At 48.8% G+C, this 71,767-nt stretch overlaps 1 pseudogene and 2 gene segments (V, D, J or C); all 3 read right to left on the bottom strand.

Moving 5' to 3' along the window:
• Positions 1 to 15,238: 15,238 nt before the first annotated feature.
• On the bottom strand, positions 15,239 to 16,743 carry LOC142430581 (immunoglobulin alpha-2 heavy chain-like). The segment is given in 4 exon segments: positions 15,239 to 15,633; positions 15,752 to 16,075; positions 16,209 to 16,514; positions 16,722 to 16,743. Coding segments are annotated over 4 exon segments (1,047 nt in total).
• Positions 16,744 to 23,302: 6,559 nt separating this feature from the next.
• On the bottom strand, positions 23,303 to 51,926 carry LOC142430580 (immunoglobulin heavy constant epsilon-like). The segment is given in 7 exon segments: positions 23,303 to 23,374; positions 23,468 to 23,601; positions 27,447 to 27,776; positions 27,855 to 28,175; positions 28,252 to 28,566; positions 28,833 to 28,987; positions 51,832 to 51,926. Coding segments are annotated over 7 exon segments (1,422 nt in total).
• A 91-nt stretch (positions 51,927 to 52,017) lies between these two features.
• On the bottom strand, positions 52,018 to 56,929 carry LOC142430579 (immunoglobulin heavy constant gamma 1-like; annotated as a pseudogene).
• Positions 56,930 to 71,767: the final 14,838 nt, after the last annotated feature.

Below are 71,767 nucleotides of genomic sequence, written 5' to 3'. Positions count from 1 at the left end.
CTGGGATGGCCAGGCCAGACCTCAGTGAGCACCGCTGATGCTGTGTCTGTCTCTGGACATGGACTCTCGCCTCTGTGGAGCCACCCTTGGCCACCTCTCCTGTCTGCATCTGGGCCTTCCCTGGGATGTACCCTGCAGGGCCTGCCCCACACTGCAGTCCCCTCCCCCAGATCCCCAGCCCGTGTCCAGCACCCAGTGGGAAAACCCCCTCCCAGGACGTGATGGGCATTGCCTCTGAGCAGTGGGTCCTCTGAGCAGGGCTGGGACTTGGAAGCTGCACCGGGCATGAAGCTCAGCCTCATGGAGATGTTGGGGGGAGAGCCTCAGGGTCAGCCCTGAGCCCAGGGGCTCTGAAGGGAGGATGTTTGTGTCAGTGAGTGTGTGTAGAAGTGTGTGTGAGTGCATATGGGAGTGTGAGGCCTGTTCAAGTATGTTCCATGTGTGTGAGCAGTCTAGCAACGGTGTGGCAGAGTTGTGTGTGTTCATTGGAGTATGTGGGCGGGGTGTGTGTTGGGTGTGCATGTGAGTGCATGAGCATTTGTGTGAGTGTAGATGTGTAAATGTTCTTGTGAGTGTGTCCACCTGTGTGTTCGCGCTCATATTAGTGTGTTGTGTGGGCGTGAGAGAGTGGATGCATGCGTGTGATGTGTCGGTGTTTTTGTGCGATAGTGTGTCTGTTGTCAATGTACGCGTGGTTTCGTGACGATAGAGGGTGGTCAGTGTGTGCGTAGATGTGAATACGCATCTGTGTCCAGGGGTGTGCATACATGTCAGCACATGACTATGCATCTGTACATGTGCATGTATCTTAATCTGTAGAAGGTCCTGAGCATTGTGTCTGTGAGTGTGTTAGGCTGTGGGTGTAAATGTGGCTGAGATGTTTACGTGGCCTTGTGGGGCTTGTCTCTGTTCGAGAGAATTTCTAGAGTATGCCTGTGAATGAACGGGTGGCTGTGTGTTCATCAGTGCGAATGTGACTGTGTCTGTTGGGTGTTTTCCCTGAATGTGTGATGGTGTGCGGCTGTCTCTGTGTGTGCATTCTTTTTTTAAAAATTTATTTATTTATTAAACATTTTATTAGGGGCTCATACAACTCTTATCACAATCCATACATATACATACATCAATTGTATAAAGCACATCCGCACATTCCCTGCCCCTATCACTCTCAAAGCATTTGCTCTCCACTTAAGCCCTTTGCATCAGGTCCTCTTTTTTTTCCCCTCCCTCCCCGCTCACCCCTCCCTCATGTGCCCTTGGTAATTTATACATTGTTATTTTGTCATATCTTGCCCTATCCCGAGTCTCCCTTCCCCCTTTCTCTGACGTCCATCTCCCAGGGAGGAGGTCACATGTGGATCCTTGTAATCAGTTCCCCCTTCCCAACCCACTCACCCTCCACTCTCCCAGCCTCGCCCCTCACACCCTTGGTCCTGAAGGTATCATCCACCCTGGATTCCCTGTGCCTCCAGCCCCCATATGCACCAGTGTACAACCTCTGCCCTATCCAGTCCTGCAAGGTAGAATTCGGATCATGGTAGTTGGGGGGAGGAAGCATCCAGGATCTGGGGGAAAGCTGTGTTCTTTATCGGTACTACCTCGCACCCTGACTGACCCATCTCCTCTCCTAAACCCCTCTATGAGGGGATCTCCAGTGGCCGATACTTGAGCCTTGGGTCTCCACTCTGCTCTTCCCCTTCATTCAATATGGTATGTATATATATATATATATATATACATATATATATATATACACACACACACACATATATATACATATACACATATATATATCTTTTTTTTTTTTGCATGATGCCTTATACCTGGTCCCTTTGGCACCTCGTGATCGCACTGGCTGGTGTGCTTCTTCCATGTGGGCTTTTTTGCTTCTGAGCTAGATGGCCGCTTGTTCACTTTCAAGCCTTTAAGACCCCAGACACTATCTCTTTTGATAGCCGGGCACCATCAGCTTTCTTCGCCACATTTGCTTATGCACCCATTTGTCTTCAGCGATCCTATCATGGAGGTGTGCAGCCAATAATATGATTTTTTGTTCTTTGATGCCTGATAACTGATCCCTTCGGCACCACTCGATCACACAGGCTGGTGTGTTCTTCCATGTGGGCTTTGTTGCTTCTGAGCTAGATGGCCGCTTGTTTATCTTCAAGCCTTTAAGACCCCAGTCACTATCTCTTTTGATAGCCAGGCACCATCAGCTTTCTTCACCACATTTACTTGTTCACCTGCTTTAGCTTCAGCAGTTGTGTCGGGAGTGTGAGCATCATAAAATGCCAATTTAATAAAAGAAAGTATTCATGCATTGAGGGAGTGCTTGAGTAGAGGCCCAAGGTCCTTCCGCCACCTTAATACTAAACCTATAAATGTAGACACTTAGATCTATTTCCCAATCCTAATATATATGTTTGCATGTACATGCCTTTGTCTAGACCTCCATACATGCCCCTTGATTCCCAGCTCCTTCCTCCATCTCCCTTGACTTTCCTCCTGCCCCACTACCATGCTCCGTCCCCACCTGGGCTACAGCTATACATACCTCTTCTCTACGCAACCTTACCCTTGATCTTTCCCCACCAGGCCTGCCACTCCCCCCTCACTACCATTTTGGGTCCCATGTTGTTCCCTTGTCCCTGTGTTGGTTAACACTACTTCCTTACCCCCCTACCCCTCCCCGTCCCCAAATCCCCCTGGACCTCTCTGTCCCATTGTTTTTCCTCCAGATAGTTCATCCAGCCTGTCCTATTCAGACAGACCTGTGGAGACAATAACATGCACGAAAACAAGACAGAGGAAAACAAAGCAACAGTATACAACCAGACAACAAAACAACAAAAACAAACCACTGACAAAGAACAAAACAAAACACTTCACAAAAGAAAAGCTTGTAGTTTGTTCAAGGATCGTTTGCTGGCCCTTAGGAGTGTTTTCCAGTCCAGTCTGTTGGGGCACCACGCCCTGGCCCCAAAGTCCTCTTTCAGCATTCCCTGGGGACCTTGCCACTCCATTCCCTTGCTGTTCCACTGCACTCCCCCAGTGCTTTGCCTCGGTGTGGTGGGATCAGGTCAGGTGCAATTCCCACACTGTGTCTCCGGTGCTGTCCCCTGTATCGCCCTGAGTCACTGAGGGGCATCATGTCTCATAGTAGGGCCAGGTGTGTGTGTATTCATCTGCGTAAATCCCTCTGTGAGTGTGCATGTGTGTCAGCAGCTGATTTCCCTGAGTGCGTGTATGTGCGGAGATCTATGTGTGTGTTTGACTCTGTGTGACAGTGTGTGGATGGATGTCTGTGTGTGTACATTTGAGTGTGTATTTAATCGGTGTGAGAGGACTTTGGACTGACTCTCTGTGCCTCCATTGCTGCCCATCTCAGACCCTGTTGACATCTATGTTGGTGCCCAGATCCCCTTGTTATTTCCCCTCTACCTCTGTGAGCATGTCTTCTCCCGTGTCTCTGTTGTTCTCCCTATCTCAGTATCCTCTAGTGCCATCTCTCTCAGTCTCTGACTCTCCTCATCTTTGTCTCATCTTTTTTAGTCTAATCTCTCTCCAACTCTCCTTTGACCCCATTCTCTCATTCTTTGTTTCTCCCAGTAACTGTGTTTCTGTCACTCCTTAGCCCCATTTCTCTGTCCCTGTCTCCACTCATTTTTCTCTCTCTCATGTGGCCCCCTTTTCTTTTAGCCTGTCTCTCCCCAAGATTTTCTATGATTCCCCTGTGGATCCCAATTCTGTTTCTGTCTTCCTCTGTCTCTGTCTCTCCCATATTTCTCTGTCTCTGATTCTCTCCATTCTTGTCTCAGCCATTGTCTCTATTTCTGTCTCTGTGTCTGCTTCTGTCTCTCCTGCAGCCCCCTTTCATTTCAGTCTCTGTCTCTCCCTGTCATTATCACTGTCTCTTTTGTAGCCCCCACTTATGTCTCTGTCTTCCTTATTTCTGTCTGTCTTCCCTGAGGCTCCATTTCTCTCAATCGCCAACTCTTCCCATATTCTTCTCTGCCTGTCTGCCTGTCCCACTGTCGTTCCCCAAAATTGTTATTGTCTCTCCTGCAGCCTCTTTCTCATCCATCAGTCTCTGTTTCTTTCCATCTCCATCTCTGTCTGTCTCTGTCTCTCAGTGTCTGGTATTCCCTATCCTTGTCTCTTCTCGCCTCTTCTTCTGTCTCCCCCTATCTGCCTTTGTGTCCTGTGTGGCCCGATGTACCATAATTTCTCTTAGTTTCTGTCTCTTGCCATCCTTGTCTCTGCCTTGGTGCCCTGCTCCACCTCCCATCTCTCTCCCTGCCTCCTCTGCAATCACCTTTGCTACCAGTCTCTGTCTTGCCCCATCCTTAAGTCTGCTTTTGTCTCTCTCCATCTCTTCTGAACTGTCGCTCTCTCTTTGGCAGCCATATTTCACCCAGTTTCTGTGTATCCCCATCCTTGTCTCTGATTTTGTGTCCATTTCTGTCTCTCCCATTTCTGTCTGTCTCTCCTTAAGCCACATTTCTCTCAGTCTCTGTTACTCTCCATCCTTGTCTCTGCTTTTGTGTCTATCTCTGTCGCTCCCATCTCTATCTCTGTCTCTCCTGGGACCCCTTTCTCTCCCTTTCTGTTCCTCCCTTCCTCATCTCTCCTATGACTCCGATTTCTCTCATTGTCCCTGCCTTTCCCCAGCCCTGTCCTCTGTACTGCTCCCACAGCTCCTGTTTCTCCCATGCCTCTTTCTCTGACCCCATCCTACCCCTTTGTCTGTCTCTCTGACCCATCTGTGATTTCATCTTGGAGCTCCAGGGCCTGCATGTTGGTCCTGCTCTGAGATGATTCTGATTGACCGAGAAAACTCAGATGAATGCTTGTCCTGCCTGTGGCAGCAGGCTGGTGGAGAGTGGAATCCTTGGATCGTGCCCTGAATTCAGACCCACGTTGGGGGCCCAGGCCTAGAGCATCAAGCCAGGGGGTATGGGACGGGACACAGGGGTCTGCTCTCTGCATGCCAAACATCCTGGTTCTGCCTGCGGCCCCTCACAAATGGACTCTGGAATACTCCTGTGCACGTGTAGGGATGACACATGCAAGAATGCTGGACATAGCTGACCCTGGCAGACTTCGGCTGACCCTGGGCTAAGCGGGCCTACCCTGGGTGACTTGGCTAGAGCAGATGACCTTGACTGGCCCAAGCATGACCTTACATGGCCCTGTGTGACCCTGACTAGATGTGTTTGACCTTGGATGTCTTGGGTGACATTGGTTAACCCAGTTGATGTTGGTTGTGGCTGACCTTGACTGGCCCTGAGATGACCTTGGCTGACCTGGATGACCCAGGTTAGTGTGGAGTCAGGACTGAATCCTGCAGTGGGCTTGGGGACAGCTCCCTATGCTGGAAAGCCCCCACTGAGCCCTGGCCCCTCTCCCAGTCAGGTACAGGCCACCAGGCCCCATCTCAGTTTCAGATCATGATTCTCAGAAGGGTACGTGCCTTCTGCTCAGGACACCTGGGCTGGGCTCACAATGACTCAGAGCAGCTATTTTGGGTGTTCCAACAGGTGACGGGGATGCAGATGGCTTGAGAGGAATAGAAAAACACGAGAATACAAACAATTTTGTTGACCTCTAACCCCTCCAGTCTCCCACTCCCTAGACCCTCCACTACCACCTCTGAACCTGGAGACCCTCATAGCCTGATATGTGGTGGGAGTGCACGGATACTGTCTAAACTGGCCTGAGTTCTGATTCTGGTCTGTTCCAAGCCAAGTCTGCTTGGGTACTATGAGCAGGACAGGGGCCCCTGGTCAGGTCAGGGGCAGAATGACCAAGATAGGGGCCTGACCAGGCAAGGATAGGGGTCTAGAGGTAATGTTTTGACACCAGTGATCAGTAAAGGAGCCCAGTAATTAGGATAGGAGCTCATTGGTAGGGTTAGGGGTTGATAATGAAGATTGAGATCAAGGGTTCAGGACAGGGCTGTGGATTGAAATCAAGGGATCAGGCTGCGATTACAACAGGGGCCTAGTTAGGAGTGTGAACCAATGGTCGAGACTGGGGCACAGTTATCAGCATGGGAGTCCTGTGGTCGGGATAGGAGCTCAGTGTTTAGGTTTCCTGCTCAGGAGAGGTCCTGAGTGATAATAACAGGGGCCCATTGATCATGATTGAGGTTGAGGAACCAGGTCTGGGGTGCCCCTTTATTAACATAGAAGACATGTGGTCAGGACAGGGGCTCGGAGGCCATATTTGGGTACAGTGGTCTTGACAAGGTCCCAATGAACTGGAAAGGGGCCCATTGGTCAGGAGAGGGGTCCTGTGAACCTGATAGGGGCACATTGGTCATAACAGGGGCCTAGTGGGTAGGAAAGGAGATTAGGGAGTATATGATAAGGACAGAAGTCAAGGATCAGGACAGGAACAACTGTGATCATATGTACATGTATTTATATGTTAAGTATTATGGTAGCAGATGGATATTGGACCTCTACTCAAGTACTCCCTCAATGCAAGAACACTTTATTCTAATAACCCGGCATTCCGTGATGCTCATCTTCCCGACACGATCACAGAAAACAAAATGAGTGCATAAGCAAATGTGGTGAGGAAAGCTGATGGTGCCCAGCTATGAAAAGATATAGCTACTGAGGTCTTAAAGGATTAAAGATAAACAAGGAACCATCTAGCTGAGAAGCAACAAAGCCCACATGGAAGAAGTACACCAGCCTGTGTGATCATGAGGTATCGATGGGATCAAAGATCCAGAACAAAAGATAATGTTGATGGGAATGAAGGGAAGTGTGCAGTGGAGACCCAAAGCCCATCTGTAAACAATTGGACATCCCCTCAGAATGGTCTCAAGGAAGGGACGAGTCAGTCATGGTGCTGTATAGCATCGATGAAGTATACAACTCTCCTCTAGTTCTTTAATGCTTCTCTCCCCCCAATCCCCCACTATCATGACCCAAATTCTACTTTAAAAATCTGACCAGACCAGAACATGTACACTGGTACAAATAAGAGTTCACAACACAGAAAATCCAGGAAAGATAAATCCCTCAGGACCAATAATGAGAGTAGCAATACCAGGAGGGTAAGGGTAAAGTGGGGGGAGAAAGGGAGAATTGATCATAATGATCTAAAACCCCTTCCCAGGGGGACAGACAGCAGAAAAATGGGTGAAGGGCGACAGCAGTCAGTGTAAGACATGAAACAATAACAATAATTTGTAAATGATCAAGGGTTCTTGAGGGAGGGACAGTGGGGGAGGGAGAGGAAAAAATGAGCTGATACCAAGGGCTCAAGTAGAAAGAAAATGTTTTGAAAATGATGGTGGCAACAAATGTACAAAATGTGCTTGACACAATGGATGGATGGATGGATGGATGGATGGATGGATGGATGGATGGATGGATGGATTGTGATAAGAGCTGTAAGAGCCCCCAATAAAATGATTAAAAACAAAAAAATGAAGGCTGAGTTTTCATGAATGTGTCCCAGTGGTCAGGACAGGGGCTCAGATATCAGTTCAGAGGTCAAGGGTGCAGGAAAAGGCCTATGCGATAACAGCAGGGGCCTACTGCTGAGGGCAGGGGCTGAGGAACCAGGCCCAAGAGTGAGGGCCCAGGAGAGGCTCCTTTGTTGTTGTTAGGTGCCATTGAGTTGGCTCTGACCTATAGCAACCCATGCCCAGCAGAAGGAAACACTGCCTGGTCCCATGCCATTCTCACAATTGCTCCTAGACCCCAGCCCATTGCTGCAGCCACAGGGTCAAGCCATCTCCTTTTTCTCTTTTGCTGCCCCCCTACATCACCAAGCATGATGTCCTTGTCCAAATCATGTAAGATGAAGTCTTGCCACCCTTGCCTAGCAGGAGCACTATGGCCACGCTTCTTCCAAGATAGACCCGTCCTTTTATCAGTCCATCGCACGTTCAGTCTCCTTCTCCAGTACCATAATTCAAATGCGTTCATTCTTCTTCAGTCTTCTTTATTCAGTATCCAACTTTCACCCACCTATGTGGCCATGGAAAATGTGTGTCCTGGATCAGGCACACCTTAGTTCTCAAAGTAGCACCCCTGCTTTTCAGTACCCTGAAGAGGTCTTGTGCAGGAGATTTACCTAATGCAGGATGACTTTTGTTCTCTCAGCTTCTCTTTCCATGAGCATCGACTGTGTATCCAAGCAAGACAAAAATCTTTGATAGCTTCAACGTTTCCTCCACTGATGATGCTGACTCCTCCTGTGGTCCTCTTTATATTGAGCTGTGAGCCATATTGAAGGGTAGAAGCCTTGATCTTTGTCAGCAGGTGCTTCAGTTCGTCCTCGCTTTCAACCAGCAAGGTTGTGTCATCTGCAGATCATAAGATTTTTTGTTGTTTTTTTTTATCTTTTTATTGGGGCTCATAAGGCTCTTATCACAGTCTGTACATACACCAATTGAGCAAAGCACCCTTATACATTCGTTGCACTCGTCACTCTCATCATTCACCTTCCACTTGGGTTCCTGGAATCAGCTCGGGTTCCCTTTTGTTTCCCGTCCCCCTCCCTCCCCGATCCCACCCCTGGTCCCTTGATAGTTTATAAATAATTATTATATCTTATCTTACACTCCCCGGCGTTTCCCCTCACCCGCCTCCCCATTGCCCATCTCCCAGAGAGGAGGTTACACATAGATCTCCGAGATCGGTTCTCCCTTTCTACACCCTCTTCCCTCCTGGTGTCGCCACTCCCACCGCTGGTGTTGAGGGGTTCATCTGTCCTAGATTCCCTGTGCCTCCAGGTCCCCACTGCACTGCTGTACATCCTCTGGTATAACCAGGTCCGCAAGGCAAGGTAGAATTGGGGTCATGATGATTGGGAGGGGAGGAAGTGTTCAGTGTGTAATAAGCTTTCCTCCCATCCTGATGCCACATTCTTCCTCATAGAAGCCCACTTCTCTGATTACTTACTTAGCACACAGATTGAGTGTATAGGGTGAGAAGATACAATCCTGACAGCCACCTTTCCTGATGGTAAACCATGCAGAATTCCCCTGTTCTCTCTACACAACTGCCTCTTTGGTGCATGCACAAGTTCCGCAGGAGCACAACGAAGTGTTCCGGAATTTCCCTTCTTCTCAGGGTTATCCATCGTTGGTTAAGGTGCACACAGTGGAGGCCTTGGCAGAGTCAGTACAGACTGTGCTCCTTTGACAAAATGAAACTCCTATCGACAGGACATAGTCCCGATAGACATGTCTGGAACCTAGTGGTTAAACCAGGGGCCCAGTGCTCAAAGCAGGGGCCGAGTGAACAGAACAGGTCCCGGTGTACAGGAAAGGAGATCAGTAAACAGGACAGGGGCCCGATGACTAGGACAAGGGAATTGGTATCAGGACAGGGTTGCACTAGTCATGCTGGGGCCCAGTTATCAGGACAAGGAGCAATGACCAGGATGCTGGGTACCATCGAGTCAGTTCCTACTGATAGGGACCCTGTCTGTGCACAATAGAAAGAAACACTGTCCGGTGCTGGGCCATGCTCACATTGTTCCTATATTTGAGCTCACTGTGGCAGCCATTGTGGCAGTTCATCTTGTCGAAGATCTTTCTCTTGTTTGGTTTTCTGCCTTTTTAGTTTATCAAGCATAATGCCTTCTGGGGACTGATCTCTCCTGACAAAATGGCCAAAGTTTGTGAGCATGTGAGATAAAGTCTCACGACCGTTGACTCTGGCGGTTCATGATCCTTTCAATCTTCTTCACCAGCACTATAATTCAAATGCACCAGGATGGGGGCCCAGTGATCGGGGCAGGGATCCAGTGACCAAGATCAGAGGCCAGTTATCAAGACAGGGCTTCCTTGATCATCTTTGGGACCCAGTGATCAGGACAGGGAGCCAGTGACTAGCTTTGGGGCCCGCTTATGAGGACATGGTCCACTGGTCATGTTTGAGGCACAGTGATCAGGGCAGAGGCTCAATGATCAGGAGAGACAGCCAGTGATCAGGACAGGGTCCCAGGTATCAGGACAGTGTCTACTGGCCATGTTTGGGGCCCAGGGAGAAAGTGAGAGAGTCAGTGAGCAGGAGAGGGGCCTCATTATTAGGCGAGTGTCCACTAATGTGTAAGGACAGAGGTCCAATGGTTTGCACAAGGAGTCAGTGATCAGGACAGGAACCTAGTGGTTGAGACAGGAGCCCAATAGTAGTCAGAATAGGAGCCTAGTTACTAATAAAGATGCCGCATGCACAGGAAAAGGCCTGAGTAGTAGCAATAGGGGCCTAGTTGTCAGGCATGATGAGACTTGAGGAACCAGGTCTGAGACTGAGTGCCTAGGAGATGCTCCTTTAAAAGACAGAAGCTCAGTGGTTGGGACAGGGGCCCAGTGATCAGAGCAGGGGTTCAGTGGTCAGGAAAGGGGCCCAGTGGTCATGTAAAGGTTCTCTTGGTCAGAGGAGGGGCCCAGTGATGAGAACAGAGGCTCAGTGATGAGGACAGCAGCTGGCATTCAGGGCAGGTTGAGTGGTCAGGACAGGGACATGAAGTTGTGGGACACTGGCATAGTGGTTACACGTTGGGCTGTGATTTGCATGGCTGGCATTTTGAAACTGCCAGCATCTCCTTGGGAGAAAGACTGGGCTTTCTACTCCCGTCAACAGTTACCGTCTTGGAAACCCACAGGGGGTGGGTCGCTGTGTGTCAGCACAGACTTGATGGCAGTGAGAGCGTGAGTCTTGTGCGCAGGACCAACCACAGCCCTTGGTCTGGTTGGGTTATTCTCTTGGCTTCCTCATCATTTCCTCTAAATGGACTTGGCCACATCTATACTTCCATCTGAATACCCACAGGCATGCGTCTCTGACACTGAATCCCAGTCAGGGACTGAGTATCCAGTAAGCAAGAGAAGCATAGCCTTACTTGTGTCGACTCATTGTTCTGCAGTGAATGGCTTCACATGTGTTTCACTACAGTGAGCACCAGGAAGCCCATGCTCAATCTTAACCACGGTGGAACTCTACCCTTGTCAGGGATTGTAAGTGCGAAACGAAACTTTGATTCTCTAGGAAGGTGCTGTGGGGTTGAGGGAGAGGCAGGTGCCAGCAGTATCAACAACCAGAATCTTTAACATGTGTGTGTGCACGCACATGCGCAGTTGTTCACTACAGATTTGTGAGTAAGCACAGCTTGTTTATTGGCAAATAGGGCCTCCATTTCAGCCCTCTCCCCACTGGGAGCTGTTTGTTGCCCAGGGCAGATTCTCTGAGAGCGGTGGGGCTGCAGAGCAGAGCTGATTTCTGGCTTCTCCAGGACTCCATGGTGCTTCCCCCTGTGGACAAAGAGGCAGCTGCTAGTGTCTGTGCAGGGAAGGTACTGAGAATGAGCAGAATCCTGCTAATGGCCATTCTACCCCCATTCTGCCTCCAACTCCAGGGAGCGCTTCCTGAAGGAGTCCTGTTGTTACTGCTCTGGGAAGCATACGTCTTGTCCCTGACTGGATGGCATTGGTGCTGACCTCGGCATCTGCCCATGCCCTCAGTGACTGTGATGGGACCACCTCTGAACACAGCAGGATCAGCCCCAGGACTATGCCACCGCCCTTCCAAGACCTTCCTCTCTGCTTTCCCGGGCCCAAGACACACCTGAACCTGCAGGTCCGGTCAGTACTGGGGACCCTCCTTGCTGCCCTGTGGGCTCCAGATGCTGGTCACAGTCAACACTGTGCTGTAGACAAGGCTGAGCAAGAAGAGTGTGAGCAGGGTGACCGTGGTGGGCCATAGACTGTCCCCGGGTGCCTCCTCCTCCAGGCTGTCCTGCAGCAGGTCCAGCACAAGCCATGGGTGTGGCTCTCTCCAACCTACAAGACAGGTGGAGTCTGACAAGGCCAGAGTTGAGTGGGCAGGGGCCCATGCCCAGGCACATCCTGCATCAACCCCTGTGGTGGCAAGGCCTCCATTTCAGATTGGAGACTTGTCTCAGCAAGGACCAGGCAAGACGTCTCTAAGGAAGGGGCTGGTAGAATTACTTTCATGGGGTGGGAGGGCAGGCAAGCTTTGAAGTCCCAAGCAGGGTCACAGGGTCTCAGCCTCGCCTACTCAGCAAGCACTTCCCTGGGCTCTGCTGCAGAGCCGTGGGCCTCGGGTGCCACAGAGAACCGAGACACAGTCAGTCCTCAAGTCCCCAAGGAGCTCCAGGTCGGAGTGTGCCATTTGGTGTGCCAAGGGGCATGCCCATAAGCCCTCATTACCCTACCAGCGTATGTGTAGGGAAGACCAGGTGAAGTCCACTCATACTGCATGTCTTCAGGTACCAGGGCATGAACCACTGGTGTCCAATGGGGTTTGGACCTACTAGTCATATGCTGTTATCTCCAATCCTTTATCTGTCCAACTGCCAACCATCCATCCATCTATCCACTCATGACGCATCCATCTGTCTGGATGGATTCATCCATACATTCACTATTCATCTGCTCTCCAATCCACCTATAAACCCACCTAGTCCATCCATCCATCCAACCATCCATCCATCCATCATCCATTTATTGACCCATCCATACATCCATTTACTCACTGATCCTACCTTTTATCCATCCTATCACCATCCCCTCCTCAGTCTGTCCATAAGTCTGTCCATCCATCCATCTATCAATCTGTCCACATGTTCACCTACCCATCCATTTATCCATCCAATCACTATCCTCTTCCCAGTCTGTCCATAAATTCATCCACCTATTCATCTATCCATCCATCCATCCATCCATCCATCCATCCATCCATCCATCCATCCACATGTTTACCTACCCATCCCTTTGTCCATCCAAACACTATCCTCTCCCCAGTATGTCTATAAATCCATCCATCCATCCATCCATCCATCCATCCATCCATCCATCCATCCGACTGCCCACCTACTCACTCACCCATCCATTTATCCATCCAAACACCACCCACTCCCCATTTCTTTCATAAAGCCTTCGATCCATCCACCCATCCATGTAACCCTTCACTATCCATCCTCCATTTATCCACTCATAAATCTATCCTTCTATCCATCAGTTCACCCACCCACCGCTCATCCATTGCCCCATCCCCCCCAGCCAGCTATCCATCTACACATGCACCATCTGTCTGCCAACCTAGATATCCATTGTAAATGCTATTGTCATCCTATTATGTGCTTGCTGCGTACCTGCTGGCCAAGCCTCACTAGCAAGTCTCCTCTTCGCCCTTTGTGGAAAGCCCCACTGTTAGTTCACATCCTTTCGCTGGCCCCCAAGGGTGCCTGACATGCCTTCTCCATGGCAGGGCTTTCCTGCTTGACCTGCCACTCTCTAGTGACCAGGGTGGGAAGGGGGCTCCCACCCTACTTGGCCCTGGGAGTGGAGAGAGGCAGTTCCCTTGGAGAGACCAGGAAGATTCTCAAACAAGAGCAGGAGCCCCACTGCCCCCTTGTGGGAGGGATGGTCCCAGGTGTCTGCATTTCAGTCTAGGGCTGCCCTCTCTGCGTGGTGCCTCACCAGGTGCCCTTTCTATGGAGAACCCCAGAAGCCTTGGCCCAGCTGAGGGCATGGGTTAGGAGTGCTCTCTGACCCGTTCTGACCCCTTGCCCACCCCTGTGCCCTACTCTGTCTGTTATTTGGGCCATGTTTTAGCTCAGGACGGATTGAACATTGGAGTCTCGGGGCCCAGGCAGAACCAGACACAGCCTGGGAGGCATGTGTGGAAAAGACCCTGCACAAAGGGACGCACAGAAGGGGGCCCAGGAAGGGCCTTATGCAGTGGGCTAAGCCTCAAACCTCAGACTCTGTGGCAAGACAGGGAACAACCCTGCTGTGACATTTGCTGGGCACTCCCCTTATCTTCCTGGAGCTGAGGGCTGGCCTGTGAACTTCCTATACCTGCAGGAGTTGCATGTGTGCACATATATGCATACATGTTCATATGTGCATGTGCAGCCATGTATTTTTGTGTAACTGAGTTCATGTGAGATGTGTTCACATGAGCTCATGTGTGTGTAACCATGTGTGCACATGTGACATGTGTGGACACATAGATCCATGTGTGCGTGCACACAATCTATTCATCTGTGCATCAACATGTGCAACCAAGCACACACACACACTAGTTACATGTATATGTATGTAAGCATGTGTGTAGCAGCCATGTCTCTGCATATGTGGGTGGGTGTGGACACAGGTAGTTACATGCACATGTGTGTGCACACAGCCATGTGTTTGTGCATGTGTGCATGGGAGAGTGCATATGAGAATATATGCATGAATTAGAAACACATGTACATATGTAGATTCAGGTAGGTGTATGGGTGTGCACGTACACAGCCATATGTAAGAGTGCATGTGAGCATGTGCGCACACCTGTAACTGTAGGTGTGTGTGTGTAAATGTGTGCACATGCGTGTGTCACTGTGGATGCATGTGCATATGATCATATGCAGACGCATGCAGATTCTGGACATGTGTGAGCACATGTCAGTTCATGTGTGTGCATGCAAGCATGTGTGTATGTGTACGTGCACACCTATGGGCCTGTGTGCACACATGTGTGTGTGACTTTGTGTGTATGTGCACATGCCTGTATGCCCATAGAGCTGTGTGATGTGGGAAGTTGGGAAAAACTCTGCTCATTCTGTACACGTCAGTGAGCAGACCTGAAGACCGGGAAAACTTCTGGAAGTTTCAGGGCCTGGTCTGCATTCACTGAGCCAGTGAGTTGACAGCCTGGGCTTGCCTTTCTTTCTAGAGGCTCCCTGGAATCCAGCTCGGGCCATTCTCTGGGTACCCCCTCCAGTGATATTAGTTCCTGTGCAGCCTTTCCCTGTCTCCCCCTCCACTGGGGGCAGCAAGAGGGAGATTTTGGAGATACAGATGGCCACATTTCTGCCCACTCCTGTCCTTCTCAAGGCTCCATGACCATTGGGGTCAATTCCAGGCTGAGGCCACCCTGGTCTGCATCTGAATCCCTCTGAGCAATGTCTGTACACAGATACACACACGTACACACACATGCTCTCCCATTTATGCACACACGCGCATGCACACACACATACAATCCAGGGTGGGAAGGCATGTGGAGGCACTAGCTGAGCAGGGAAATTGAGGCCTGATTGGGTCAGGGCAGAGGGCTGCCCCATCTTCCCTGCCTCTGCCCTACCTGGGCATGCTGCCAACCCCCGGCATGGACAGACAGGTGGCTGGACGGAAGAGAAGGGCTTTTTTTCTGGTGGAACACAGAGTTTATTTGAGGAGCAGGGTCTGGGCTCAGTAGCAGGTCATATCCCCCTCAGGCATGACCAGAGAAACGTTGACTTTGGTGGGTTTACCAGCCAACTTGTTGATGCTCCTCTGGGTGAAGGCCGTCGGCAGGGCCTCGTGGCCAACCATGCAGGAGAAGTTATCTCCCTTCTTCCAGGCCTCGGCCGAAACGCGCAGCAGGCTGGTCACGGCATAGGTGGGGGTACCCTGGATCGGCTCCTGGCGGGCGTCCCAGGTCACATAGTCACTGGTGGGCACCTCATCTTTCTCATGCATCCAGCGTACCAGCACATCCTGGGGGCTGAAGCCACGTGCCACACAGGAGATTGTCACCAGCTCGTTCATGGCCAGTTCCTCAGCCGAGGGCGGCTGCATGTACACCTGAGGCTGGAATTTGTGCCCTGTAAATGAGAGAACAGGTCTGGCGCTGGGAAGGCAACCTTACCTGGACTCAGGGTCCTCTCAGTAAGCCCCACGTCACGGGGGCTGCACTCCTCTGGTCCAGCATCTGCAGCCTACCTGAGTTTTTGGAGATCTTGATCGGTGCCAGGCTTCTGGCCTCGGGGTGGGTTGCTGAACATGTGAAGACCTGGCCACGGTTCCAGGGATCTGCACAGCCAGGGAGGACGCTGGACACTTTGTAGCAGCCGCAGGAGTCCTGCTCAGGGGACCCCTGCACAGCATCCTTCCCGTTGGAGGGCTGCCAGGTGAAGGTGGCCCCCTCAGGATTCCTGAGGCCACTCAGTGTACAGGTGAGCTTGGCATCGGAGCCAACGAGCAGGTCTTCCAGGGCTGGTCGGCTCAGGGACAGGCGTGGCTGGCAGCAGCTGATTGGCCTTGGAACTGAACGAGACCAGAATGGGTGAGTGTTTGTCCCTAAGTCCCTCCCTTTTTCCCTCCAGCCCCTTCCGGTGCCCCCTCCCTCCTATCTTCTCTGCCACCCCTCACCATCCAGCTCTGTTGCCTGTCCTCTGACCTTTGCAGGGCACCCTGGCCACCTGGTCCGGGCTGTCGTAATGCTTCACATGGCACTGGAGGGCTGAGGTGTCTGGGCACTGGGCGGCTGGCAGTGTGAGCTGGCTGCTCATGGTGTACAGCTCCCCAGAGGAAGCCTTGACGGCAGGGAAGTCTGTGACAGTCACGCTACCCCCATTGTGTGTCCAAGTCACATTCACGGGTGCCGGTGGGAAGAAGCCCTGGATCAGGCAGCCGACGACCACAGTTCCATCCTGGGTGGCACTCGAGAGACTCAGTGGGAAGACATGGGGCGTGGCCTTCGGCTCTGGAGCATATAGGATAGACTGTCAGAGGGGCTGAACATGGCCCTGTGGTCTGGCCCATGGGCCCATCCACGTGGAGTGCTTATCAACCAGCACATAGCGCTGTCCAACCCCCCCTTTCTACTCCTGCGCTCCCCAGGATGCATGCAGGGGCCACACAGAGTACCCACGAAGCTGCCTAAAGTTGACATAGTTAGTGGGCCTCGTACCAGGGATTTGAACCTGCTCCATGGTTTAGCACAGCCCCATTAAGTATATGATCCATGCATAGATTGCTAGGCAGGTGCCAGGACAAGATACATGGCAGAGACCTTAGACAGAAACCTTGCAGGACCCATGGACAGGGGCCTCCGACTGGACTGGGGGCATGACCTGTGGGCAGAGACCTCAGGAAGGACCCTGGACACCATGCAAGGACAGAGGTCTCTGCCCCCCAGAGACAATTCATGGACAAAGTCCTCAGGCTGGGTCTGGATGTGCTCTATGGACAAGCCCCGGTTCAGGTTGCTCAGTTCATAAGCTTTGCCACTCACTGACCATGTTGAAAGTGCCCCATGCTACCGCACTTACTGTGAAGTGGGCACTCCACACTCTGGGACAAGGGAGGGTCCTGAGGGGACAGTCCCTGGGTGAGGCACAACCTTTGGCCAGATAAGTTTATGCCTAAATCTCAGTTAGTGTGGGGGCAGCACCAGGTAGTAGAGGGAGCCTCATTGTTTCCACCTCTCATGTTACCTACAAGGCTGCCAGGCAGACCTTCCTCCCCAGCACACGGATCCTACCATGGCCCACACACATGTAGACCATGGAGAGCTAGGGCCCAAATTCTGGGAATACAGCACTCTCCAACTATTTCCTCCCCCCCCCCCACCCACCTCTCCTGCTTACACGGGACCAAGTCCAGTGCAGCCAGTGGGCCTGGCCCAGTTCAGGCCAATCAGGCATGCATAGCAAAAATCCAGTTCAGCTCTGCCTAGCCAAGACCAGCCCTGAAAATCCAGCTCAGCTGAGCTCAGTCCACCCCAGGTCAACGCAGCCTTGCCAAACTCATTTAAGTTCAGACCAGTGCAGCTCAGACCAGTTCAGCTAAGCCCTGAGGACTATTCCAACCCAACCCAGCCCAGTCTAGCCCAACCCAGCAGAGCTTTCCCTTGCCAGCTCAGCCCAACCCACTTCAGCTAATCAACCCCAGTTCAGCCAAGCTCAGCTTAGCCTGGCAAAGCCCAGTCAGCCCAGTTGAACTCATTCCAGCCCTGCCCAGCTCAGCCCAACTGATTCCAGTCAACCTTCTCTAGCTGGGCCCTGTCAGTCCTGCTTAGTCCAGCTCAATTTAAGTAACTCAGCAGCCTGGCCCAGCTCATCCCAGTTTACCTCAACCAGCTAAGCCTAACTTAGCCAAGCCCAGTCTCATTCACCTTAACACAGCCCAGCTAGTGCAGCTCAGACCAAATGACCCTCCTCAGCCCAGCCAGCCAAGCTCTGACTGGCTCAGCTAGCCCAGCTAGGTCAGTCCAGTCCAGGCCAGCTCAACCCAAACTAACCCTGGTAAATCTAGCTCAGTTCATTTAGCAGAATTCAACTCAGCCCAGTTCAGCTCAGCTCAACGAGCCCAGTCTAGCCTAGCTCAGTTCAGTTCAGTTCAACCCAGTCCAGCTCAGCTCAGCTCACCCCAACTAGCTTAGCTCAGCTCAGAGAAGTTCAGTCTAGCACAGCCCTGGCCTGCATAGCTCACCCAGTCCCACCCCATCCTGTCCAGCTCAGGCTACTCTGCTCAGCTCATTCTAATCTAGTTTAACTCAGTCAGATCCCAGCCCAACCCAGCTTTTCTGGTCAACCCAACTCATCCCACATAAGCTGGTTCAATCCATTCTAGCTCCAATCAGCTCATCCCAGTTCAGCTTGGCACAGCTCAGCTCGGTCTAAGCTAGCTCTTGTAAGCTTAGCTTACTCAAGGAGCATAATTCAGTTCAACCCAACATTGTCCTGCTCAACCCAGCTCCCCCTAACTCAGCCCACCTCAGCCCAGTTCAGTCAGTCCCGCAGAGCCCAGATGAGTGCATGTGGATAGCTCAACATCGACTGGCTCAGCCCAGGCCACCCTAGCCAAACACAGTTTAGCCAGGTTCAGCCCAGTTTAGTCCAGCCCATGTAGCAGAGTTTAGCCCAGCCCCACCACACCTTTCTCAGCCCAGTGCAACTCGCTTCACTTATAGCCCAACCAAGCTCATCCCAGCCAAATCCAGTTTAGCTCAGATCAGCTCAGTCTAGCTAATCCAACCAGCCCCGCTCAGCCCAACCCAGCTCACTAAATTCAAGACAGATCAGTTTAGCTCAGTCAAATGAAGCCAGCTCAGCCTAGCTATCCCAGCTCAGCTCAGCTCAGCTCAGCTCAGCTCAGCCCAGCCCAGCCCAGCTCACCCTAGTCAGACCCTGTTAGTTCATCTCGGCTCAATTTAGCCCAGCTCAGCTCAGCTCAGCTCAGGCCAATTAGTCCAGTTCAGCCCAGCTCTGCATAGCTCACACCAGCCAAACCCCGCTCAGCTAGTCCAGCTCAACCCAGTGATCCCAGTTCAGCAGAGCACAGTCCACTCCAGCCAAGCCCAGTCAGCTCAGCTCAGCTCAGCTCAGTCCAGCTAGTTCAGTTCAGTCCAGCTATTCCACCTTGGCCCACTCAAGCTCACCCCAACTGAACCTAGCTCAGCTAGTCCAATTTAGCCAGCTATCTCAACTGGCCCAGCCCAGCCCAACCCAATCATCTCAGCTCTGTTCAGCTGAGCCCAACTAGTCCAGTTCAATCGAACCAAGCTCAACCCAGCTAGTCAAGTTCAATGAAGCTCAGCTCAGTCTAGCTAGTCCAGGTCAGCCCCATGATCCCAGCTTACTCCAGGGAAGCCCAGCTCAGCTCAGCTAGTTCAGCGAAGGCCAGATATCCCAGCTAAGCCCACCCCAGCCAAATCCAGTTAGCTCAGCTTAGCCCAGTCCAGGCCAGCCCAGCCCAGTCCAGGCCAGCCCAGCCCAGCCCAGCTCAGCTCAATCTAACCCAACTAACTCCAGGTAGACCCAGCTCAGCTCAGCCAGTACAGTTAAGCCTAGCTAGTCCAGCTCAGCCTTGCCCAGCCCAACCCTCCTCAGCCAAAGCCATCGACCTAGTCCAGTTCATCCTGACTAGCCCAGCTCAGTCCATTATATATCATTGCAGTCCACTCCCAAGTTAGCCCTGGAAGCCCAGCTTAGCACAGCTTACCTCATCTCAACCCAGCTCAGCTCACCCCAGTCAAACTCGGCTCAACCCAGATCAGTCCATTAGCCAGACAGTCTACCCCAGACTAGTGCTGCTTAACCCAGCTCAGCTCAGTCTAGCTTCGATTAGCTCAACTTAGTTTAATTAGCCCAGTTCAGCCCAGAAGAGCTGAGCCTAGCCTAGTCCCACTAGCTAAATTGAGCTAAGCTCAGTCTACCTAAGCCCAGCTCCAGTCAACATAGCTCATCCCAGCTCAACTCCACCACCCTGTTCAAATCAATCTAGCCTAGCTCAGTCTGATCCAGTTCAGTTCACTTTAGTTCACTCTGCCTCGCCCAGTCCATTCTAGCATAGTCTAGCCAACTTTCCTAGTCAGCCCTGCACACCACAGCTCACACCAGTCTCAATTTACCCAGATCAGCCCAGCCAGTCCAACCAAACAGAGCTCAGCCCAGTGTCTCATTCAGCTCATTCCAGTCATGTTCTTCCCCATGTTCAGCCCATCCCTACCCAGCTTTGACTCTCCTCTCACACCCACCTGCCCTGTGGTCTTCCTGGGTCTCCACAACCTCTCCTGCCTTCTTTCCCATTGGTGTGTCTGGTCTGGGTGTCCTTCATCCTCCTGATCCAGGAAGGCTCCGGAGTAGCTGGCCAGGGCTACACAGAGGCCTCATTATTTAGAGGTGGAGAAGGAGAACTAAGAGCTTTTGGGTCCCACCTGCTTAAGGTTGCTGAAGGGTCCCACCTTTTGCTGAGAGGGACCTTGGCATCTTGCTGGCCAGGCAGCGCCCACACTGCAGGTTCATTCCCTTGACCCCCAGCTTACCCACCTCAGAAGTGGCTGGAAGAGAATGTGAGGCCCAAACCTTCTCCAGACTCTGCCCTCGTGGCCATGTGGCTTCCGTGAATCTCTCTGCCCTGTGCTGGGCTAGGTGAGACTAGTTGGGGTGATATTGGGTCCGTATCTTCTGGGAGAGGTTGGCTGGGGGGGGAGGGTCTATGTGGCTGTATGTCTGGATCAGTGTGGTCACTCACTGACTTCCTGTTCCAGCAGACATGGCTACACCTCCACGTCATGTCTGGTCTGTGGTCTGGCTGTGGCAGGGCCAGGTGTGTGAGGCCCAGGCTGTATCCCGCCCCCACCCACTGATCCTGCCCTGCCTTGAGGCTGTGAGAGTTGGAGGCTAGGGGTATGATGGAACCATGATCCAGGTTGCTGACCACAGGATGGGGTTGGGAATAGATGTCAGGAAGGCGAAATGAAAATACACACTTAGAGACAGAAATAGGCCCAAAGATGAATATAGAGAAATTGAGCAAGCACTGAGCAGGATTCCAAGAGGATCAAGAGAGGAAGGGAACACAGAGGGAAAGGGCTTGCTTGACCTTAATGGGCACGAAATAACTGAGGCAGGGGGACAGAAGGACAGGGATTCTGACATGAAAGCCTCAGGGAAGACACTCAGGGAGACCTTCAGGGTGATGAAGAATGAGCCCTGAGCTTATGTGGTTAGAGCCGTACCAGCCGCCCCTCAGTAACTGCCATGAAGTGTGGTTTCTCTTTCCCCCACTAAACTGATGGGCAGCTGTTTGGGACTCATCCACATCAGAAGGCTCTACCTGTCTCAGAGGCCTACAGGTCCAGATTGTGCTAAGTTCCAAGGCATAGCCTTTCCCCACATACAGCCTGCCATCCCCACAGTTCTCTGCTCAAGGCTTTCCTCTCATGTGATCCTCAACCTGTAGCCCCGAAGAGACTGAATATGTCATGGCCTGTGTGCTAGTGTACTTTTGTTCATCCACCACTCCACCCCTGGCATCCTCCTCTGGAGAACATCCTTTCTGGGCACACAAGAGGGAAATTAGACCTTGTTTACATGAACATTTATTCATCAACTCACCTATCCATTTTCCTGCCCGTATTCATTCTTTCTGTAATCTGTCCATCCATCCATCCGTACATACACCAGCTGACCCAAACATCCATACATCCATCCTCTCATTGTCATCCAACCATATCAATATCCATCCATCCATGCATGCATAGTTGAGTTATGAAGACACACATAGGACCTACATAGTTTATGCACAGCACTGTTGACATTGGGAGGGAGAGTGAACAGTCAGGTGTAACAGGTAGAGGTAAGCTTTCCCAAGGCTGGGGAGCTTGCTCAAGATCCACTCTCTTCCTGCAGTGGTGACTGTGGTCTAGAGCAAGTTTCCCGGTGCAGTGTGATGAGGATGGATTGAGAGCCCCATGGTGAGCTCCCCAACCTGCTTCAATGCTACTGAGTCTCTCCCTAAGGTATACGTGGGTCTACGAGGTCAGTTCAGGAACTGGGCATGTGTGGGCTAGAGGTGTGGCCACTGACCCTGAGAAATGGGCCTAACAGCTCAAAATGTCTTATTGTCATTTTCTAATTATGGGCACATTTTCTTCCAGCTGATGATGACTTGGTCTCCTTCTGTGAAACTCACTCTCCTGAGGACTCAGTCTGTATGATGAAATCCATTGTCATGAAGAAACAATTAAGAGTATTTTCCTATTTTTATACCAGTTACAAAGAGGCCCTCCCCAAAGAGTGTTCTTGTGACCAGCAAATTGTGGAAGGGAACTTTACTAAGAAGCTCAAGTAGAAGGAAATAGAATTGCCAAGTCTAGGAGAAGACTTGTAGCCACCATGTGAACCTCATCAGAAATTCCCTCTTCATGTGGGGCTGTTCTCTCAGCCTCTCATCCCCAGGGCCTTGCCACAGTCCTGGATAGTCACAAGACTACTCTCTAGAATGACTTCTTTGCCTTCTCCCTCCACAGGGATACTGCACCAGGAGTGGACGGCAGGGATGGTGGGTGGAAGAGAAAGGTGAGGAGTGAGTAGTCACAGGGGAATAGGAGACATGGACTTGAGGGAAAGGTATGCCTGACTGATTCTGAGGAACAGGAGCTTGATTTTGGACTGGGCTCTGGACTCCAGGTTTGGCTCTGGACTCTAGATTCTGGTTTGGACTCAGGCTTTGAACTCTGGGTCCTTGGTTGGGCACTGTGTTTTGAATTGAGCTGTAGGCTCTGGACCCTGGGCTGTGGCCTGTCGACTCTGTGTCTGGGTTAGGTTGTAGGCTGTAGGTTGCTGGCTAGGCTGTGAGTTCTGGACATACATCTGTTCAGGCAGTTGTTTATTGGAAAAGAGTGATTGGGTGGGGTCCGATGTGATCAACACTCCTCCTCTCTGTCCCTCCCTCACAACCATTCCAGGTCACCCAGGAGCCTATCTCCCAGTGGGGGAGATAAGTAGAATCATTAAAGGATCCCAGTGGATTCTTTGAGACATGGGACTGGAAATCAGTCCATAGGAGCTCCCCTTGGGGAGTTCACCTGCTCCCTCTTTCTCTTCCTCCCACCTTGGAAGAGGGGGCAATCTTTGGGTGGTTGGTCCCTTTCTGCTCATACACAGGTGGAGAGTATGGTCCCCAAGGAATGCCGCTGGCCCTGGTCTGCATCAGCAGCCAAGGTGGCCAACACCAGCTTGGTCACCCCATCCAGCCCACTGGCTACAGGATGTTGCTGTAATCATGAGAGTCCTGGAGCTCCTTCTGGGCCACGGCTGAGAAGACCCACTGTACCTGCAAAAAGGTCAGAGGTGAGATCAGCCCATCAGACCGGCTCTCTGCTCCCTACCCTCACCCCCACCCCAGCTCAGTTGCCTGTGCCCTCACCTTGAAGAGAGTGATGGTGGCACCGTAGCTCACGCTGAGCAAGAAGAGAGTGATGAAGATGCAGGTGCCGGTCCACAACTCCTCGAGCTCCTTGCTCTCGTCCTCTTCCACACACAGGTCTTGAAGGTCTAGCTCTGGGGAGATGAGCCAATTAGTCCTGGCCCAAAACAGTAGCAGAAGAGGGAAGATCCCAGGCCTCTCCCTGGAGTTAGCAAGGGTTCGAGTCTTCTGTCCCAATTGGGAGCAGGGGAGGAGGGGAGAATGGAGCTTCTCACTGGTTGGAGCCCAGGGTAGTAGAAGCTCCATTTGGAAGACCCACAGTCACAGACCTTCAGTTGGTCACGGCCCCGTGGGAGCAGTCCCCATCCTCTGTCCTGTCCTGAGCCAGCAGCCTTCATTCCCTGGATCTCGGATTTGGCAGTTACCGGCCTCTTCTGACCGCTTCTCCCTCTGCCCCTTCCTAGACGGCCTTGAATCGATTGCCTGCGCACAGCCTCAGCTCTGCCTCTCCCAGGCCCCTGCTTGAGAAGGATCCTGCACCCACCAAGGCACCATGGCTCTCAGGCCTTCTTCTACATAGCTTCTGGAGCAACCATGCCTTCTTCTGATACATCTCACCTCATCCAGCATGGCCTCATTTCTGCCCTGGGAAGCCAGCTCCCTTTCTGCCCTGGGAGCGCAAAGCCAGCTCCCTTTGCCTCAGGAGCAGATCTGAGACCATAGCCCACTCAGGACATGGGACAGGCTCGGGCCCCATGAATCAACAAGTTAGGACCCGAACCTATACCTCACAATATCAGAGGTTCTTACTGTGTGGAGCCAAGGCTAGGTGGGTGAATTGACATCCAGGCTAGGGCCGAGCAAGCCCAGAGCATTCATTGACTGGGTCATGGCCACCCACACTGGCATGGTTCCTCTTCCTTCTGTCGCCCCACCCTGAAGGTAGGCCTTCTACAGTGGCCTAAGCCCTGGAGCCACAGAAGCACGCTCACCATTTCTCTCTTCCTCCTACCTCTGCCCTCAAACTATCTCCTGTCTCCATGGGCCAGACTGAGGTGGCAACCAATAGAAAGGGGAAGCCCTTCCCTCTGTCTCTCTGGCCTAGGGTTGAGTCCTCTCTCTCTTGTCCATGGCCCAGTGGGGAGAATAGGGAAGATGAAGGTCCCAGGGATCTCAGCTCGTAGGGCGTGCATAGTGCCCAGACATGTGCAGGCTACAAGGGGGAATTTCAGTGCCTGGGCACGGGCTGGCATGTCTTCGGAGCTGTGTGTGTAAGCAGTGTGTATATTGGGTGCCTGTATTTCCTGTGTGCATCTGACGGATGCTTCCGTGCTTGAGAAGGAGTCTTGGGACTGACCGCTAATGGGAAGGTCACCAGTTCATTTCCATGACTGCTCTGTTGGAGAATGAGGAGGCGGTTCATTCCATAAAGATGTGCAGTATCAGAAACCCTCTCGAGGGTATGTAGGGGCCCAAATGGCCTTGACATCAGTGGGTTTACTTTGGTTTCACTTGTGTGTGTGGTTGAGAGTGCATGTGTGTATTTGTTTGCATGTGATGGATGCAGTGGGTTTGATGTCTCTGTGTGTGATCCGTCTGGGGAATGTGTGGGTGTAATTTTGCCTGATGAGTATATGTGTGGTGAGTTTGTTGTGGGTGGTTAAGTATGATGGGTCTGAGATACATCTGTGTCATAGGTTTGGGGTGTGTGTGTGAGATGGATTTTTGACATGAGTATGTGGCGGGGCTAGTATGTGCAGACTTGTGTGTATTTGATGAGTCTGCATGTGCTTGCATGATAGATTGAGCATGTGTTTTTGTTATGGGCTTGGTGTGCATGCTTGTGATGGGCCTGTGGCCATGTGCATTACAGAGTCAGTGTGTGCATGCACACACGTGTATGATGGAGTTTATGTGGGATTTGATGAGCTTGGGGTGTATATGAGATATGATGAGCCTGGGTGTATGTGTTATTAGGTCTTTGGGTGTGTACCAGGTGGGCATTGTGTGTCTGTGTGTGTGCATGTGGTGGAGTGGTGTATACTCAATGTGGGTGTGACAGGTTTGGAATGTGTGTGCAGGCATGATAGTCTGGGATATGTGTCTAATGGGATTTGAGTTTTTGTGAGGGAGTTTGGCTGACTGTGGGGGTCTAGTGCTTGTGTATATGTGTGTGATAGGTTTGGTATATGTATGAAATTGTGAGTGTGTGTTTGCATAAGGGGCTTCAAGTGTATGTATACTATTGGCTTGATAGGGACATGTGTTATAGATCTAGGGTGTGTGGAGTATGTGATGGGCTTGGTGTATGTGTGTGGTGGGTTTTGTATATGTATAAAATTGTTAGCATGTGTTTGCATAAGGATTCTCAAGTCTGTGTATACTGTGGGCTTGAGAGGCACATATGTGATAGATATAGGGTGTGTGTGAGTCTGTGATGGGCTTGGTGAATGTGTGTGATGGGTTTGACGTGTGCATGTATGAGCGACTTGATGTACGTGTGTTTACATCATAGGTCTAGAGTACAAGTGCAGGTGATGGGCTTTGCGCACAAATATGCGATGGGACTGAGGTTGTGTGTAATTGTGGTATGTTTATGTGGGATGTGTAGTTTAGTCTCTGGGTGTATATATGATGGGTTTGTCATATATTCATGTATATGTGATGGGTTTGTCATATATTCATGTGGCATGAGTCTATATGTGATGGGTTTGCTATGATTGTGATGGTCAGGAGTGTGTTTGAATGGTGGGCCTGGTGTGTGTGTGCGTGTGTGTTTTGGGGGTGCACACAGCTTAAGTGATGTATAAGGTGGCCTTGGTCCCTCAGCCCTGGTCCCCAGGAGTTGGCATCAAACTCACCTCTTGTTCTGGGTGGGTTTCTCATCTCCAGTCACACACCCAAGGCCCAGAACAAGCTCTCTGTGTGTGCCTGGTGAGTGTGTGTGTGTGTGTGTGTGTGTGTGTGTGTGTGTGTGTGGTATGCAGACAGGAGAAGTTTGCTACTGGAGGTTAAAGTTACCAGAGAAACCTGTGAAGGATGAGTGGCCGCCCGGCTGGTCCGAGGTCTCTGTTGCAGAGCGCAGATGTGGTCTTCATGAGATGCTGAAGTGGCTGCCTGGAGCCCCGCTGTGGGGCTGGGGACACATGTGGCATGAAGAAGTGGGTGTTCCCATGAGTGACTTCGGCCCTTTGGCCTGGGTGTTGCCCTCAGGACTGGACCAGACCTGGAGTGGGGTGGGAATGGGAGGATATGGCTCTGAGTGACCTGGCTGTGGGGAGGGCGGGTCCGAGATCATGTCTTGTGCTAAGGTTTCCTGGTGGGGTTGTTGTGTGTGTCAGAAGGTGTGTGCATGGTAGGTTGGTATTGTGTGTATGATTGCGTGATGCCCTATGCAGTTGGGCACAAAAGGCAGTGGGTTCAGGGATGAGAGCCCCATATGGGACCATCTATGAGGGTCTCACTCCAGGAGTTTCCCACCTTGACGACGTTTGTCTGCCCAGTCAGACAGGATGCAGCCACTGTGAGAGCAGAGTGTGACTCTTTCTGGCTGGGCAGGCTCAGGAGAGAACGTGGCCACAGGGGCTGGGTCGAGGCCTCACTGGGCTACTCCTTAGAGTATCACTTATTCCGGTCCTTGGGACCCTTGTGATCAGGCCAGACCCAGAGTGGGGCGCAGAGGGCAGGTCTCATGAACTGGGCTAACAGACACTCTCAGCCACTTAGGTGGGCAGATGGTGTATCCTCAGCTCCTCTTGCTCCTACCCTGGGATAGCACAAGGCTCAGGGCCAACATCTGCTCACTTCCCTCACACCCCTCCCCCAAATAAGATCAGCCCAGGGTTCCAGATTGGCTCTGGGTGTTTATTGGGGTCGTTTCCTAGGGCCATTACACACCAAATGAAGGGTCTGACTAGCTTCCCACACCCTCTTCAGCAGACAGCACCCAGGAGCATCAGGGCAGGGATGTATCAGTTACCGGAGTCTTTCGACACCGTTTTCTCAAGAATCCTCCCATTCAACAGGGCCTCGTGGACCACACGGCAGGTGAACTTGTTGTTCTCCCAGGCGGGCTTCTTGACCTCCAGGAGGCTGAAGGTGAAGAAGGCACGTCGAGAGCTGCTGGTCGGGTAGGGTCCTGTGGTGTGGACGTGGCCCTGGTCTGGCTGCACGAGGGCCTGGTTGCTCAGCCACTGCACTGTGATGTCAGCAGGGAAGAAGTTCTGGGCTAGACAGGTGAGGGTTATCTTGCTATCATCTTCCTGGTTGAGTGCCTTGGACAAGAAGAGCTCGGGGGCCAAACGCTTGCCTGTGAGGGAACATGTGGAGTCAGCAGGGCCACCCCACCCGAGGCCCCTGGCCCCACCCTTGGCACCCGCAGGCTTACCCTGGGCCTTGGTAATCGACTGCTCTATTTCCCTGGGCAGGTCAGGATGGGACACTGTGCAGCGGTAAGTCTCGCCCTGGATCCAGTCCTTGGTGTCCACGGGCAGTGTGGACATGGCAGTGATCGTTGCATTGAGTTGCTCCTTGACAACTAGTCGGCTAATATTCAAAGGCTTCTTCCTGTCCCAAGACCAGGTCACATGCAAGTCCTTTTTACTGGTCAGGTCAATCACCAAGCAGACAAGCTTCGTCGAATTGTTGATGTACAGGTCGATGGGACTCGGTGGGAGGAGGTAGACGCTCACTCCCCGGGCTTCTGAATCTGTGGATGGGCAGGGTGATGTTATGGAGGCATGTATGAGACCCTGCACCCCCCTCAGACAGGGCAGGGACTGTACCTATGCATCTCCGGGCACTGGCGAGATAGGGTGTGCCGTGAATGGTGGCACGGCAGGTGTAGGTCTTTTCATGCAACCATTGGTCCTGGGTGATGTTGAGCTCACTGTAGGTGGAGGCCAGCTTGCCCTCTATCTTGGGCTCGGCAGTGTTTGGGTAGAGGTCCTTGGCCTCCTCCCCATTCACCAGCCAACTGACCTTGATGTCCCCCGGGGTGAAACCGGTGATGAGGCACAGCAGATGGATGGTGGACTGGGAGTCACCCCCAGGGTGGCAGGCGGTGTGGAAGAGCTTTACAGAGGGTGAGGTGGCGCAGACTGTGGGTGAGAGAGTTGAGTGTGAATGGAGGGCAGCCCTGTGGGTGGCCAGTGGATCTAAGGCCATCAGCCAATTTTAGCAGGAGTTTTGTTCACCTCCCTGACCTTGATGCTCCTCATCCCCCAAGGCAAGTCCCTTCTGCTCCTGCTTTTGTGGGGACAAGCGTGGGAGGAGACTCCTTCTCAGCATGTCAGTTACTGAAAGCTCTGCCTCTTTAACTGTTGTCCCTCTTGCTATTACTGTGGCTGCCGCAGGACGTGCTCACCTGTGATGTTCTTGTGGATGATGGAGTTGGATGGTTTGTGCTCCACTCTGCAGGTGACCTTCTCTTTGGTGAGCTCACCCGATACGGTCACCAGGCTCACGGTGCTGTAGTGACTGGAGGCCTCGTTGAAGGTGGAGGGGAAGACCACCTCAGTTCTGTTCAGGGAGCCTGTGCCCCAGGTTATTTCCACTGGTTCTGGGAGGAAGCCCGTAACCAAGCAGCCCAGGGTTTTGGGAGTTTTGTCATTGCAGCATGGTGCCAAAGGGAAGACGGAGGGTCCCTGGGTAGAGGCTGTAGGGACAGAGTCAAGGTTCAGCACTGGTTGTAACCATCATCCCCCAAGGGCCAAGCTGACTATTCTCAGGGCCTGTGTGTTGGGTGATGGGAGGGCTTGGCGCACAAGAGTGTGGTCCTTTCCCAACTGTCTGACACCATGTCTTTCCCCACAAGCCCAGGCCCAGGACATCTGATGACTGGATTCCCTCCATCCCAATCAGAAACTACTGATTTGTTACTACCTTCATGGGATACCACCCTTGGCCCTAAGTTACTGGACCCTGGGAGACTTCTCCCTGAGGATCTGAGGGGATGGCTCATTCACCAAGGCTGAGGATTGTTGGACTTCAGAGGCCACTCTCTCCAGGAATAACCATGCTGTCTCACAGACCCCCATCACACCCTGGAAACCCAGAACCCCCTGCACCCCCACTAGGAATCCGCAAGCTCTTCCCTCTGCCTATCCACCTGTAGACCCTAGACTGGCCTTTTGCCCACAACCCATAGATCCTCTTTAGGGAGTATGGATCAGAGGACCCCCCTCAAGAATCACCTCGATATCCTTGTAGGTTCACTGTGGGAAGTCCCATTGCTGCCCACTCTGGCTCGCTGCTTACTCAGGACCTTGGGCTCAGCTTTTCAGCATCCAGACCACTCTGCCTTGGTTGGTTCCTTCATCTCACACTCACCTGACTGGCTAGTCCTCCAGGTGTTCTCCCCTCCCTGTTGGCCTTCACCAGTACCTGAACTACTCATCTTTCTGGAAGGGGCAAACTGGCCCTAACACCCATGGAGAAAGGGTAAAGACCCTATAAGTCCTCCTGTAAATCTCTTCTTCCAAACATCATGCTGGTGGGCATACATGCCAGCCCCCGATCTTCCTTGGAGCCCCAGATATGCCGCCTCATCCTACCCAGGATTCCCAGCACAGCTCTGCACTGAACCTGGTGGAAAGTTAAAAAAAAAACCCACAGTGCCGCTCTCACCACTCCTCTCAGCTCTGTGCACACTCTGCCTAGTCTGGTCTGCCCATGCCAGTTCAGTTTAACCCAAATTAACCCAGAGCAATTCAGTTTAGCCCAATACATTTCAGCCAAGCCCAGCTCAGGTTAGCCTGACTCTGTGCATGAAATCCAGTTGAGCAGAGCCCGAATGACCTCGCATTAAAGTCATCAGAACTGAACAATGACAAATCAATCCAGATGAGTTTTGCTCCCCACAGTTCAGCCCAATTTAACCCAGGTAGACCAGCTAAGTCTAAGTCAGTTCAGCTCAGCCTTGCTTGATAGTAGCTGCCCTCATTCAACCCAGTGCGGCCCAGTCCAGCCAAATCAAATAGATGCGTATTCTGTCCAAGTAGAGCTTAGCCCAGCCTCATTCATTCCAATTTAGTTCAAGTAGTTTAGCCCTACCTAGCTCAGTTCAGATTATCCCAGCTACTCCCAGTGCAGTAGCTTAGCCCAGCCTAGGCCAGTCTAGACCACTCGAATCAAGCCAAACCCAGATCAGCCCTACCCCATCCAGCTCAAAGCCAGATCAGAGTTGGCTAGCTCAGGCCAGACCTGTTCAGATTAGCTTTACTAAACCAAGTCTGGCATCCATCTCAGGCTAGTCCTGTCTAGGCCAGTCCAGGCCAGTGGAATGCAGGTTAGCAGGTACAATTAGCCCAGGCCAATTCAACCCAACTGAGCCCAGCTCAGCCCAGCAGAACTCAGCCTAACCCAGCCTTGTTCTCCCCAGTCTGCTTCAACTCTGATCAGGTCGGCCAAGACCAGTCCAATCTGCCTAGTCCAGTGCATTCTAGCCCAAGTCAAGTAGATTTGGGTTAGCTTAGTTCATTTCAGTTCATCTGAGTGCAGCCCAAGTCAGGCCAGACCGTCCTGCCTGGCCCAGTTAGACTAGTGCAGCCCAAGCAAGCAAGACCGGTCAGAACAGCCTAGGTCAGCCTAAGTCAGGCCAGCCTAGCCTGCCTGAGTCAGCTCAGCCTATCCCAACTATTCCACTGAGCAAGTCACCCAGGCCAGGCCAGGCCAGGTCACTTCAGCTTAGTTGAACCCAGCTATGCTTACTCCAGACAATCTCAGCCAAGTCCAGCAAGCCAACCTTAACCTAGCCCAGGCCAGTCCAGCTGTCTTCAATTCCACTAACCCAGTCTAGCCAAGCCTAGCTCAGCCCAGCCCTACCCAGTCTAGCTCACTTCAGTTCACATGATCCCAGCTAAGCCCAGTCCTAGACTTCGCATTCCAGCAGACCCATCCAAGTTCAGCCCAGTCCATCTAGCCCTTCCTAACCAAGCCCCATCCAACCCAGTCCAGGCGAGCCCAGGCCATTCCATTTTACTCCAGTGTAGCCGAGCCCAGCTCAGTTCAGTATAGGCCAGACCAACCCAGCCCAGCCTCGCGGGCACATCCTTGCTCAGCTCAATCCAGCTTAACTCAGGACAGTTTAGCCCAGCTCATATGTTTTCAGCCAGTCCAGCACACCCCATCCTAGCCCAGCACAGCAGAGCTCAACATTAGCCCAGCCCACCTCATCCCAGTTAGTCTAGCTAGCCCAGCCCAGTCCAGTAAAGTGTAATCTAGCCCAGATTAGCATATCCCAGTCCAGCTAACCCAGCTATCTCAGTCTCCAGTCAGCACTGCCAACTTCACCTCAGTACAGCTCAACTCAACCCAGTTTAGTGCAGCTCATGCAAACCAGTCAAGTCCATCTCAGTCTAGCCCAGCCCAACCCAGGCTACCTCAGTGCAGTTTTGTTTAATCAAGACTAGTTGATCCCATCTCAGGCCAGCTCAACCCTCAGCTCACACCACCCAAACAAAGGCAGGCCACACTCAGCTCAGCTCCTATCAACGATTCAAGTCCATACCAATCTAACTCAGTGCAAACCAGATCAGATTTGCCCAACCAAACTAGGTCAGTCATCCTAGGCCAGTCTAGCCCAATTGTGTAGAGCTCAACTAGCCCTGCTCAGCTCAGCAGAGCTCAACCTAACTCTTCCTTGTTTGGTCCAATCAGTCTATTGAATGCAGAATGGGCCAGCCTAGTGCAGTCCAATCTGGCCAGCCGAGGTCAGCACACTACGGGGCAGTTCAGTTTAGATGAGTTTCGTTCACTTCTGTTCACATGATCAGAGTTCAGTTTAGGCTAGGCCATGCCAGGCAAGACTAGCACAATTCAACCAAATCAGGATAGGCAGGTCATTCCAGGGCAGCCAAGGCCAGATTAAGCTAGCACAGCCGAGGCAGCTCAGCCTAGCCTAGCTCAATTCAACCCAGTAAGCCCAGCCTAGCCAAGACCATGTCAGCCCAGCCCAGCCCAGCCCAGCCCAGTTCAGCCCTGGAAATCCAACCTAGCCCAACTAGTGTCTTTTCAACAGCCCAGCAAAGCCCAACACAGAGTAGCTCAGCCCAGTCCTGGCCCACCTCAGTCTACTACAGCCACCCTGGCCTAGGCCAGTTCAACTTAGCCTAGCCAAGACTAGCATATCCCAGTCCAGGTACCCAAGCCAGGTCAGCCTAGTTTAGTCCAGCTCAGGCAAACCAGTCCAGTTCACATCAGTACAGCCCTGCCCAGATAAGGCTAGCTTAGCCCAGCCCAGTGCAGCTCAGGCTAGCCCAGGCCTTCTCAGCCGAGCTTGCTAACCCAGTTCAGTTTAACCTAGATAAGACAAATATAGCCCAGCCCCGTTCATCAGCCTATCCCAGCCCAGCCCAGCCCAGCCAGCCCAGGACAACCAGTCAAATCCAGTTCAATACAGCAAGGTCACCAATGAAGCAATGCAGTTCAATCTGATGAAGTAGACTAAGATAATCCTTATAGCCCTATCCAATTGTATCTAGCTTCCTCTGTCTAGTTCTCCTCAGGTTAATTTAGGTCAGCCTGTCTTAGCATAATCCTGAACATATCAGCCAAGTCTCAGCTAACTCTTATTAGATCAGTTTCAATTGCTCTGTCTAACTAGACCAGACAGCCTACCCACCATAGGGAAATCTATCTCTTTCAGCTCAGTTCAAGCTCAATTAAGCATTGTTTGGGACAGCCCAGTTTAGTCTAGCCCAGTCCAATCAACAATAGCCCATCAAATCCACCTAACCCTAGCTTATTCAAACTAGGCAGAGTCTAGCCGATCCCAGCCTAGATCAGCCAGGAATGACTGAGGACTACCCAGAGTGCCCACTTTGACCCACCTGAGCCCATGACAGTGTATTGGCATTCATATAGCATAGTGCACTCTGGTAGCCATGCTGAACCCACCCATCCCAGTCCTACCTAGCTGGATCCAGGCCATCCTGTTCTTAGGCAAAACAGCCAGACTCAACGTAGCCCACTTTGGCCCAGGACAAAAAGCTGTAGCCCAGAAGCTGTAGCTCAGGCCTGCTTCCATCATGCATTTCAGCACAGGGACAGTTCCCTGGTGCTACATGTCCCTCCAGGAACTAGGAAGGCAGGCCCCAGCTCCAGCCTGTAGAGGCCAGGTCTCCCCCATCCTGCCCCAGCCTGACTTAGATCTCGAGGGAACTTGGAGTCATCCTTAATTATCTTCCCTGTCCCACCCGAGGTCTTGGCCTCTCCAGGTTGGCATCAGGCAATCTCCTGCCTCCTTGATGCTCCATGCCCTGATACAGGGGATAGATGATGGAAGGTCACTCCCAGTGACCAAGAGTTGCTGTCCACATGAGGGAAGGGGACCGCCGGGATGTACGCTCCTTCCCCAGCCACCGCAGGTTGTCTGGTCCTCACCACCACTCGCTTGCTTCAGCCACTCTGTCAGGACTCCCAAGGCCGCCAAGATACTTGAGGTGTGGCCTCCCAACTGGCTGTGTTTGTCCCCAGGCTCCAGGGATACTCTGAAGACTCCTTCCCCGGAGCTGCTCCCAGACAGAAGCCGATTGTTAGAAACCATTGCTGTTATTTTTACATGCAGAGAGGAGGGCTGGGGAGGTAGGGAGCTTTGCCTCAGTGCTCTCAGCTAAAAATGGGGTGGGAACCCCCGGGGCCCCCTGCAACCCTGGAAGTTCCCTTTTCTGTCTGTTCTTGGGAAGTCTATTGAGGGCAGAGGGGTCATGGGAAGGCTGGACTCAATGGCCCTTTTTGGAAGCACCCTAGTGTGGCAGGATGATTGACCAGGTGCTTATCTTTCCACACTGCCTGGTTAAAACTCCAGTACCCTGATGTGCCCCCATCAGCCCCCTTGTTGCATGGCGCAGGAAGACCTGGCAGCATGGGCAGGCCGTCGTAGGGTCAGCACAGGGCTCTGGAGGAAGGACGGCCAGTGGGCAGTGTCTGGAGCCTGTTCCTGGAAGCGGGACACCTGGAACATCACCTTGTGTCAAGCAGCCTAGTACAGACAGCTTTTGCAGGCTTGCTCCCTTGAAGGGCTGCCAGTTGGATTACAGGCCTGGTGGGATTGACTCATGCCAGGGAAACTGAGGCACGGACGTCAGACCCAGCCTTACTCCTGTGCTTCCTTGGACAGGTTTTCCTAGGCTGTACTGCCCCCTTCCCGTCCCATGAGTGTAGCACACATGGAAGGACATGTGGGTAGCACTGAGTTCCCTTCTGAGAGCAACTGTGGTAGTTATATAATCTGGTGCCAACTAGCGAAGGGTTGGGATTCTAGCCTGTTAATCAGGTCACAGCTTGATGACCACATCTGGAGGTGCTAAGGAGATAAACAGCTCGCTGGAATGTCCCTGTGAGGTATTCCAGTTGAGAAGACACTTGGAGCTCCCATAGAGCCTTGGAGCTGAAGGAGCCATGTTTTCTCAATATTCATTTGCTCTTGTATATAAAGCTCTTTCTTATTGTGTTAGTCTGGGTAAACTAGAGAAACAAATCCACAGAAACTCATATATGTATAAGAGAGAGTTTTATATATAGGGTAAGTGTACATTCAGAAAGCATCCCAACCCAGTCCAGTCCAAGCCCATAAGTCCAACTTAGCCCACGTGTCCAACACCGATCTACAAGGTCCTCCTCAAACTCACAAAACACACACAATGATGCCCAATGCAGGAGGATCATAGACCAGTGGGTAGAAAGTCTTTGAATCCAGTGGCAGTGGAAGCATCTCAGCGCTGGCAGGGGTCTCCACATGGCTTCTCCAGAACCCAGGGCTGCATCATGGTAAGTCCATGTGGCTTCTCCTCAGGGTTGTCTCACAGGAAGTGAGCCTTGCCAGCTAAGGCAGCAGCACATTGATCTGACCATTAGAGAACAAGAGACCAGATAACTAGAAAGGGGAGACTCACCGAGCCATTTATCATTCCACCCTTCATTTAATCCCACATGAGTTTATCAGCCAGGTTGGCACAATAAACCTTAACTATCTCATTTATACACATACAAATGTCTATGACTTTGTTTCTCTGGTCTACCCAGACTAACACAGCGACTATAGAAGGGAAGGCACAAGGCTTGCCCAGGGAGGGTCTCCTGTTCAGAATGGCCTCGCATGCAGATGCCGGGCTAAGTGGAAGTGGATACTCTATGCATCTCCCTGTTTGTGCTCCCAGGCCCAGGAACTTTGGAGCAGGACTTCAAATCCCAGCAGCTTTCCCCAGGTCTCCGCAAACATATCGACTTCTAGTGGTGGCGCTTCTGTTTGGGGTGACAGTGGATGATGGGCCTTATGGAAATGGGTTCTTATATCTACTTGTCTGCTCTTTGAACCCATGGTTCTTGGAGGAGAATGCCATCTACTTCCCTTTACCTTCTCATGAGACCCAAGGTCGTCATTCCTTTATTCCAATGCTGTCCTGCACTCTCTCTCTCTCTCCCCCCACTCCCCACACCATGCCCTGGGACTGTGAGTTTACCTAGCATCTAGGAGTATCCGTGTGACCTGTCCCTTTCCTGTCCAGGGAGTAGATCTTGGCCTTTTCCTGCATGGTCTCTTTCCGGGGTAGTTCAGGAGGCTTATCGCCCAGCCTACTTTTGGTTCTCATCTAACTTTGTAGCTATTCACTTCTGCCCCTGTTGTATGTATACTGAAGCCAAGGTCTGGTTCTGTGCCCAGAAGTCCCGACTCCTATGGCCCATGGTACCACTCCTTCACTCCAGGATTAGGACAGATGGTGCATCTAAATGTGTGGGTGGGCGTGTGTGTGTGTGCGCGAGTGTGCTCTTGTGCTTGTACTGTGCATGCGCCTTCCTTCTTAGTCCAGCCATCCAACAGCCTTCTCCGGATGGGGAGGAGCAGAGTGAGGGGAGGGTGCTTCCCTCATATCAACATGTAGCTGACACTTGGGGCTAGTCCACTGACCATGAGCACTCACTGCGTGCCACCACCAAGCCAGAGCATGTGGTGAGGCATAGCTGGGAGACTGGATTTGGGAAGAGCTGTCAGCTCAGTCTGTCTTGTTCCAGGCTGCTCCTGAAGCCAGCTGCCCTGGGTGGATCCCAGAGAAGCATCTGACGTGGACTGGGAAGTCCACGGAGCTGAAGGTTTTGGAGACCAGCAAGATACTAGGAAAGCCTAATCGGACAACAAGGGCAATGGGATATTCTTCCTGGGTTCCTTCCTCTCCACCAAGGGAAGGCTCAGCTTTCCAGCCCTTAGGTGGTCTCAAACACAGTTCAATGGCTGCCTTCCCAACAAGGATGCCCTTGAGCATTGATCTGTATACATGTGTAATTTGTATAGCACTGTGGTTCTCAACCTTTCTGATGCCACAACCCTTTAATACAGTTCCTCATGTTGTGGTGACCCCCAGCCATAAAATTATTCTCGTTGTTACTTCATAACTGTCATTTTGCTACTGTTATGAATCAGGCGACCCCTGTGAAAGGGTCATTCGACCCCCAAAGGGATCATGACCTACAGGTTGGGAACCACTGATGATAGCATGACATGTAGCATGCTATCTCTTTGTGTTCATTACCTGCTCTGTAATGAGCTTGAGCATATCTCCAGGAGGCCGTCTGGACATCTTTGTTTTCACCATGTTGTCTCTTATCCTGGCCTCTGGAGACCACGTGCATTGCGTATCCACACACGAGCTTTCAGTTGCTCTCAAGTTGAGTCCGACTCACAGTGATGTGTGTACCACGGAAGGAGGCCCTGCTTGGACCTGGTCCATTTTGGCCCTCGATGTTATTTATGTTCAGGTCCATCGTTTGGACCACTGTGTATTTTGAGTGCCTTCCAACCTTGGAGGCTCGTTTTATAACCCTCTTTCAAATAGTATTTTGTTGTGATTGATAAATTCCCACCTCCCCCTTCCACCCCTGGCTAATCTTTGGGAATAGATAATCAGATCTTTTTCTATAATCTGTTTCTTCTGGAAGCTCCATTGATATTTCCTCAATATGAGTGGTATTTAACATATCAACTGGTGGCGTAGATTTCAGCGTCACAGCAACATGAAATTCACAAAAAGAAGATGAACTGACATGCAGGTGGTGGGTCACTATGCATACCTGGACCTGTTTCCGAGTTCGGTTTTGTCCCTTGAACCTGTTTGTTTATGCAGTAGTACCATACTTTGTTTCTTGTGTGTATGATCATTTTTAGGGGTCACTTGTCCTGAAAAAGTGCTTCATTAGCTATTCTCTTTTCAATGCTGTCTAAGCTATCTGTGGATCTCATTCAGCTTGAATTTTGATTGGTATACATTGAATAAATGGATCTGAGCGAAAATAATAACTTTACTCTGAAATGTCACATCACCTACGAACAGAATGTCTGTCACCAGGTATTGAGATTTCACTTCCGGGCATTAATGGAGTTTAAAAAATTCTTTTTTAACCACAAGGTTACTTGGCATTTCTTTGCAAGTAATTTATGCTTTTGTCAATTGAGTAATTTTTTAAAAATAGAAGTGTCTTAGTAGGTGCTGGCGGGCAAGGAAGAGCCTGTGCTAAGTAGGACTAGCTTTTGGGGACCTTGCTGTCATCGACTGTCAATTCTGGGGGTTCCATGTAATCACATCATCGTCAAGCAATGATGACATCTTCACTTTCATTGCTTACATCTCTTTCCCCTGCCATATAGAACTGGTCAGTACCTCCAGTAATACATTAATGAGCATTTTTCAAACAGTTTTGACCACAACTCTTAGTATATATGTTATAGATAGTGATATAACTGAAATTCAATTTTCATGGAAAATCTCAACCTTTACTATTTCCAACACATAAACTAAAATAATCTGTTTTGTTTTTATTAAAAAGGGTAGCTGTAACTCTACTTTGACTTCACAATCCAAATATGTTAGGTCACATATTTGAAGCGCACTTTGCTAAGTAAGTAGTAAGTACCTTTGGTTGTGTAATGGGTTATATGTTGGTCTGTTAACTACAAGGTCAGGAGTTCAAAACCACAAGCTGCTCCTCAGGAGAAAGATGAGACTTTACACTCCGATGAAAATTTACACCCTTGGTAAGCCAAAGGTCAGTTCTACCATGTCCTAAACTCTAGGACCTAGAGGGTTTCTATGAGTCATCAGAAGAACGATGTCAGTGAGTTTGGTTTTGGGTTGCTGAATAATATACCAGTGCATTCTTGTCTTGTCTTTTATCTCATAAGGCTGCCTTCACATTTCTCTATTCATGGTGTTTGCTGTAGTTTTCATGGCATTTAAAAAATATTTTTGTAAATAGTTAGAAGATTGGAGTTTAAGAGAAAATTCTTTCCATAGTGACTCTATTGGCTGTCTTGCAGAAATAGAAAATGCATTATCTTAACCTATTTAGATTCAGTATTTTCCATACTCATAGAAAGACTCCCTAGTAGCATGGTGGGTGAGGCATTGAGCTGCTAAATGCAAGGTCAGTCTTTCACCCCCACCTGCTGTTCCAGGGGAGATAGAAGGGACTGACTACTCCTGTAAAAACTTACACTTTCTTAAGCCCCATGTAGGGTCATGATGAGTCAGAATCAACTGTCTGGCAGTGGGTAACACATGAATTGATATTGTTGTTAGGTGATATCAAATTGGATCTGACTCATAGCAACCTATGTACAGTAGAATGAATCAACTATCCGTCCTGCACGGTCCTCACAAACGCTATGGTTGAGCCCACTCTTGCAGCCACCATGCCGGTCTATCTCATTGAGGGGCTTGCTATTTTTACTGGCCTTCTACTTTGCCCGATGTGATGTCCTTGACAGGAACTGGTATCTCCTGATACTATGTCCGAAGTATGTGAGGTGAAGTCTCATCATCCTTACTTCTAAGAAGCATGCTGGTTGTACTTATTTCATAAGTTGTCAGAAGCTTGAAAAAGGATATTGCACCTTATTGATCCATCCTTTATAAGATGGTATAAATTGCTTTATACCAGTGGTTCTTAACCTTCCTTATGCCATGACCTTTACATACAGTTCCTTATGTTTGGTGACCACCCCCAACCATAACATTATCGTCGTGGCTATGGTGCACATTTTTAAGAGTTATGTCTTCTTAGGCTATTGTTCACATGATCATTATGTAGTATCCGTCCTTATTTCTTATTGAGTCGTTTGCCTTGAAGGCTGTTTTCTCAGAGATTAATATTGCTATATGCCTGCTTTCCTTTGGTTGCTGTTTGCTTGGTGTGCTTATGCTCAGCCTCTGGTTTTCAGTCTGTTCTTATCTTTGTTTGTGAGGCGTGTTTCTTGTCGGCAGCCTCCTGGTGGAGTTTGTTTTCTCATCCATTCTGATACTCTCTGTCTCTTCAATGGTGCATTGAGTTCATTGACATTCAGTGAGCTTATTGATTTGTATGTATTTGTTACTGACATTTTTCTCAATATTTGTATATGCTGTTTGTGTGTATGTGCATTGTGTTTAGTTTCTTTGCTCTTTTTGTATTACTTTGTCGCTTTGGATGTTGCTCTGTGTGTTCTTTTCTTTGTGTGTGTGAATAATTGTCTTGTGTGTTGGTTTCATGATTTTGTGTTGTCATTGTTAAATTTGTGTCCATAGTACTTCATTGAGTGTTTTTTGTGTGGTGGTCTTTTATTTGTGGATTCTTTTCATTTTTCCTTGTGTTGTAATAGTTTCATTCCCCCCTCATACTTGAGTGAGATATTTTGGGGGTATAACATTCTAGGTTTACAGTTTTCCCCACTCCAGGACTCTGTACAGATAACTCCATTGTCTTTGTGCCTGCATTGTTTCTGTTGAGAAATCGGAGGTTATTATCATTGTTGACCCTTTATATGTAATTGACCTTTTTTACTGGCTGCTCTGAGAATTTGTTCTTTGTTGTTGATGTTAAACATCTTGATTATGATTTTCCTCTTGGAATCTCTCTGGATTAGGGTTCTTTTGGCTTGCAGAATAATTATCTTTTCAACCTTTGAGCATCGAGGGGAGTTCTCTTGCAGGGATTCTTGGACTAGTCCATGCATGGATTTCTTTTGTTTTGTCCTCATCTTGAAGTGACATGGCTGCTGCTCCTTTTGATTCTGTCCTACATTGTTCTCAAGCTTTTGAATTTTCTGTATTTGTTCTTCTTTTAGATTGGAGTCTATGGATTCATCTTCAAGCTCAGTAATTCGGGTTTCCATCTACTCAATTCTGTTTCCACGTTGTTTTATAGAGTTGTGTAACTCTGCTATTATCATGTCTGAATTTTGTGTTTCTCTTTGGAATTGTTCTTGTATGTCACATAGTGAAGTTTCTAGCCTAGCTATTTTTTCCCACTTTTCCTCTCAGACTTTGCTTTCACCTGGTGCATGAGTGCAATGATCACTCTTTTACATTCTTTTTCTGATCTTACAAAGCTTGTTTAGATTTCAGGCATTTCATTTAGGTCTGGTTGACATTTGGTCATTTGTGTCCATTTCTCTTGTTTTTGTTTGTTTGTGTTTTGGTGTGTGTGAACTGATATCGTCTGTTGTTTCCTTGGCATCTTGGTGTATCTATTAGGGGTAATTGGGAGGTTGGGTTATGTGGGAGTTGTTAACTCTGTTAAGTGGTGCAGTAAAGGGGTGGTAGACACTTTGTATTATGTATCTGGGGGAGAGTGTTAAATTAATTGCTAAAGTGTTAGAGGGCGAAGAATGAAAGGAAAAATAAGCAAAATGAGAGTGATCAGGTAGTGTTATTTGGTAAGTTAAAATACAGGAAATTAGACCCCCACAATGCCTATTTTGAAGTGACAGGGAAATAGTATTTGATTAAAAAAAGAATAAGAGAAACTATAAGAAAGATAAAAAGGGCTATGAAATAAGTTTAGATAGTAAAGCTAAGGAAGAAAAGGGCAAGATACAAAATATTCAAAATAAAAACAAAACAAAACTCAAACTAGATTAAGTAGTGGGAGAGCTGTTAATGAACGTTTGGACTCTGACCCTTGCCCAAGAGCTTTGTCTCTGATGTGTGTGTATACTAGCTTGTGGGGTGATGATATGTTGAAGGACTAGAAAACAAAAAAGTAAAGTAATAATTTCCCCCTGTCCTTACATATACCAACCAATGAGGATATCCTGATTAAGGATGAATTATAAGAATAGTTCACAAGTGTGTTTTAAAGAATATAGGAATGTTAGAACACAGAGCAACAGCAATACAAACAAAAGATCAGCTGGGGTCTAGACCTTGTCAGGGGGGAAGTCAGGACTGTGTGGAGCAGAGGTCTTTTAAGCAGTAGCTGGTGGTATGTTGTTTTAGTACCTCGTGATCATATAGGATGTTGGAGCAGGGTTGAGATTAAGGCTAAGGGAATGACTAGTGTCTGGAATAGCTCAGAGTTTTGCATTTTTATGATTCAGAATAATTATCTTAAGGGTATAGACCAGAGGTGGATCAGGTCAGAGGGCATGTAGTTTGCTCTTCTCAGATGATGGAAGTGACCAAGTTGGGGGGTGGGTGGAGTAATGGGGTCTCTATCTGCCCCCTACCTAGGTGGTCTAGGTGGGAGGAATGCATCAATAACCTACTTAGAGGATAGGTTGCTTATCTGACCAGTTTGGAGTGGTGGACAGGGGCTGGAGTCATGAAACAGCTTTCAAATAGCTAGGCATGTGAGTTGGGACCAGCTCTGGACCCTGAAGCTTTAAGTCCTTGTCTATGCCCAAGCTCCCTGCCTGTGTATTGTGAAACCTCTACTGCGGTTTCTACTTGTATTGTTATGCTAATACCTTGTTAACAAGCCAGGTATATGTTACTGCAAAGAAATTAAAAATAAAAGCCTGAATGGCTGTGGGGTGTGTGTGTGTGTGTGTGTGTGTGTGTCTTAAAATGGTACAGGGACACATGCAGAGAAGTACCTCAGGGAAGGACCATTCCTTTTTACTGAGTGGGCTAGAGCTCCCTGGCTTGTGTGGAGAGTTAGTCCATTCACTACGCCCACTCCAGGCTGCCCTGTAGAGTTAGCCCCACACAGTTCAGATAGGCTGGTTGATTCCTGTTATTGGAGAGTTAGGATTGTGAGGGTGTCAGAGCAAGACTCCCTTGGCTTGGGCAGAGAAGCAAACCTATTTCTTTTTTATCTCAGCCCCGAGCCTGGTCCTGCAGAGCTATGTCGCTGATTTGGGAAGAATCTGTGCTCTGCGGGCTAGGACTGAGGGCCATGACAAAGGAGAGGTTTGGGCAGACGTTGCTGCTCTTTTGTGTAAATGGTATTTCTGTCTACTTATCTTTGTGCTGAGGATCATGCAGTCTGGAAGTTAGGCTCTCCCACTCCACAGCCCCTCTGCACTGGTCTCCGCAGAGTTCCCCCACTTTGTGCTACTCATTTGCCATCTTGCTCAAGACCCTAAGCTCGTTCTTTCTGCTAGACAATTTCACATTTCCTTCGTACATGCACAGATATTAGTAACCTTTTGAGAGGAATTTATATAAACATCTTAGTGTCCTTCTTTTGTGACTTGCTTTTGTATGTACAGTGCAACTTGAAGAATCCAGAACCCAAGTAAGGAAGACTCACAAATGAAGAGACTTCAAAACTTGGTGGAAAAATAGAATTGGGAGAGAATGGAACGTTTATATGAACGTTTATGAATTCTCTTACTAATTTCCACTAAAATGAGTGGTGAAAAAGTGGTCAGAGTGCATCCTGTCAAAGTCAGAGAACTTGGTAGACTTGGAAACATTTGGCAGCCCTGTCAATTACTGGGTCCCAGAGGCTTCACTGCACATCTTTTTGTAACTTCCAGTTGCTGTGGAAATACAGCCCTGTGTTTCATTAGCTGGCTCCTTTAGCCAGTAAGATTTCAGTGAGCTGCTTGAGTTCTAATTCCACCAGGCTACATGGGCTAGAGGGCACTTTCAGACAAATATTTCAGGGGAATAATCCTCTCCAGAGTCAGGTTGCTTTTGACCATGCTATGTACATCCAAATAGTTGTTATTTTTTTCTTTTAATAATTTTATTGGGGACTTGTACAATGTTTATCACAATAAAAATAGTTGTTATTCTTTAAAAATAATTTTCTGAGCGTATGTAACTGTGCTTTTTCAAATGTCTAGTCTAATATAACCTACTGAATTACTGTTGGAATCAGAACTACTTTCTCTAGCCTGTTTTCTCATTTCCCTCTCTCTAATGGCTACTGTGGTTTAACACCTGTTTCAGATGTTTCATGCCCGTTTGGGCATCTGTTATAAAGTCCCTGTTCAATCCCCTTGCCCACTTCTCTATGGAATTCTTTGATTTCTAGATTTGATTTTCAGGAGCATGCTACATACCCTGTATATATTTTAGTTAGACACATTTATAGGTGAAGATTGTGAAAGACTTTGAAATGGACCAAAAGAATACTGGTTTCCTTGGTGGAAAGGAAGGCCTCGTCTGGCACACCATTCTTGGTTATTTGATTCTGTGGGCTCTGAGTGTATCTTTCACTGTCTTTGAGCTACTTCACACTTCCATACCCACTGCCACCAAGCTGATTCTGACTCGAAACAACCTCAACTAGGGTTTAAGAGAGGGTAAATCTTTATGGGAGCAGATAGTAGATGACCTTAATTTTGTCCCATGGAGAGGTTGGTGGGTTTTTACCGCCAACCTTTTGGTTAATAGTTCAATGCTTACCTAGCTTCGGATAATTGGTACTGCTGTAAATTTGGTTCGTTGGAGGGACAATTGAATTCTCCTCTCTTCCCGTGGAAAAAGACATTTATTATGTATTTATAATTTTTTTTGCATTTCTGATTCAGCTACTTAAGTATAGGGCTTTGAATGCAACTTTGAAGTGAGTGTAACAGCCTAATGAACTAAACCATTAAAAACAAAATCCAAAACTCATCTCTTTATATCTGTAGGAAATCTATAACTTTAATATGTTGTAAATGTCTTATCTCATTTGATCCTAACCAACCTAATTGTCCATCAGATTTAGTCTTCTTTGTCCTAGAAAGACAGAAGTCTAGGGATTGATGGACAGACTTGATATCCATCAGACTGTTCTCTATGGATTGGCTCCATGGACACTTCTTTGGGAAAGGCTTCCCTAATGTCACATACAGGATTTACTTTCTCCTGTTATATGACTTTATAGTCTCCCATACATTCAGTAATATCACTAGCTTTAATTGTACTTGAATAATTGTGTTTTGGGACTGTGAGCTTGTTGTCAAGCTATGAGCACACACTCTAAATTCTTTGCAATGGAAGCCCTATCTATGTTTGATGCCTAGTGATAGCCAAATGGATGCCAAGTCACTATTTGGTAAATACTTGCAGGGGAAAAATGGATGTTGTATTCCCAGAATTTTCAAAGGCCTTCAGTCCTCACTCACTATTTGTGAACTTGAGAAACATCCGTAGGGAGTTTTAATAGCTAGGTTGAGCCTTGCTCTTCCCTTGCACAGGAATTAGATCGGATGACTTTCTGGAATCTTAAGAAGCAATATGGCAGCATTAGAAGGCATTTGAACTTTGGTGCCAAAATAAATGAGTTCAAGTTGTTGCATCCTACCCACAAGTAGGGCGCTGCTGACTCTTTAAAACCCAGGTTTCTTCTAGTAAAACTGAGACAATGACCGCTGCCTCTTGAAGGGGTATTATCATCATGACAGAAGAAAAAAATCTGTTAGGGATTGAATTGCTTCCCCAGAAGGCTAGGTTGAGGTCCTCACCCTATACTTGGGATCGTGATCTTGTTTTACCAAAACTTGGTCTTTTATTTAACTTTAGCTGAAGCTTTGGGCTGCTAACTGAAGGTCAGTGATAAACACCCACTTCTGAGGGAGGAAGGCGAGGCTGTCTATTCCATAAAGACTGGCAATTGGAAAAACATTACATAGGATTACTGGGAGTCCGTATTGAGTTGGTGGGAGCGGGTCTTTGAGGTTAGTCTGAGTGAAATCGCAGAGGAGTAAGATGTGTCCTGCCCCTTATGCCCCTGAGTCTTACAGCAGGAAGCATTGTGCTGAAGAGCCAAGGCAGATGTGGTTACAAACCAAGGAATGGCTATTAGATGCTAGGTGAGAGACATGGAAGGAATGAGCATGGTCAAATCCCTGATTTGGACTTTAGCCTCCAGAACTTGAGGCAATAATATTATTTGAAGCCATCCATGTTTTAATGGCCCTGGGTGGTTAAGGCAGTCTCAGGGAACACTAAGGCCAACACTCTGCAGACATAAAACAGGATTATCATTACATTTTAGCACTTGATCAAGTTTCTCCCATACTGAACACGTATTGGATGATGCTTGTATCAGTCAGATTGTCCTGGGACATGCTGTGTTAATAAAAACTCCCCAGTGAAAATGCCTTGCACCACCATAGCTTAAATCTCTCCCGTTTCCAAAACTCCTGCAGTTGTCTGAGACGGCATGAATCCGCACTCGGTGCTTACTTTTGATCTGGGAGCCAAGCTGAAGGAGAAATGCTTTCTGGAACATGTCAGCTGCAGGAAAGAGTGAAGGAGCAACAATGGAGCTATCAGGTAAATGATTTCAGCTCATTGCCCGATTTTCACCCCTAAATCACACAGAGACCTGTGAGCTAAGACTATGGAGAGGACCATGTCTGGGCGGATGTCCCACGTAGCCTGGGACAAAAAAATATATACAACTGAACACTGAGCACATGGGAGAGGGAGGGACACCATAGGGACCACGGAGAGGCAGGCACCCTAAGAGGTGGGTGGACCGAGGCCCCAGGCAGCTTTGAGGGAGGCACTGTTTCAGGTGTTTTTTAAGAAAAAAAAACAACAAAAATATCGTGTTTGCCTCGGCAGCACATATACTAAAAAGAAAAATATACAGCCAAGGTGAGGGGAGAAGTTGTCCCATTGATACACAACATTGTAAACATACATGGTCTGATGAATGCATGTCTGTCCATCTGGTCAGTCTGGGAGCTTGGTATCAGGAGCCTAATGGCCCCATCTCCTCATCTCCTCAATCTCTGCTTCACTTCAGGAACAGTCTGGAAGAGCTGCCTCAACTTCCACTCTGGCTCCAGAATTCCGTGTGTGTGTGTGCACGCACGCGTATGTCTGTGTGAGTATGTACTTTTATGTACATGGGGAACCTCTGCACAAGGGACTGGTCTCTCCTGATAACATATCCAAAGTATGTGAGACAGTCTTACAATTCTCATTTCAAAAGAACAATGACCTACCCTCACCCACCATTCACTGCAAAAAATGAAAATAAAGTTGTGCTGATGTCCTGATTCTGTACCTGTGAATGTGACCATGATTGTTAGACTTTTGCTGCCAGTTTGGCAGTTGAAGCTTCCCCCATGATGGGATCTAACATAAAGCAAGAATTCCCTTGATGGGATCTCGTGTAAGCAGCATGTAGTTGAAGGAAGATTAGTGTGGAGTGCTGCTTCCTTAATTAGATCACAACCCAGATGCAATTCGAGGAGGTTTCCTTGGGGGTGTGGCCTACTCATATACAAGTTGGCCCTGTGGGGATGCAAACTTACTTCTGCCGACTCTGAATTTTGTTCATCAACCTCTGATTCTTTGGACTTCAGTCAAAGATCTGTCAGATTGTCTGTGGATCCCAGGATCCGTCAGTTCCCTGTTGACCTTGAACTCAGTTGGCTGGACATCCACCATCCTGTGGGCCATCTGCTTCCTGGTTCTTCAGCCCCTGCAGCTACATGAGTCAGGACAAGCCTCTAGCTTAACATATGACCCACATCCTTGTACTTGGCTTGACTTACTCACTTCTACAACTGTGTGAGCAACTTTCCTGATATAAAATGATCTCACTCTCATTATTTTCTAAATATATATAGATATTGACATGGGTATTGGTATAAATAATAGAGAGATTGAGATATATTGTTCTTGTTAGGTGCTGTCAAGTTAATTCTGACTCAGAGTGACCCTCTGTATAACAGAAGGAATCAATGTCCAGGCCTGTGCCCTCCTCACACTTGTTCTTACTTTTGAGCGCAGTCAGATTCTAGCAGGTAGGGACCCAGGCCCTAGGAAACCAGACACGAGACTTGAAATCTGAGTGCTTCAAGATTAGTTTTCATTTTGTCAAAATAAAACATAACAAAACACAAAACTTCTTTCCTCCCGAGAGCAATTAGAACTTGGTACACTAGAGACTCATCTCAGCAGCGATCCCTCCTCCTCCTCGGGAACTCACGGGTGCTGGGACTTACTCCCTCCCAACCTCACCCTGGGACCTCTATTCCTGGGGCCTCACCTGGGGCCTCAATTCCTACTTCCTAGTCACCCTTTAGAATCCCTGGGTGTAGGACAGATAGTGTCGCATGGTGCAGAAACCCCATAACCTCTCCGCTGTTTCTCAAGCCACCCTCTGTTGGGGCACATTTCCTACATGACACATCAGCGCCTGTAGAGCAGGGAAGGGGTGTGCTACCAAACCATGGGCCCTTTGTTATAAACACAATAACATGTCCGCCGTGTTTGCTTTCCCTGTATTACATAGTGGTTCCATACGTGATGCTGGTATATTACTAACTATGCTCTCCACCTACTTCATCCACCACGACCTCAAGAACCCGCCCCCTTTTCCTAGTGAGTCACACTTTCACAAAAACTTAGCCAGTAATAGCCCAATCTTAAATCTCCCTTCTCCAATTTAGCAAAAATCAGTACATTTAGCCAGAAAGCCTCTTATTATTAGTGCTACTACTTAAACCCTACTCTTGTGCTTCATTCTCTGCTTGCTCCTACCCACCCAACTCCATCACTTCTCCCTTGTCTCCACACCATACGATTTCCTGTCCCCATCCAGTTTCCCTTTGCTAACACAAAAAGACAACCCTCACCCCCACCCCACCCCGAACCCTACACACCATCTACAGCTGGACCACTGTGCTGCACAAACAACAACCAACACCAGCAACCACAAAAAATCAAGATAAACAAAAGTCAAGCACTCAAGATTACCCAAGCACAATGAAATGCACTGAAACAGAAGCACTGGAACGACTCGGAAGAGAATACAGAAGAGTGATGTTTATGGCTGTGGTAGACCCCACCCCTCCAGGGAGGGGGAGAGCTTTCCTTGAGCCTTTGTGCTCTATTTTTTTTAAGATAATTTTATCGGGGGCTCTTACAGCTCTTATAACAATCCATGCGTCCTTGTGTCAAGGGTATTTGTACATATGCTGCTATCATTATTTTCTAAGCCTTAACTTTTAATTTTAGCCCTTGGTATCAGCTCCTCTTCAAACCCCCCCCCCCATGACCTCTTGATAAGTTATAAATCATTATATCTTTATATCTGACACTGACCACTGTCTCCCTGCCCCTGCGTTTCTGTTATTCATCCCACTGGGGGTGGGAGGGTGTTAGGTGTTGTTCATTGAAATAGTTTGCCCCCACCCCCTTCCCCACCCTACCTTCCCCTTACCCTCGTGGTATTGCTACTCCCATTTCCATTCCTCAGGGGTTTATCTGACCTGGATTCCTCATGTCGTGAGCTCTTATCTCTACCAGTGTACATGCTCCAGTCTAGCCCAAAGTGAAAGGCAGGACTGGGGTCATGATCGTGGGGTGGGGTGGGGTGGGATGGGGTGGAGTGAGGAAGCCTCAAAGCACCAGAGGAATATTGTGTGCTGCATTGGTGCTCTACGGCTGACTCATCTCTTCCTGGTGACCCTTCTGCGAGGGGATATCCTGTTGTCTACAGATGGATTTGGGGTGAGCCAATGTGTTCTAAGCATGCTGCAGATTGAGTAGGCAGCACATCTGATGCCTCCCTAGTGCGTCTGCAGTTTGTTGGAGAAGGAAGCAGCCCAGTGCTGGGCAGCCCGGGGGACCTCTAGCTGGGGCAGGGAAGAGAGTGCGTGCAGTGTGCTTCAGCTCCGGTGGCGTGGCTGATCTGACTGTTGGGACTGGTACGTTACCATAGAAAGATTACCTCTGTGAATAAGGCTACTGCTTAAGGCTATTTTATTTTAACCGGAGAGCAAAAGCAACACATCCACATGAAAGAACATCCAGGGGCTGCAGAAAAGTTTAACAACGCCAAGACATGACACCGCTAATGGCCTGGCCATTCTTTGGGCTGTTCACTTCCATTCATGCCGTCTACTTTCCATCTTAAGATTTGGACTGGGAAAGCTGGCCCTTTGGAGGCAATATTCTGGTGGGCATCTCGTGGACACAGAGAAAGGAGAAATGGAGTCTAGAGGGATGATGGAACTCAGGCCCGCTTCCCCTGGGCAACTCTTGCAACTCATCTGGCCTAGCTCCTCATCAGGCTCCTGCTGGCCTGACACCCACTTTTGGTGTCTTGTCATGTCTTCCCACCCCCATGCTCTTCACTCTTGGCTGCGCTGCTGTCCAGGGATACAGGATAGCCACTGTGTATGTCAGGTCCTGACCAGTTGGGGCACTGGTTACCAGGTATCTTTCAAGGAGGCTGCTTTGTGCCTTGCTTCTAGAACTTGATGCCTTTCTTGACGGGCACGGATGCCCATTCTCACCATCAGGCTCTGCCTTATATTGCCCCACACTCTTTCCGGGTGCCTTGAGTGGAGGAGACCTGGACATGTGGGCTGGGTCTGAGTCGGTGGCTGTGAGATGGTCAATGACCTGGATGGGGCTCCTCTCCGGGCCACAGTGCAACAGAGCCTGTCCCTTGGGCTGAACCCCACATCTGATAGCAACACACGAGTCTAGATTCTGATGGGAAGCTCCTTTCCCAGAGCCACGGACTGCAGCTCACAATGAAAGGGAGCTTGTTCCTCAGGCCAGGGCCACAGCAGTGATGAGCAGTGGGAGGTGGGGGTGGGGCGGCATGTTAGTCCAGGCAAACTAGAGAAACAATCCAGAATACTCATAAGTATGTAAGAGAGAGCTTTTTATCAAAAAGTAAGTATGCATCAATGAAACATCCTAGGCCAGTCCAGATCAAGTCCATCAGTTTGATATCAGCCCATAAGTCTGATATCAACCCATGAATTCCTCTTCAGATTCACGCAGCACATGCAATGATACTGAATGCAGGAAGATCACAGGCCAGTGGGTAGAGAGCCTTGTGGATCCAATGGTGGTGGACACATCTCCAGGGTGCTGGCTTCCATCAGCGAGCTTCCATGTGGCTTCACAACAGGATTGGGAAGCAGAGAGAGGGTGTATCCCACCTCCAGGGAGAAGAGATGAAGTCCCAGAATCCTCAGGAGAAAGCCACACCCATGAGGAGGGATCACCAGACTGTGACCTGATGCACAGGCTAGACTTCACCCTTTTATGGTTATTTATCAAGTTCATATGAAATTACGTAACTACCACAAGTGGTATTCCCAATGGTCTTCCAGGGTGGAACCGGTCAGGCAAGGGCTGGGGGAGGACCCACGCAGTGCATAGGAAGTGCCCCTGTTGGAGTGATGGCTGATAGCTCCTCTGGTACTTGATGTCCCTGCCAAGAATCTTGGAGACCTTGGATCTCTGGAGCTGGGTCTGGGTCCCTGCTCCAAAAGGACCAAGGGAACAGTGTCCTCCTCATGCTTCCCAACAAGCTGACATCCCAGGACTCCGGGTCCTGCTTTAAATGCTTCTCAGTTATGGGCACCGCTTGTCCAGGGTTGTGTTAGTTTGGATAGACTGGAGAAACAAATCTAGGGAGACTCTCAGATGTGTGTAAGAGAGAGCTTTAGATCAAGAAGCAATCATGAATCAATAAAACATCCCAGCCCAGTGCAGATCAAGTCCATGAGTTCAAATTAGCCCATAAGGCCGATATTCGCCCATGAATTCCTCCTGAGACTCACGTATCACATGCGATGACGCTGAATGCAGGAAGGTCACAGGCCAGTGAATGGAAAATCTTGTGGATCCTGTGGCAGTGAAAACATCTCAATGCTGGCAGGGACCCACATGGCTTCTTCAGCTCCAAGGCTCAAGCATAGCTCCATGTGTCTCGTCCACATGAACATCTCTCAGGGAGTGAGTGTGTGTGTGTCCTGCCTGCAGTGAGCTATTTATCTCCTTCACACCTCCAAATGAAGTCATCAAGCTGCGATCTGATTCACAGGCTAAACTCCACCCTGTCACTCTTCAGTCTTGAATTGAGAACAGATTACCAACTACCACAAGGATGCTGAGCTTCTCTAACGAGAGGGAGGAGAAGCCAGAGCCAGAGGGCTGTGGGAGGCCCGGCAGCAGAGAAAGTGGTTGAGGGGCAGTGGAGCCTTTGGAAGCTGCTGGCAGGCTGGCTACGGTGTTTCCCTCGAGCAGCTCCTAGGCCGCTTGCCCTCCCATGTTCCTGCAGTCAGGGACCACCTTTTGTTTCAGCACCACGACCAAGAAGATTCACTTCACCTGCAGGGGACACGGTGGTGACAGACAGTGAGCAGGGCATCCCCTGGCCCATCCCTCTTGCTGCCATCCCACCTGGGGTCCACCTGCTCTGTGCATGGGGTCTCTGCTGGCTGAGGAGACCCCGAGGGCGGGCAGTGGGCTGGAGCCTGGCGCATGGCATCAGACATGGTTGGCGTGAGGAGGTTCAAGGAGACAACTGGGGTCAGGGTAGCAGAACCCTGAATGACCACACTGTGGGGGCAGCACGGTCACAATCATTTACCCGGGGACCGAGCGACCCGCCTTCTGTGTGTAGTGGTTGTACAGGGCCTCGTGCATCAGCACGCAGTGCTGTTTCTTCGATTTCCCAGTTGCTCGTGCCCACCGTCAGCTTACTGTACATGAAGAAGGTCCCGCCAGCCTTGGCCTGGGAGGGTGTGTTCAACTAGTTGGCCTGGGACTCAGGCTGCTCATTGCTCATCCACTCCACATGGATCTCCTCGGGCTAGAATCTATTCACAAAGCAGACAAGGCTGACCATGTTCTTGTCCTTCTCAAGGATGACCGGGGCCATGGTGTACACTCGAGGGGCCGGAGGCTGCCCTATAGGGGAGGGGGAAGGTGTTAAAGCCATCATAGAGATGGGGGCAGCCCATGCCCGCTGCCCTAAGACTTCCTGTCTTACCCTTGGCCTTGGAGACAGTCCTTACAGCAGGGGCAGGAAGAGCCCCGTTGTTGACAATGCACTTGAACTCCTTGCCAGAGAGCCAGTCCTGGTGCAGGATGGGGAGCACGCTGGCCATGCGGGAGTTGCCATTGTACTGCTCCTCCTGCGGCCCGTCCTTGGCTGTGTGCACCTCTGTGCCATCCACGAACCAGCTGAACTGGACTTCAGGGTCATCCTGGCCCACGTCCAACACCAGACAGGCCACATCCGGGTTTTGGGACATCATGAGAGTGTCCTTGGGCTTGGGTGGGAAGATGAAGATGGAGGGTCCTCCCAGATTTTCAGGAGCTGCTGAGCAGAGCTGAGATGAGTGACAGGGTGGTGGGGCCTAGTGGGTGCACTGGGCTTGTCCTTCCCCAGGAGCTCTCTCACAAAGGTCGTGCTCACATTACCTGCGCATCTACACTCAGTGGTTGCTCTTGAGCTGACATCTGGCACTGGAGAGAGCAGACAGAGTGGGGCAGGGTAACCTTGGTGCAGAGGAGACCAGTGCCCTGGCGAGTGGGCATCAAGGCCAGTTCTTCTTTGAAGCTCTGAGACCCACCACCTGAGCCTATGCCCAGGGACTGGTCTTCAGGGCTTCAACCTATGCCTGCCTTAGGACTGGCATGGGGACACCAGGGAGGGCACACAGCTGTAGCTCTTTAGGTGGGGAAGAATGGCAGGGATCACCACCCTGCCCTGCACCCCAGGGTATGTCCAGGACTTCAGGAGGACCCTGAGCCTGTCAGCTGTGGATTTGGGATGTGCTTCCTCACTTGTGCCCTTGCCCAAGGCTCACCGATCTTCTTGTCCACTTTGGTCTCGCTGGGCGTGTGGGTGATGCTGCAGCCATAATCCTGGCTGGGCCAGCTGCTGGAGGGCATGGTGACCATGCTGATGAGGGAGAAGTGGCCAGATGAGTGCCGCATGGGTGCGAAGGTGTGCACATCAGCCTGGGGGGCAGAGGGCCAGGATACTGCCACCAGCTCCGGGAAGAAATCCTTGACCATGCAGCCCAAGGTCACCGTGGAGTCAGAAGCATCTCTGGATTTGGGTGTCAGGGTATAGACCGATGGTGCTTTGGGGCTGGCTGCAAGAAAGGGGTCCCACGTGACTGTGTGCTTCCACCAAGTTGGTCAGTCTTCCCATGAGGCCCCACTTCTGCGCTGATGGGCACCATGGGTACCCACCTGATGGTCACAGTGGAAGATCACACCTGCCCAGCTGCCCAATCCCACCTTAGAGCTGCTGCCCCACAGGCCCCATGATGGGCCCACACTGGACTAGCACTTGGGTTACCCACTTCCAGGATCACCTCTAGTGGCTCTAGGTTCACTTCATACCCAGGGCTTCTGTCCCGGCCTGGTCCCCAGGCCAGCTCTCCGGGAGTCACCTGGACAGGCTCTGCCTGGGGGTGTCCCAGCCCCAGGGCTCCTCCCCCTCTGCTCACCTGCCTGCGTCAGACACGCGTGGCCCCAGTTTCTATTCTTACCCTGATGCCACACCAGGTCCAGTATCCTCCCTGGATGCCTTCCCTGCTCTAATCACCTTCTCTGTCATCCCTGTGCCAGTGCCCACCGCTGGCCCTCCTCCCCAGCCAGGCCCTGTTTTGGGGTGTGTTAGATCTGGTTGTGCTTTCTGCCTGGACCCTAGTCTCCCCCTCTCTGCCCAGAGTGTCTTGGGGCTCTGCTCTTGATTTCCTCAGGCTAGGTCTCTATGAGTGCCCCCCTATTCGCCCAACCACAGGGAAGTTTTCACAGGGCCAGTGTCAGGGCAGGTCCTGCGGCTGGCTCCCTCCCTTCCCTCATGGGCATGACTGCCTCAGCCCCTTCACTGACCTCCACAGACCCAAGAAGAGCCCTGGCCCAGCCCGGTCTCCTGCTTCTCTGAGTCTTGAGCTGCTGGCTCCCTTGGCCTTGATCTTGTGTCCAGTGAGCTCCACTGTGGCCTTCCCGCCCTCCCTGGCCCCTGTCCAGCTCCTCAAAGACCCTCAGGAGGCCCAGCCTTTTTTCCTCTCTGATTCCAGCTCCTCCTCACTCAGTCACCTAGAGCCAGTTCAGGAGCCCGTCCCCTCCTCGGCTCTTCTGGCTCCCAGCCCACCAGCGCAGGCCCAGAACAGGCTTTGTGAGAGGCCAGGCTGCCATCCCCCTCCACAACCCCCACCCTCCCCCGAGCCTGTCCCAAACCAGGAACCTCCTCAGTGGTGCTGGTGCTCTGAGCAGGAGCCTCACCTGGAGGAAGAATATAGGGCTTCAACTACTCAAGCCTGAGCCCTTGACCCTGCTGCTCTCCTCTCCTCTGCTCAGTTGTCAAGGCCCTGTCTCCTCTGTGGGAGCAGCAGGCCTCCACCCCAGCTCCCTGCCCCAGTGCCCACACCCAGTGCCCACTCAGTGCTTGAATTACACTTCTAGCCCCCAACGCTCAGCCCATGACTTCTAGCCCCCACCCCCTCCTCCCAGTCCTTCTCAGCCACCTACCCCTAGCTTGTTACTCACAGACCCCCTGTTCTCACCTTTCAACCTCTACTTCCACCTCCCAACATGCAGCCTATCCTTGTCTGTCCCCCAGTAGCCCACCGTGAACCTCCCTGTCATTCTTTTTTACTGCAAATAGCTGTCCCCAGATCTCCAACCATATCCCTGGGCCTCCTTCCACCGCCCAGCTCCCAGGACCCAGCTTTGAGCACCAGCACCGAGCCCTGGTTCTCAGCTATCTGATAGCTCCCAGAGCATAGTTTAAACTCCCATGCCCAAGCTCCCAGCCCCTAGTTCACAGCTTCAGCAACCAGCCCCTAGGCCTCAGCTATTTCTCCCATGCCTCAGCTTCAGCACCTAGCTCTCTCCCTCCCTGCCACTGGGCTGATACCAGCTCAGAGCAGCCCTCTAGGACTGAGTGAAACCAGCACAGTGGGTTGGTGAGAATGTTCATTTGTATGGAGTAGACAGCATCGTCCTTCTGCCTCGGCAGGGCTGGTGGTTTTGAACTGCTGACCTTGCAGTTATCAGCACACTGTGCCACCAGGACTGTTAGCTACTAGTTCACAGCTCACAGCTCACACCACCCAGCTCTAGCTCCCAGCCTCCAGGACCACACCCCCAGCACCCAGCGCCCAGCATCCAGACTTCGTGCCTACTTCTCAGCCCCCAGAATTCTCCCACTGCCCTCTGCTCCTTCTTCCAATCCCCCAGCATCCAAATCCCATCTGCACTGTCCAGTGCTGAGTCTCAAAGCTCCCACACAGCCCTTAGCTCCCAGCACCCAGCTCCAGCTCCCAGCACCTGACAGGCAGCACCCAGACATTAGTACCCAGCTTTCAACACCCAGCATCCAGCTCCCTGCAACTAGCACGTATCTGCCAGCACCCAGGATTCATTCTCCAGTGTCCAGTTCCCAATACACACCTCCCATCACCTGGGACACCCCCCCCCCACTCAGCCTCAGAGCTCCAGCACCCAGCTCTTACCACCCAGTTAGTTCACCAAGACGCTCAGCACCCGTCCCATTGACTCAAGCTCTCAGCTCTTATCCCTCAGAGCCCAGATCTTAGCACCTAGTGCCCATATCACAGCCCCCACCTTTCTGCCACTACCACCTAGTACCTGTTCTCAGCTCCTAGCTCTCAGGACCCAGACCCAGACCGAGACGCTCAGCATTCATTCACTGGTCCCGAACACCCAGCTTTCTTCTGCCAGCACCCAGCTTTTAGCACCCAGTTTTCGGTTCCCAGAACCCAGTTTTCAGCTCCAGCATTCAGCTCCCAGCACCCATCACCCTATACCCAGCTTGGGCTCCCAGCTTTCAGGTCCCAGCACCCAGTACCCAGCTTTTAATTACCAGCAATCAACACCCAGCTTCCCAACACCCAGTTTATAGCACTGAACTTTCTCCTCCCAGCACCCAGTTTGCAGCTCCAACTCCCAGCTGCCAGCGCTCAGCATACAGTTTTAGCTCCCAGCATTCAGCTCTCAGAACCTAGGCCCCAGCTGCCAGCCCCCAAGACCCAGCTTTTAGCTCCCAGCACCTATCACCCAATACCCAGATTTAAGCTCCCAGCTTTCTGCTTCCAGTACTTGGCACCCAGCTTCCCAGCACCCAGCTTTCAGTTTCCAGAATACAGCTCCCAGCACTCAGCTTTCAGGTGACAAGTCCCAGCTCCAAGCTTTCAGTTCTGGCCCCTGCCTCCCTGTACATGGATCCCAGCTCCTTGCTTTCAGCTCACAGCCCCCATGTGTCAACACCCAGCCCCCACCTTCCAGCTCCCAGCCTCCAATCTCTATCTGAGCTTCCAAAGACACCTCCCAGATCACTGCTTGTATTGCCCCTCCCACTGTGGTGCCTTGAACCCACCCCCTTTCTCAACTCCCTCCCAGCTGAGATCCTCCAGAGCCCCTGCCAGGCTGCTTCCTGCAGCCCTGACAATCCTGAGCTGAGCACTGGCCCCTGAGCTCCCCAGTGTCAAGATGAGCACTGACCTTCCGCCATGGCTGCATCTCACAGCTCCATGTCTATTCCCGGGATCCATACCCCGTGTCTCTTGTCCCCCTTTTCTGTCTCTGGTCACTAGTACTAGCGTTTGTCCATAGGAACACCTTACTGCCTCTACTGTCCTCATCCCTGGCTGCACCCATTTGATGATCACCCTCGGGAATACCACCTCAGACCCTGCCCTGGGATGGCTGTGGGTGACACATGTCCGAGTGGGGCTCTCTGGACACTGGGGAACCCCTCTGTGCTGAACCCGCCCCACCAGGACTGCTACACTGAACACCTGCTCTCTCTGCCCCTCGATCCTGCGCAGGCCTGCCAGGCATTGTTTTCTTCCCTTCTTCCCTGGAGTCCTTGCACCCCCATCCCAGCACTGTCTGCAAGGATCCAGAGCCCATGCACCCCCAGCCCTGCCTACCCTGGGCCCCTGCTACGCTGGCATCGCTGCATCCCAGCCACAGCGATGAGGTCCCTGCAATGGGCAGCTCCCACTTCTTTGTGGTCACCCCTTCAGTCTGCTCGGCCTGGTGGCTCCTCTGCTTGTCCATTCAGGACCTACCTGGTCCTGGCAGCTCCCCCTGAGGTCCCTCAACTCCCCCTCCCCTGGATGAGTCTCCACTCCCTAGGGATGGACCCCTCCAAGGGCTGAAACCACTAAGAATGGGATTGAAAACTGCTGGCACTGCTGGCTTCCCCCAGGGCCCTTTTCATCTGGCTGGTTTCTGTCTCAGAGTGGGGGGGGGGAGGGCCGGGAACCAGACCAATCAGGGCATCTCATGTGGGCTGGTGGGGAAGGGGTGGTCTCCCTGGAACCAGGGAGCTGGGGGTTGCAGGCAGAGGCCCCAGACACTGTGAGCTGCTTGTAGGGCCTTCTCCACCCCTGGGGTGCCCACACCTGCCTGGCCTCTTTCTGCGCTGGTTTGCATGCAAGGTGGGTTGCTTGGGGGGGTCCAGAATGGTCCTGGCACCCGGTCCTGCTCAGCCCTTCACCCCCTCCCTCCAAGTCCCAGGGAGCAACCTGCACCTCTGGCCTCAGAAGGAAAATCTCTCTTTCCCTGTTAAACCATTTTATGGGCACTTCATTCACCCATCATACAATTCAGTAGGTCAAGCTCCAAAAGAGGTCATCAAGCCGTGACCTGATTGACAGGCTAGACTCTACCCCTTCTTCAAGTTGACAGTAGATTATGTAATAGCCATAGTGTAGAATCACATCCTCTTGGAATAGAGCGAATTTTGCCTCTTTGCCAATTTATATACTTTAGATTTCTTTAGTTGGTTTATACTCTGGCTAAGTATTCCGACACAATATTGAATCAGAAGAATAACATAGGGATTCTTGTCTGGTTGCCTTTTGTAAGGGCAATCCTTTCTGTTTCTTGCCATTGAGTGACATGTGGACCATTGCTTTTGTTAACATGGCCTTTATAATGTTGCGGAGCTTCACTTCTGTAGTTGAGTGTTTTTTATCAGCAATGGATGTTGGCATATATCAAATGCCTTTTCTGCATCAATTGATATGACCATATTACCCCTCAATTGATTTTCTTAATTTATGTGGTTGAGTAATTGATTATTATTATTTCTCATGTGTGAACCACCCTTGCATACCTGGTATGAATCACCCTTGGTCATCACTTTAGCCTGATTTATCAGGATTATTCTGGCTTTAAAAATGATTTTAAGAGTTGGCCCTTCTCTTCTTCATTATGGAATATAATGAACAGGAATGATGCCGACTCTTCTTGAGTATTTGGAAGGATTCTCCAAGGAAGCCATGAAGGACCACACTTGATTTGGTTGGGAATTTCTTAGTGATCTGGTCAATTTCTTCTTTTGCTGTAGTCTGTTCTATGTTTCTGTCTTTGTCTGTATTAACTTTGGTAGGTAGTGTTTCTCTAGAAATTTCTCCACTTCTTCATGATTTTCAAATCTGCTGGGTCACAGCCATTCATAGGATTATTTCTGGTTTCTTTTGGTTCTGATGTGACACCCTCAATTTCATTTGTTTATTCCTCTCATTTGTATCTTCTTTCCTTTCATTTGGCTGACCAGTGATTTGCCAATGTTTAAATCCGTCCAGAGAACCAACTTCTTGGCCTGTTGGTCCTTTTTATTAATTTTCTGTTTGCAAATTAATTTATTTAAGCTCTGATCTTCATGGTTTATTTTTGTCTTTGGCTGAAAATTGATTTTATTTTACATGTTATGGTTGCTAGGTGTTTTGCGTTGTGTTGTTGTTTTCAGTGTTTTCTCTCTCAAAATCTGTTGTATAGTGACCATGTATCACTGTAAAGGCCTCTCAGTTCTGAAAAGGGGTGGTGACCCCTAGCTTTTGGCATTTTGTGTTCGAATTTACATTTGTCTCAGGAAATACCGATTGTTGATTCTCATATCTTCAATAATGTTAGGGTCTCGTCCAGCGAGACCCTCATGTGGTGACCCGGAGAGGCGACGAACCTGGATGGAAGAAAGACACAGAGACGTGGGGCAAGGCAAGTGCTGATCAAGCCCGTTTATTTTGCCAAAACTCGGGGTATATATTTACAACAGAAAAGGAAGTGGGAGGCACATATTTTACTGAAGCATACTGTGTAACAACCAATCGGCTACATGTTCCTGATAAGGTAAAAAGGGTGCACAACAGTACTCAAAGACGTCTGTGGTGAAGTCTGCATGCAAATTAAGGCTTACCGGGTGAACTTATCACTATGTTCCTAATATGGTATATCTGCAGTTCAATGGGTGCTCAGTACTTTGACTAATGGCAACAAGGTCAGTTATCGCAACTGCCCATGCTACTGAGCACGTAGCTTGGAATGTGGGGGCGAAGTTGGGCAGGAAACAAAGCCTTGCTGTTAGAAAGCGGCCAAGTTTCTGCTACGTGTCTGAGGCCAAGGTCTTCATGGCTATCGGCTCCCAACACAATAACACAGTAATTTTTAAGCTGGGTGATGTTCAATTTTTGTGTATTGGTTTTATCCCTTGAGCTTCATAATTTTTTTATTTTCCATCATATATAATTCTTCTCTGAATGACCATTTGTAGTAAATCAATGCTTTAAAACCGTTATTGAAAGCATTTCCATACATTTTATTTCCAACACAATTTTACTGGGAGCATATGATTCCTGTAGTTCAATGACAGCAAGCAGTATTGTACAATTGCTACCACAATCAGTTTCAAACCATTTTATTCTTTTTGGAACTTCTTGGCATCAACTCTTCTTTACTCCCATGTCACCCACTGTAGACCCCAGGAACCCTTATTCCAATTGCTGTCTCTACAGGTTAATCAATATGTGTTTCATATATCAAAAATCATATATTAAACATTCAAGTGGGTTAACCCCAATAGCAAAATACATCTGAGTAAACCCTGTATGATAAACAGAGAAATAAAGAAATGAAAAGAAAAAACCCTACTTGATTCAGAGGGGGCATCAATTAAGTTTTAATTGTTCAAGTCGGTTTTTCATTTTGGTCCCTCCAAGTCATCGGTATGATAACCAGTTTCATCCCATCCCTCTAGTGTGGATAGAGGGGAATCACCAGAGGCCTATTTCCTGTGCAGATCTCTATAATATGTCTTGGGCTTTCACTGTCATCCATGGCCTTCTGCAAACCAGAATCTCACAATTAAGGCTCAGATACTATACCCTTCTTTGGCTCCAGATGATAGAATTCACAATCCTTCAGCCATTCACATTGGTGTGATTCTTTCATGTGGATTTCGTTGACATTTTACTTTGATGGCTGCTTGTTTGGAAACACGCCTTTAAGATGCTATTTTATTTGATAGCCGGGCACCATCACATCTCTTTACCACATTTGCTATAGCTACCATATACTTTTTGTTCCCTTCCTGAGGGTGATTATGGAGTAGGTCTTGCTTTTTTGTCTAATGTGTGGTCTGTTTATGAGACTTTCCAAAGTATGCCAACAAGAATGCCTGTTGTGCTGTTGTTGGATGTTGTTTTGTGAATTTTTCTAAGAGATCAAGTTGGATACTTGTTGTGTTAGTTCTGGTTGACTGGAGAAACAAACCCAAGGGCATTCGTGTATGTGTAATAGAGAGCTTTATATCACGAGTAATTAATTATATATCCAGCAAAAATCCAAGCCTATTTCAGATCAAGTCTGTAAGTCTGATTTTAGTCCATAGAGTGAATACCAGTCCCTAAATCCATCTTCATACTCATTCAGCCACAATGAAATGATGCAGAATGCAAGAAAATAAGAGGCCAGTGGGTGCAAAGTCTTGTGCAAAGTTTAATCATGGTGGAAGAATCACAGAACTCTTGGTACCTCTCAGCATGGTGTGTGGCTCCTCAACTGGAAGTTGAAGAAATGTAGAGAGGAAATTATGACCTGGGAGGGCCATTTGTTTTGGTGGCATCTCTAAATGAGGTCATCCAGCTCAGACCTGATTGACAGGCTAAACCACACCCCTTCACTTAGATATCTTTAAGTTGACATGAAAATGTGTAACTACCACAATTGGGTAACTTAGTTCTTGGATGAATGTTTTTGTTGAATTTCTCTCTAGGTGTTCGATCCTTTCTCCATGACAGTGTAATGCAGTCCCCTCCTATTCATATCTTGTTTTTGTTGCTAGTTGCTTGGATTTGATTCTTATGCAAAGCTACCCAAAATACAGTAGAACACAGCCCCGGTTGGTTCTGTGTCATCCTGAAATTTTTTCTTAGGTTTGACGCAGTGTCATTGAATCAAATAATCTTGTTGAGGGCCACCCTCTTTATTGATGCCCACTTACACTCTAACTACATGGTTTTAAAATTCTTTCTTCAAATGTAGAAATCATGTTTTATAATTTTAGGAAAATGAACCTAGTTGCATGGATATATATTTCACATACCATCCAAATGAAGGGTTTAAATATATTATAAAGGGTTGTGCCATCCTCACCACAATCAATTGTAGAACATATTTTATTGCTTATACTCATTATTATTACCTCCATATTACTCAACAATCACCCTACAATAATCATAAGAAATTATGAACCTCATCACTGTCTCTGTAAATTTACCTAATCTGGATTTTACACGAATAATATCATACACCTCCTGCCACCCCCCCCCCCATGTTGCAACAATGACAACACAGAAAACAGAAGAAACTCCGTCCAATATTTCTTGTTGTTGTTAGGTGCCATCAAGTTGGTTCCAACTCTGCGTATCCCTATGCACAACTCTGCGTATCCCTATGCACAACAATATTGCCTGGTCCCGGACCATCATTACACTGGTTCCTGTCCCTGAGCCCATGTTGTAATCTTGGTGTCAATCCATTGCCCTGAGGGCCTTCCTCTTTATCAGAGCTCCTCCATTTCACAAAGTGTGATGTCATGCTCCAGGGACTTGTCTCTCTGACAGCATGTCCAAAGTAGGTAAGACTTAAGTCTCACTGTCCTTGCTTCTAAGGCGCACCCTGGCCTTGCTTCTTACAGACAGACCAGTTTGGCCTCTTAGCAGTGCATGATGCTCTCGATATTCTTCTCCAGCACCACCATTCAAATGCATTGATTCTTTTTCAGTCTTCTGTGTTCAGTGCCCAACTTTCACATGCATGGAAGGCAATAGAGAATATCATGGCTTGGGTCAGGCACACCTTAGTCCTCCAGGTAAGATCTTTGCTTTTCAATACTATAAAGTGCTCTGGTGCAGCACCATTACCTATTACAGCACGTCTTTCCAACTCTTGACTGCTGCTTCGATTGTGGATCCAAAAAAGGCAAAATCCTGGGAAACGTCAAACTTTTCCTCGTTTATCACAATGTTACATAGTTGCCCTCATTTGAGGATTTTGGTCTTCTTGCATTGAGTAGAAATTCAGATTGAGGACTGGAGTCCTTGATATTTGCCAGCAAGTGCATCAAGTTCTTACTTTCAAGTAGGAAGGTTGTGTCATCTGCATACCACAGGTTGTTCATCAGCCTCCCTCCAATCTTGAAACCATATTCTTCTTCAAATAATCCAGTTTCTCTGATCATTTGCTCAGTATGCAGATTGAACAAGTATGGTGAGGGTTATAACCTTGAAACACACCTTCCTTGATTTTAAATCATGTAGTATTCCCTTTTTATGTTTGCTAACTGCCTCTTGATCCATGTATAAATTTGTCAAGTGCACAATGAAGTGTTCTGAAATTCTCAATCTTCTCACGGGTATTTGTGTTTGCCTGGGTAGACTTGAGAAACAAATTCATAAACACACATATGTATATAAGGGAGAGGATTATATACAAGAGCAATTGAACAGTGAGAAAACATCACAACCCAGTCCAATCCAAGGCCATAAGTCTGATATTAGCCAATATGTCAGATACCAATCTATAAAATCCTTTTCAGACTCACGAATCACATGTAATGAAGCCAAATGCAGGACCATCACAAGCCAATGGGTACAAAGACCTTAGGTCCAGTGGTGTTGTAAGCATCTTAGTGCTGGCAGGGTCTGTCTGTGTTCTGAGATCTGGTTGCATCCATGTGGCTTGTCTTCTGCAATGTCTCCCAGGGAGTAGCAGAGAGAGAGAGCGGTGTCTTCCAATTCCAAGGAGGAAGTACCAGATTTCCCAGAATTCTCAGAAGGCCATGCCCACACAGAAGTCTCATTGGCTATCTGCAGATGGACAACCTAGACTCTACAACTGTACTCTTAATTCTTAAATTGACACCAGATTAGGTGACTGCCACAGACCACCCCTTGTCTATTTAACACTTTCACATAACTCTTTAGCTATATCTAAATTTCAAACAAGAATAAAATCATATCTGTACCTAATAGGATAAAACTTAAAACATATAATTCAATATGTGCCACATTCATTTAAACATAACATTGTATAAGTCAACAAAGGAACAACAAAAATCTCCTGTTCATTTAAACATAACATTGTATAAGTCAACAAAGCAACAACAAAAATCTCCTGTGCCTAACAATTGCAGTTAAGTAACACCTATATCTTATGAATATATATATTCTCCCACCTATGAAAGTTTGCAAGCCAACCACTTCATGCCTTTATTCCCCCATTTTTGGTATCCAATTTCTGTATTGTCCCCTTATATCAACCCAGTGCTCTGAGGAGACAATAATTTTCCAACATGAAGAATCTTCATTCCAGTTGGAACCTTGTGAAGTCTGTATCCATAAGCAAAATCAAATCCGGACAAGCCATCCATAAAGTCAGCAACAATATACACCAATTCACAGACTCAAAAATCTCCTTCTGGTCGAGTTCTGGTCAACTCAATGTGGACTGCCTCACTCAGCCTTCACAGGGTGCCCATTGGTCGCCTTGCTTTTAGACCATGGGTTCTCACCAATACTCAACAAGCCTAGGTCATGTACTTTAGGCCAGTCAACCCATTCTTGTCTTCTTCTCTAGTTCCTGTGAATCAAGTCCACAGGTGTCAGTGGCAAGACTCACTCCGACTCTTTTTTGCTGCATTTCTCCCACTTCTGCTCAGCAAGTAGATCCACGTGGTTACCTAGCAAGCATCTCAGCCTGCCCAAGGCTCCCTTTAAAGTTCAGTCCCAGAGATGGGTTTTCTTTATGGTTCCAGATTTTTCCCAGCTTCTGACAAAGACCACTAGTGTTCAAACTTCAAATCCAAAGAGTTTCTTTTGTTTTAAATCTTAATCTCAAGCTTGTCCCCAGGCAAGTCACGTGGAGTGCAAATGTCCTGAGTACTCCAAAGTACTGGGTGGGGCTTACCTTCTCAGAGAAGCTCTCTATTTTCACACTTCTAAAAATCATCTCTATACATCCTTATATCTACAATAATAAGCATAACAAAACAGTGTAAACAACATAGAGTCAGATACTAAACTCAATTTTTTAAAACTCATTTTATTAGGGGCTCATGCAATTCGTATCACATTCTATACATACATCAATTGTGTAAAGCACATTTGTACATTCATTGCCCTCATCATCCTCAAATCATTTGCTCTCCACTCAAGCCCCTGGCTAAAATCAAATCTTAAAACAGTCAACTTCAATCCTTATCTAGCTTATCTAAATCCCTATCTAAACTATTCTATTTATGCAAATATATGTGAATAGGTCTCTGAATGCATCAAAATAGATCCATGCTTTCTGTCAGCCATTTTGACATTCTTTCAGCTATTTTCCTTAAGCAGCATGGTTTCTCAGATATTCAAACAGCGATTTCTACCCCTGAGCTCAAAGAATACATTCATCACATTCGTTTTTTGCCATTCCACACAGGAATAACCAAAAACAGCAAACAAAAAAATAATCAAAAGTTTAACTCCCCATATTCTTTTGAGAAAATAACCGAGTAAACTGCATGGATATGTCTGACTTCTGGCAAGCCAAAGAAGAAACGCTATCATGAGACACAAGTCAACCATCTACTCTCCATTTTTATGATTTGTTTCTCTAGTAACCCACTCCAAAGGTACCATAATGTGTTAGTCTGGGTACACTAGAGAAACAAATTCATAAACATGCATATGTATATTAGGGAGAGTTTTATATACAAGAGCAATTGAACATTGAGAAAACATCCCAACCCAGTCTAGTCCAAGGCCATGAGTCTGATATTAGCCCATATGTCCAATACTAATCTCTAAAATCCTCTTCAAACTCACGAAACACATGCAAAGAAGTCAAATACAGGGCCATCACAAGCCGGTGGGTATAAAGTCCTTGGGTCTAGTGGCACTCTAAGCATCTCAGTGCTGGCAGGGGTCTCTCTGGCTTCTCCATCTTCTGAGGTCTGGTTGTGCCCATGTGGCTTGTCTTCTGCAATGTCTCCCAGGGAGTAGCAGAGGGAGAGATGTCTTCTGATTCCAAGGAGGAAGTAGCAGATTTCCCAGAATTCTCAGGTCATGCCCACACAGAAGTCTCATTGGCTACCTCCAGATTGACAGCCTATACTCCACAACTACACTCTTAATCCTTAAACTGACACCAGATTAAGTGACTGCCACAGTATTTATAGTGCTTTATTTTCCACACAGTCAAATTCCTACGGGTAATCAATAAAATGCAAATCAATGTATTTCTGGTATACTCTACTTTGAGACTAAGTCCATCTGTCGTCAGCAATGATCTCCCTTGTTCATATTCTCTTTTGTCAATGGACTGCTGAAATCATCGTCTGACGATCCTCAGCAAGATTTTACATGCAATATCAAGGACATTGTGCTATAGTGTGTGCATTCTGTTGGGTCACCTCTCTTTGGAGTGAGTACAAATACAGACCGATCTCTTCCACTTGGTTGCACAAGTGGCTGTCTTCCAAATTCCCTGGCATAGACGAGTTAGTGTTTCTGGTGCTTCATCAGCTTGTTGAAACATTTCATTTGGTATCCCATCATATCCTGGAACCTTGTCTTTGCATTCTGTGCAGCTTCGACTTCTTCCTTCAGCACCGTTGGTTCTTGCTCCTACGTTACCTTCAGAAATGGTGGGATCTCGACTCGTTCTTCGTGGCACTATGACTCCGTGTATCCATTCCATCTTCTTTTGATGCTTCCCTGTGTCATTCAACATTTTGCACATAGAATCTTTCAAGATTGCCACACAAGGCTTGGATTTTTTTTACCTTACTTCAGATATGATCAGCTTGCTTTTCCTTTTTGTTTTTCTAATTTTGGTTATTTGCATATTTGATTATAATATTTGGCTTTATCTCCTGAACAGCTATTTGAAATTTGAAAGGATGCAGTAGATCATCAAAACTAGAACACATCAAAAGTTATTCGAATGGTAAAACATATGGTTACATGTAAAATTTTCACCTAAGTATGTCTACATTAACTCCCAATCTAATACACGGTGACCGAGGGTCGGTGACAGAGGGCAAGTCTTTTCAGATGGCAACTCTAGGCTTAGAGTTTTCTTTCTCTAGTTCTTTCAGATTCTGGTATGCTCAGTGTGTTCTTTGCTTTTGGTTTTCTGATTCTAAGTCCGTGCCCATTTCATTGTAATATTTGGCTTTATCTCTTTGAGCTTCCATTTGAAATCCAGAAATAAGCAGTAGCTAATTCAAACTGCAACAGATTCAAAATTAATCAAAATATAAAACAAATGTGAATATGTTAGGTTTTCACCTAATGATGTCTTCATGAATTCCCTTTGTACTGCACTGTGTCTGAGGGCCAGGCTATTCCCATCCTTGCCCAATGGTTCCAGGGAATCATTGGAGGATTAATCTTCATAGAGACCCTGCATATGGATATTGGGCTTTCACTACCATCCATAGTCTTTTGCAAATAAGAGCTCAGAATTTAAGCTCTGTGCTAGTCTGGGTAGCCTGAAAAACAAATTCATGGACATTCATATAGGTGGAAGAAAGCGCTTTACATTCAAGACCCGTTGAATATTGAGAAAACATCCCAGCCCAGTCCAGATCATGTCCATGAGTCCGATGTTAGTGCATATGTATGATGCCAATCTATAAGGTCCTCTTCAGACTCAAACAGCACATGCAATTACCAAATGCAGGAAGATCACAGGTCAGTGGGTGGAAGATGTTGTGGATCTAGTGGTGGTAGAGGCACCTCAGCTCTGGCAGGGGTCTTCATGTGGCTCTTCTGGTCCCAGAACTCTAGTGCACTACCATGTGTCTTGTCAATGGAGATGTTTCCAAGGGATTGAGCCTATGTCTGCCTCCAACAAGCTATTCATCTCCTTAGTGCCTCCCAATGAGGTCATCAAGTTGCGATCTGATTGACAGGCTAACCCTTCACTCTGCATCCTCAAATTGACAACAGATTATATACCTACCACAAGCTCGAACACAACTCCTTTTGCACATCTGGGGTTTTATTGATTACACTCTTTGTACAACATGGGCCCAAATATAGCAAAGTCACAAAGGCAAAATATCTATCTATCTATCTATCTATCTATCTATCTATCTATCTATCTATCTATCTATCTATCTATGAAAATCGCAAGTACATTGTAGTCTGAAGTTGCCTATCACTGGGCAACCTCTAAAACCAGAAACCAATTCCAAAGTGTCTGATAACCAAACGCATGGATTTGGAGAGCAGCTCGCTCTTGCTTCTCACCCCACGGTGTTATGGCTTTAAGTTAAATGTAATAATTTGGTTTCCCTAATCTCCAACTGGTGTGCCTAAAGTCCAGCCCTTTCAGTTGTATTCCACGCAATAATTCTGATGTGGTCTGTGAAGAATGCTGCACAACTTGGAAAGGTGAAATCTAAAATCCAGGTACCCCGCAGTACACAGCCAGGGGCACAGAGGTCTGAAATAACTTAGTGAAAGAAAAAAAAAGATTGATTAGCAGCATGATAAAAACGTAGTCATGGTTGACTGGTGTCTTATAAAATGACACAAATCCACAGAGACACTCACTGTGGGAAGTCATATACCACGGAATTCTGTTGGTTACCAACAATCAGGGGCCTCCTTAGAACTGATGGCTGATTTGGACCTTTAGCCTCAACCACTGTGAGACAAGGACTGCTGTTCTTAGTCTCCCATTCACCGTATTTCTCCTAGGAGCACCAGGGAAGTAAGATAGGTGGCAGCTAATTAAGACATCTGCATTAGTTGGTTTCAAGGTATTAGCTCCCTACCTGGATAACCCAGGATTTCAGGCCTGTCCTCTGCTCACCAGGCCTCCCGGCTTCTCTTGCTCAGAGGATCTCAGCCCAACCTGGGCCGCTCATCCCTTCCCTTTGTCCATTGACCTGCATCGTCCTAGGACCAATGTTCAGATTCATGAGGTTCGGCCCTGTTTGGCAGCACTGATTCTGACTTCTTTGTTGAGTTTGGTAGACCAGTTGTTAAAATGGCCCTTGTAATCAGGGTTCTCTGCCCATCTGACCAATGTGGAAATCATGGATTTATGTTCCTCACTCCATTTTAGCATTCATCTGCACAACACGACATTCTAAGGGCTCATAGTTAGTATTCATCATGTTCATAAGGCTAATGAAAACTAGATGGAACTATGCTTGTCATATTTCTTTGCTCATTTCACAAACTTGTCATACTTTGGATGAAGGACTACATTTTTATTCCTTTGTGTTTCTTACTTTGGCAAACAAAGATATAATGTAATGAGAAAAAGTTTAACAGCCAGAAGCTTACAGGCAGGTATTGGTTTCATCTTTGCGTTATGTCCCAAACTCCCATGAGATGTTATGAATGAATTATGCAATTCCTGAGCATGCTCAAAGAGCTAAAAGTCTTGTCAGAACAATCGCTGTCAGTTCATCAGAACCTGATAGGGGGTTTTTCATGGATGGACATAATATGCTCCGAGAAGGGAAGTTGCCTAATTACTTCTAATATGTCAAATGCAGTGACTGCGGTCTAGGGTCCACTTTAAAATGAATATGATCCTATTCCTAAAATGAACACATAGGCAAGGATAAATCACACAGGTTAGCATGCGATGATAAAAGTGAAGAAAGTCATTTAAGAATCAATATGGAAATATCTAAGATAACCTTTTATTGGCTTTGATGTCAGATATTCTTTAATCATTTACATTAATATTTTAAAACTTTCTTATAGCACAATCTAGTGGGTTTGTTATTAACAGATTATTTATTTATTTATTTACTTAATTTTTTAATGTTTTATTAGAGGCTCATACAACTCTTATCACAATCCATATGGCACTTCATTCACATCTCTACAATTTAATCATTTCTTATAGCACTGTTTGGTTTTTTGGCCTCTTTTATTGTGCTTATTTAAGTCTCAACTCTGAAATAATAAACTGTCTTTCTTGATATCATTTTTTAGATACTTAAAACGACCACGAGGCAACAAACAGGTTATTATGTTATCTGACTCTCACCCTTGCCTTTGACCCCCGGGATGTTGGTTTGGGATGTGACTCCAAGAAACTTTTCATCTCATTCTTTCCTGGTTCTTTGCTGGTCATTCCGCCGATTTCTAATCCCCAACACCCCCTTCCAGTACTGCATGTGACTTGTTCCTCAGGGACTTGCAGGACAAGGCTCCCAGACAGCTCCTAGGGGCTCTGTCCTTAGGCACCAGCACACTTCTTAAACCTCCTCACTCCACCCATCTCAGACTCTGTGTTCACTGCTCCCGGGCTGCTAGGCTCCACCAGCTGGTGCCATCAGAATGGATGGAGAACTGGTCACTCAAGGCACTGTGCAGAGCAAGCACAGTCCCTCTTAACAAAGGAGGCTGTCCTTTGGGACCTGCCCTGGACCAAATGGAGAGCATGCCTGATGGTCACTCATTAGCTGGGGAAGAAAGTCCGCCAGTGCGGAGGAGGCGCGGGGGCCTGAAACCAGTGCAGGGGTGTAAGTAAGGGCCAATGCGCTGGACCCGTGGCCGGGCTGGCCTGACGGAAGGGTCTGGCCCCCAAAAGACTAAATGAGTGTCACTGTAGAAAGACTATCTCCATGATATACTCAAGTGGCTGAGGCCATTGTATTGGAATCAAACACCAGGACAACATATTTCCAGGAAATGCAAACAAGGGGCTGCAGAAAATGGTACAGAATTCCGTAGAGCAGAGTAGGAGAGGGACTTGTCCTTGCCCTGCATGGCTTCCTTCCAGCTGGGCCACTTTTCTTCCAGCAAGCAAGAAGACTTGGCCGGCCCTTCTGGGTGGTCTGAGGCAGGACTTGGCTGGGCATTTGCTCACAGGCAAGATGGGAGACAGGTAGCCCAGAGAATTGTGGCCCCAGGACCTGTCTGCTCCAATTCTCCATCAAGGTCTTTCTGGCCAAAGGACAGCCCTTGGATTCCCGTCACATTCCAGCTTCATGCTCATTGTCCACAGCTTCCTTTTCCAGAAGCCAATCTGCCATCTCCCAGGAAAAGCCCTGGCCACTTGGAGCACGGCAGCCAGGTGTCTCTAAAGGGGGCTTCTCAGCCACTTGACCCTGGAATCTGATGTCCTTCCTGGTTGGCATGAATTCCCCCTCACCACAGACCTCTACCTTTGAACTGTGCCAGGCCATTCCCATTTCTTCCAGGGAGGGGCGGTCGGCCCTTCAGATGGAGCTTTGGGAAGGCAGGTGGCCAGGATGCTGTTGCTCCCTCCACTGTTTTGAGCAATGGAAGCTGAGATCAACTGTCCATGGGATTGAGCCCCACACCAAGCTTTGAATATACTCGGTACTACAGTCCATCAGACTGAAGTCCTCCCAATCCCATGCTTTGTGTGTCTCTTTCTTTTCCTTTCATTTGCACACCTCAGTTCAGACCCAGCTTGATGCGGGATAGCTGGTCTAATCCCTCGCAGTGCCCTCAGGTGTGGGTAAGACGATTGAGTTCAGATGTATCAACCTAAGACAGGACACTGTTTTTAAGTAACTGTAGACCCAATGACGGGTAAGAAAAGTATAAAAACCAAGCTTTGAATATACTCGGTACTTCAGTCCATCAGACTGAAGTCCTCCCAATCCCATGCTTTGTGTTTCTTTCTTTTCCTTGGTTTTTATACTTTTCTTACACAAGGAAATGTTTACAGAATAAACATCAAAGAATTTGCTTTAAAAAACATTCTGAACCTTTTATCTATGCAGATGTTACTTAACTCGGCACACTTTCTAAACACTTGAATAATAACAGTACTATATTTCTAGGATAAACACAAGGACATGCAAGGTTCAAAAGAATCTTAAAGAGGTCTTAAAGAACTGAGTTATCTCACGCTGCTTTCAGCTGTAAGGTCATAAAGAACTGAGTTACTTTGCAATGCTTTTAGCTCCAAGGTAAACAGAGGCACAGGGGACTAATTAGTCACCACCAATGAACACCTTGACCAGCAGACCTCCGACAGGGCACCGCAGCAGTTTGGGATCTGA

The sequence above is a fragment of the Tenrec ecaudatus genome, chromosome 17 (assembly GCF_050624435.1).
Source record: "Tenrec ecaudatus isolate mTenEca1 chromosome 17, mTenEca1.hap1, whole genome shotgun sequence".
Classification (NCBI taxonomy): domain Eukaryota; kingdom Metazoa; phylum Chordata; class Mammalia; order Afrosoricida; family Tenrecidae; genus Tenrec; species Tenrec ecaudatus.
Note: the sequence above shows the minus strand (reverse complement) of the source record. Positions and strands in the feature narration are given on the sequence as shown.